We start from the raw sequence: 72,089 nt of genomic DNA, 5'->3' as shown, positions 1-72,089 counted from the left end.
CGCCCAGCTTCCTGACATCCAGGACCTATATACTAGGTGGTGTCAGAGGAAGGCCCCAAAAATTGTCAAAGACTCCAGTCACCCAAGTCATAGACAGTACCGGAGCGCGAAGTCTAAGACCAAAAGGCTCCTTAACAGCTTCTACCCCCAAGCCATAAAACTGCTGAACAATTAATCAAATGGCCATCTGGACTATTTACATTGACCCCCCTCTACCCCACTTGACTTTGCTGTTTATTTTCTATGCATAGTCACTTTACAAATTACCTCGACTAACCTGTAACCCCGCACATTGACTTGGTACCGGTACCCCTGTATATAGACATATATAGACATAGCACAAAATAGTTTAACCTCAATTCAAGACAATCTGTTGAAGTTACATAAAAACACTTTTCTGACAATTAGAGGAGATTAGAAAAAAGTAACAATGCATATCAACTATTTTCTCGTTACTGTTATGTAAATATCTTTTTGCTTTTTTTTTTTACTTTGTTTATTTAGTAAATATTTTCTTAACTCTATTTCTTGAACTGCATTGTTGGTTAAGGGCTTACAAGTAAGCATTTCACGTTAAGGTCTACACCTGTTGTATTCGGCGCAAGTGATTTCATTTAATTTTATAGCTAATAGGCTATGTGTTTGTAGATCGATTGAGGTGAATGAAGCAACAGTAACCAATGTGATAATCGCCGGGGTCATTTTTGCTTGTTTTTGCTGTTCTCCAAATAGCATTTTAGAGTGTTTAAATTGTATAGAAACGCAGTAAATGAACTTCAACTTTTAGTGAGGCCCCTCACTAAAACTCAGATCTTGGCTACAGCACTGGATGACTTAAAATTGAGGTCTTTAGCCATGCAGTGTTAAGGAGTCTGCCTGCCTGCCTTCCAGCCACCCAGTCTTTCTCTGTCTGTCTGTCTGTCTGTCTGTCTGTCTGTCTGTCTGTCTGTCTGTCTGTCTGTCTGTCTGTCTGTCTGTCTGTCTGTCTGCAATGTATTGACTTATGCGTCATGTCTCGTGATGCATATATTTTTGCACAAGCGTCACAGACTGAGCGTCACAGCCTCCAATTGGCTCATTCATCCCCCCTCCTCTCCCCTGTAACTATTCAACAGGTTGTTGCTGTAAATTCTCAGTCAACTTACCTGGCAAAATAAGGGTTACAAAAAATATGTATTTATCAATGATATCATGTTGGTCCCGTGTGGCTCAGTTGGTAGAGCATGGTGCTTGCAACGCCAAGGTTGTGGGTTTGATTCCCACGGGGGACCAGTACGAAAATGTTGGCACTCACCACTGTTTTTGAATTTTTTATTTAACTAGGCAAGTCAGTTAAAAACAAATTCTTATTTACAATGACAGCCTACCAAAAGGCAAAATGCCTCCTCCAGGGATGGGGGCCTGGGATGAAAATAAATACAATACAATACTGTAAGTCGCTTTGGATAAGAGCCTCTACTAAAGTGTGTGTGGGTACTGTGTATGCGTGTGTGGGTTTTCCCCATGCCGGCCTCCTCATCTCTCAGCTGGGACAGGATAGGGTCAGGTCAGTCTTTTTGTTATGGGGGCTGCAAACTCCTTAGGCTTTACATGACTTCTCTGTGTGTCTTACTGACAGGCTGGCGTTCTCTCCCTCCCCCTGGGTGAAAAATATGTTGAAGGAATGTCTTTCTGCTTGGTTAAGGGCCTCGGTCCCCCCACAAGTGCATGCTGTCATCAAGGCAAAGGGTGGCTACTTTGAAAAATCTCAAATATATTTGTATTTGTTTAACACTTTTTTGGTTACTACGTGATTCCAAATATAGGAAAAACCCTGGAATGAGTAGGTGTGTCAACTTTTGACTGGTACTGTATATAAAACACAGGAACATCATGTTTTTGACTGTACTGGGTATTTAAAAGACACAGAGGGGGTTTTCACTCTGCTAGTGGGAATCTTAAATAAATATTTAAAAACACAGAATGTGTATGGTTTGATGTAGATATGTATTTGGATGTGCCGCATGTTGTCTGTCAGTGTGTTTTTGTGTGAAAGCCATCTGGTTTGTATGGCTGGGTAGATGTGCACAGCCACATAGATGGGGGGTCCTGAATTACATTAGCGCAACAAAAACAGTCAGAAGTATAGAAAACGGGAACGTCGCAACCCTTCGGTGATCTGGAAATGAGATAAAGACACTAACTGGTTTGCAGAATGTGATCTCGCAGCTGTCATCCCAGTCACGCCAATAAACAGGCCCAATAAATGGTAACCAGAGAGGGAAAACAAAGACCAAAGTTTGGGCTCCCTGAGTGCCTGGGTGAGCGTACTCATTCCTCCCAACTCAATTTGAAGGGAAGCTATGCAGCCTATGCAGTAAGGCGACCCCCTAGCCCGGCCTACTACCCGCTCTTGGTCGTCTCTTCGAGGTCGTCTTTCAGCCAATAGGAACTCATGATTCCTAGCTTCCTGTTATGTTTGCCGGGAGGCATTGCTGGGGAGCAGTTTGCGGGGGGAACGGAACACAGTGGTGGGCAGCCTCTCTGAAAGTCTAATTTCAGTGATTCTCTGGAGGCCCTGAGTACACAAATGGAGAAGACGGGCTAGCCTTGACAGCTTCTTAACTCAGTAATATAATCCACATGGCCAAAGCTGAAATACTGGATTACTGCTGAGTATCGAGAGGAAGTGTTAACATTAACCTAAGCAATGAAACAAATTCCATACAACCAGTAAAATGAACTATAAATCTATCAGACTTTCCATACATTTTTCCTGAACACATGACCTGCCAGGAAAGACTCTAGGCCCTAGTTATGGCTATCACTAGGGCATAGAGCAGTGTTCTCCGACCCTGTTCCTGGAGAACCATGGTCCTGTAGGTTTTCCCTCCAATCTAGCACACCTGATTCCAGTAGTTAAAACCTGTTAGGGCTAGGGGGCAGTATTTGCACGGCTGGATAAAAAAATGTACCCGATTTAATCTGGTTACTAATCCTACCCAGTAACTAGAATATGCATATACTAATTATATATGGATAGAAAACACTCTAAAGTTTCTAAAACTGTTTGAATGGTGTCTGTGAGTATAACAGAACTCATTTGGCAGGCAAAACCCTGAGACATTTTCTGACAGGAAGTGGATACCTGATGTGTTGTATTACCTTTAAACCTATGCCATTGAAAAACACAGGGGCTGAGGAATATTTTGGCACTTCCTATTGCTTCCACTAGATGTCACCAGCCTTTACAAAGTGTTTTGAGTCTTCTGGAGGGAGATCTGACCGAACAAGAGCCATGGAACGATGATGCCCATTAGACACCTGGCGTGCGAGTTCATGTTGGGTACCCTCGTTCCAATACGTTATAAAAGAGAATGCATTCGTCCACCTTGAATATTATTCATGTTCTGGTTAAAAAAGGCCCTAATGATTTATGCTATACAACGTTTGACATGTTTGAACGAACGTAAATATATTTTTTCCCCTCGTTCATGACGAGAAGTCCGGCTGGCTTAGATCATGTGCTAACAAGACGGAGATTTTTGGACATAAATGATGAGCTTTTTTGAACAAAACTACATTCGTTATGGACCTGTGATACCTGGAAGTGACATCTGATGAAGAGAATCAAAGGTAATGGATTATTTACATAGTATTTTCGATTTTAGATCTCCCCAACATGACGGCTGGTCTGTATCGCAACGGCGCAGTGCTCAGATTATTGCAAAGTGTGATTTCCCAGTAAGGTTATTTTTAAATCTGGCAAGTTGATTGCGTTCAAGAGATGTAAATCTATAATTCTTTAAATGACAATATAATATTTTACCAATGTTTTCTAATTTTAATTATTTAATTTGTGGTACTGACTTGACTGCCGGTTATTGGAGGGAAACGATTTCCTCAACATCAATGCCATAGTAAAACGCTGTTTTTGGATATAAATATGAACTTGATAGAACTAAAAATGCATGCATTGTCTAACATAATGTCCTAGGAGTGTCATCTGATGGAGATTGTAAAAGGTTAGTGCATCATTTTAGCTGGTTTTATGGTTTTGGTGACCCTGTCTTTGAATTGACAAAACATTACACACACCTCTTGTAAATGTACTGTCCTAACATACTCTAAATTTATGCTTTCGCCGTAAAACCTTTTTGAAATCGTAAAACGTGGTTAGATTAAGGAGATGTTTATCTTTCAAAGGGTGTAAAATAGTTGTATGTTTGAAAAATTTGAATTTTGACATTTATTTGGATTCAAATTTGCCGCTCTTGAAATGCACCTGCATAGAGCTTATTTCTGGTCAGGTCATGTGGTCAGGAAAAATGTAAGGCCTTCAATCCCAGGTAATTATAATGGATTCAATGGCTGCTTACACAACACTCTTTAGCTCAGCTACGAGGTTCATTGCAAGGTGTTTTGTGTGTGGGCATTAACTCCATTAGAACCAAACTTCCCACAGCAAAACAAGCTGAAATTCACTACTTTCATTCATCTGCTTGCTCTTCCCTCATATTTAGCCTCACAAGGGTTTTACCATTTTTAGGACAGTTGCATTCATGAGTTGTAGTAACAAATGTCAATAAACAAATAAGGTCCGTCATACAAAATACTGACCCCAAAAAATGCCAATGATTGGTATCAGTGGATGCAGAATAAATAGACACATCCTGTGCAAAATCCCAGAAGTCTGTAGCTCAAAAAAAGCAGTATGTGTAAAAACGGTAGAGCAAATACCCTTTCTTGCTGTTCTTGTCGTCATTGCCTTAATGAAACTCTTAAGGAAGTTGTCATTCATTTGAATGGAGAAAAATAACACTCCTTATGTACAGTACCAGTCAAAGGTTTGCACACACCTACTCATTGAAAGGTTTTTCTTGATTTTTACTATTTTCTACATTGTAGAATAATAATGAAGACATGAAAGCTATGAAATAACACATATGCAATCATGTAGTAACCCAAAAAGTGTTAAACAAATCAAAATATATTTGAGATTTTTCAAAAGTAGCCACCCTTTGCCTTGATATTCAGCTTTGCACACTCTTGGCATTCTCTCAACCAGCTTCATGAGGAATGCTTTTCCAACAGTCTTGAAGGAGTTCTCACATAAGCTGAGCATTTGTTTGCTGCTTTTTCTTCACTCTGCGCTCCAACTCATCCCAAACCTCAACCCAATTGGGTTGAGGTCAGGTGATTGTGGTGACCAGGTAATCTGATGCAGCACTCATCACTTTCCTTCTTGGTTAAATAGCCCTTACACAGCCTGGAGGTGTGTTGGGTCATTGTCCTGTTGAAAAACAAATGATAGTCCCACTAAGCACAAACCAGATGGGATGGTATATCGCTGCAGAATGCTGTGGTAGGAATGCTGGTTAAGTGTGACTTGAATTCTAAATAAACCACTGACAGTGTCACCAGCAAAGCACACCCACACCATCACACTTACTCCTCCATGCTTCATGGTGCGAACCACACATGCGGAGATCATACGTTCACCTACTCTGCGTCTCACAAAAAACAAAAATCTCAAATTTGTACTCATCAGACCAAAGGACAGATTTCCACTGATATAATGTCAATTGCTCGTGTTTCTTGGCCCAAGCAAGTCTCTTCTTCTTATTGGTGTCCTTTAGTAGTGGTTTCTTTGCAGCAATTCAACCACGAAGACCTGATTCACAGTCTCCTCTGAACAGTTGATGTTGAGATGTGTCTGTTACTTGAACTCTGTGAAGCATTTATTTGGGCTGCAGTTTCTGAGGCTGGTAAGTCTAATGAACTTATCCTCTGCAGCAGAGGTAACTGGTGAGAGACAGTTTTATCATAGTGCTTGATGGTTTTTGCAACAGCACTTGAAGAAACTTTTCAAGGTTCTTGAAATGTTCCTGATTGACTGACCTTCATGTCTTAAAGTAATGATGGACTGTTGTTTCTCTTTGCTTATTTGAGCTGTTCTTGCCATACCAAATAGGGCTATCTTCTGTATACCACCCCTACCTTGTCACAACAAAACTGATTGGCTCAAACGCATTAAGAAGGAAAGAAATTCGACAAATTAACTTTTAACAGTGCGGGTGCGGGTGATTGCCTGATCCACCTCTATGGAGACGACACCATTCTGTACATTTCTGGCCCTTCTTTGGACACTGTGTTAACTAACCTCCAAACGAGCTTCAATGCCATACAACACTCCTTCCGTGGCCTCCAACTGCTCTTAAACGCTAGTAAAACCAAATGTGTGCTTTTCAACTGTTCGCTGCCCGCACCCACCCGCCCGACTAGCATCACTACTCTGGACGGTTCTGACTTAGAATATGTGGACAACTACAAATACCTAGGTGTCTGGCTAGACTGTAAACTCTCCCTCCAGACTCATATTAAACATCTCCAATCCAAAATAAAATCTAGAATCTGCTTCCTATTTCGCAAGCCTCCTAAGCCTCCTTCACTCACTCACGCCGCCAAACATACCCTCGTAAAACTGACTATCCTACCGATCCTCGACTTCGGCGATGTCATTTACAAAATAGCTTCCAATACTCTACTCAGCAAACTGGATGCAGTCTATCACAGTGCCATCCGTTTTGTCACCAAAGCCCCTTATACCACCCACCACTGCGACCTGTATGGTCTAGTTGGCTGGCCCTCGCTACATATTCGTCGCCAGACCCACTGGCTCCAGGTCATCTATAAGTCTATGCTAGGTAAAGCTCCGCCTTATCTCAGCTCACTGATCAAGATAACAACACCCACCCGTAGCACGCACTCCAGCAGGTATATCTCACTGGTCATCCCCAAAGCCAACACCTCCTTTGGCCGCCTTTCCTTCCAGTTCTCTGCTGCCAATGACTGGAACGAATTGCAAAAATCACTGAAGTTGGAGACTTATATTTCCCTCACTAACTTTAAACATCAACTATCTGAGCAGCTAACCGATCGCTGCAGCTGTACATAGCCCATCTGTAAATAGCCCACCCAATCTACCTACCTCATCCCCATATTGTTTTTATTTATTTTTCTGCTCTTTTGCACACCATTATTTCTACTTCCACATCATCATCTGCTCATCTATCACACCAGTGTTAATTTGCTCAACTGTAATTCCTTCGCTACTATGGCCTATTTATTTCCTTACCTCCTCACGCCATTTGCACACACTGTATATAGACTTTCTTTTTTCTATTGTGTTATTGACTGTACACTTGTTTATTCCATGTGTAACTGTGTTGTTGTTTGTGTCGCACTGCTTTGCTTTATCTTGGCCAGGTCGCAGTTGCAAATGAGAACTTGTTCTCAACTAGCTTACCTGGTTAAATAAAGGTGAAAAAAACAAGGGACACCTGTTAATTGAAATGCATTCCAGGTGACTACCTCATGAAGCTGGTTGAGAGAATTCCAAGAGTGTGCAAAGCTGAATATCAAGGCAAAGGTTGGCTACTTTTGAAAAATCTCAAATATATTTTGATTTGTTTAACACTTTTTGGGTTACTACATGATTGCATATGTGTTATTTCATAGCTTTCATGTCTTCATTATTATTCTACAATGTAGACAATTGTAAAAAAATAAAATAAAGATGAACCCTTGAATTAGTAGGTGTGTCCAAACTTTTGACTTGTACAGTATATGGATGCAAACAAATACTAAATTAAACACGCATGCACACACTCACGCAGTCCCACACCCACACACAATCTCATAACCTTGCACTTCAGTTTCAACCTGAAGAAATTATTTACCAGACACCAACTCAAGGCCCATCAGAGTGTCTGTGTCTGCATGCATGCATGAGTGAGTGAGTGTGATAGACAATGTGTGAGAAGTAGGGAGATAGAACAACCATTTTATTCTGCCAGTCATGTTTCCAATGAGCCAAAAAAAGGAGGGAGCTTTACGTTTCTCTACACGTGCACACACGCTCACACCGATGACACACACGAGAGAGAATAAAGGAGACGGCATCGGTCAAAATCGTGATTTATGACCCTATGCGTCTGATTTATGACCCTATGTCCGGCTGGTTCGTACATGCCCAAATAAGGGCATCCGGTCTGGACATCCTGGCGGGAAGGTGTCACGTGGTTAGGGTCATACAGTTTTATCCTGTTCTGTCACGTGTTAGAGTGTGTGTTATATCTATATTGCATCTCTTTGAAGTAGTCATGATGATTGATGTGTAGGGCCCTCATTGAACTGGGGGGGTTGTGTTTGACCATTTCAAAGAGGATGACCCCACACCCCCCTATTTTATTGCTCTTAGGGTTGTTGTCTATGAATTAGGAATGTCCGGGGGGTTATGTGTTGGAGGCAGACGTCTTATAAATACGCCCCAGACACACATGCGGCCCCAGAACACTAAACAAGATTTTAAAAATAAACATGGATTTTGGTAAAGCAGTGATGACCGTAACAACGGAAGCAGGACCTCGGTTGAAACATAGAGAAAAGACCCAGTATAAAGCAACAATATACGACGCGCCAAAAAAGCGGTTTATATGTGTGTGTGTAGAACCCAAATACCTCCCGCAACTGCACTGAAAGATCAAGTGATGATGTCTAATGGACAGCACTGGGGGTATCAGTTTGATTACCAGGCCCGTAGAGTGAAACTCTATACTGTAGCCGAAGGTGGAGAATATACAGACCAGACTTTAGGAGTGGACTATGGGGTTGAAGACTGGGCGGTTTTTCGCAAGGTTTTGTGTCCCGAACTGAGAGTTATCACCATGGGGTATAGCTTGTTCATGGGCTACGAGACCCGTTGGGAAGGTACCCCAGACTCCTCAGGAAGAGTATTTCACAGGGTGAAAATACAGAGAAAGAATGGACTTCCATGTGGCTGCGTGGAGTTCTATATCAGCAACGAGGAAACCCGCAACCAAAACATTCGTGATGGTGGCCTGACTGGGGATTTCAGGTTGCGCATGCTTATTCCTTTTAAAAGTTGGGATCTAATGGAATTGAGCATGTTAGAGTTGTTGGACGTTCTTTTTGTACAGAGCCAACAGTGGCAGAGCATTGTTCGGCTAAGGAAGTGCATAATATATATGAATCCTGAGGATTATGATTCAAAGGAATCCCAAGAAGGCTCACCCTCAGAAGGGTCAGCCCCCGAAGAAAACTAAGTACGCGGCTGCATTAACCACGCCCTGACCCCACCCAAAGGCCTGGTTCTACAATAAAAGGAGGTCCGTTAAAGCCTCCACTTCTTCATTTCAGCATATACCATGGATATTCCTACAACATACCTGGACTCTGATACGTCATGGGGGCCAGACCCTAAGGACTGTATGCCTCGCAGCCAACCATTCTACTCCCCCCAGCCAAGACCCTCGACACCCCCCACATGTCCACAGCCTGAGGATGTGTTTGATGGGGTGGTCAGTACTATTTTTGTGGACACCATCAAGGCCTCTGTAGCCACACTTTTAAACGTGGTGATTGGAGAGTATATACGTGAAAAATGCATAGGTTGTGAGATCAATCACCCCAGCCAGCGCCGGCATCCGTGTTTATACGAGCCCCCAAAATACTACTTCTTCAACCATTTTGAGGAGCTGGTGAAAAGACTGTGGTCCTGCAGGTTTATACCTGCGCTGGTCAGAGCCCTGGAGTCTATGGGTCTTGTGCCTTCTATTCCCAGAGTTTACGGGGTAACCGAGGCTTTCCTACATGAACTGAAGGAGGCGATCTACATCCACGAGAAACTCAAAGAAATCCGACAAACCCTGGTGGACGACAACAAATACCGGGAAGCTGTGGTGGAGGACGTGATGACTTTCTGGCTCAACAAAACCCCAGAGACCGAGTGACAATACCTATTTGTTATTTAGATGTAAAGCAATGGGGAACTATATACATACGTTGTTAGAGAGAATAAATACGTTTTTTCTTTTGAGAGAACTTACAAATGTGATGCATCAAATTATTGAAAATAAAGTGAACAATGTATCATTCTACACAACCCATAATACCTGGGCTAATGTAGAGCGTGTGCTAAAAATGGAGCAAATCATGAATCATGTACGACATACGGGCGAGAGTATGCAATGGACACAACTGGTCTCCCGTCTTGTGGATGATTCTGAAGAACTAGAAACAAACTTGTCTAAGATTTTAGTTTATTTGTTTGAAACACCGTTTAATTGTAACATGTATCACATGTGTTGTTTATATACTTATATATCTGATGTGTGTGTTTTAAAAATTCAGCGACAAAAGCCTGTAAATCTAAACCAAATATACAGGGTGTTGCATGCTGGGATCATTGAGAAAACGGGGACAAGTATCCTGCAACGAATCCTAAATTGTCTGTATATGTAATACATGATGTTTGCAAAAATAAAAAAAATAAAAAATGAAACTGAAATGTTGTCGTTATTTGAAAGTGGCTCATTAACGTTATTGTACCTCAGAGAGGCAGGAAGGATGGCGGAGCAGATGTTGAAAAAGGTGTATTACACCCCCTCTAACCCTGGGTCTTATGGGGGTAAGGAGCGTTTACAGAGAGCTTTGGCCGAGGGAACAGGTAGCCGGTTAGGCGTTGCTCAAGTGGATGATTGGTTAGCCGCGCAGGATGCTTATACTCTGCATAAACCTGTACGAAAACAATTTCCAAGAAAGAGTTTTTTCGACTCATGCCCTGTCCCAGTTTCAGGCGGATCTATGTGACATGCAGATAAAAATGATGGAAATCGATACATGCTAACGGTTATAGATATTTTCTCTAAAATGGCCTTTGTAAGGGTCTTAAGAAATAAGAGTGGGGCAGAGGTGACCAGGGCCTTTGAATCTATCTTGAAGGATGGAGGAGTCCCCAAGAAAGTGCAGACTGATGGCGGAAAATAATTTTTTAATAATACTTTTCAGAAACTCATGAAGAAGCATAATATAGTACATTTTGCTACTGGCTCGGATTTGAAAGCTTCAGTTGTCGAACGCTTTAACCGCACTCTGAAGGAGCGGATGTGGAGATATTTTACAGCTCACAACACGCATAGATATATCGATATAGTTCAAGATTTAGTAAAGAGTTACAACTACAGCTACCATAAGAGTATAAGGATGAAGCCCGCAGAGGTCTCTTCTGAAAACTCTTTTCAAGTCTTTAAAAATCTGTATGGTTTGTTCCCCCTTCGCCGTAAGAAAACAATTGATTTTAAATTCATAGTGGGGGACATGGTACGTATATCAAAGTTGAGGGGTGTTTTCGACAAGAAATATGAGCAAGGTTATAGTGACGAAGTGTTCACCGTTAACGAATGTCTACCTCGCATACCCTCTGTCTACAAATTAAAAGATTATGACAGGGAGCTTATAGAGGGATCGTTTTACGAGAAGGAGCTACAGAAGGTACAGGTGGTTAAAGACAAAGTCTTTCACGTGGAGGAAATTCTAGATCATAAGAGAGAAAGGGGCAAAAAATGGGTCTTGGTCCGTTGGAAAAACTGGCCCCAAAAGTTTAACAGTTGGGTTTTAGAGCAAGATGTGGTGGAGGCAACGGGGGTTAACTTAAACCCTCAGGCATGATAAATACATCGTCATTCGCGTGTACACAGGAGTGCATCATGGAACATAGCGGCTTCTACCTGACCCTCCCCAGTAATGCGTCTGCACACGTATATAGTAAGAACCAAAGTTCTAATTATACAACCAACTTTCCAAAGCCTATAGAGTTATCCGAGGCCTGGGAAGTAGGTCTCAGCGAGATTACATACCCCCACAGCTGGTATAATATCAAAGAGAAGGACCGGGATTTTTATTGCAAAAGGATATCGGAACCTGTGAAACTTATAAAGATTAAAAAAGGGTTCTATAGAACCGTCGACAGGATCGTCTCAGAGTTGAATGAACTCCTAACCCAGAACAATACGGAAATACTCTTGAGCTACAACCCTATTCATAAACGTGTACAAATCTCAGGGGCTGCGGATAGGGGTATAAAGACCACCGGTAATTTAGCCTACATGTTGGGGCTGGTTCCCAATAAATGGACATATGTAAAAGATAAATTAACCCCATTCCCTGCGGATATACATGCAGGGTTTTACAACATATTTGTGTATACCGACATCATATCATATCAGAGGGTAGGAGACAGTTGTGTGCCCCTCCTGAGAACAGTTCATATAGAGGGAAAGGATGGAGGGATAGTCACTGTCATCTACGACAAGCCACACTACGTACCTGTAAGCAAGAAATATATTGAGAACATTCTGGTTGAGCTTAAAACGGATCAGAACGAAAACATCGAATTTACTTATGGTAAAACGATTGTAAAACTTCCAAAGCCTCTCTACATATATAATATCTTATTAGTATTATATATTATAATTTTCTATAGTTTTTTTTATAAACATAATACAAAATAAAATAAAAATGGTTATGGAACAAAACCACCATCTCGACCCTAACCGCTACGTCTCATACTATGTTGATCAAGTGGGTAATGGGTTACCCGGCTATCATGGATCCCGGACCATGTACGGTTCGGGGATAGGCGGTATATTTCGTAACCTCTTTAGGATGGTTTTACCGTTTATGAAGAGAGGCCTCAGCATAGCCAAACCGCATTTAAAATCAGCGGCTAAAAATATAGTAAGTGAGGTTGTAGCCAATGCTATAACCCGAAGGGCGTCACCAGATGCCGAGCATCAAGAAGGCTCGGGGCTTATGATGTTGTCTCGAAGACCAAAAAAGAGACCTCCAGGTATAAGGCGCAGGCCAGCCCCTAAAAAGCAGAGGTTAATCGTTAAAAGAAACTCATTAAGTGAAAGACGGGGTAAAGTGAGGAGGTCTGGACCTAAAACGACAAAAAGAATACTCGGAAGTATTTTCTAAAAGAACCAAGAAACATGGCTCGTTTACACCGCATGTCCTCTGAAGCTATAAAGACTGAGCTCGATCTTTTCACGGCCCCCTTAACCCAACATTCAATAGATAGGTCCAGTTATGTGGAGATAGCCCCACTCTCTGCCATTACAGACAACGGTCCTATAGAATTTTTCATACCAGGCCACGGTGACAACTATCTGGACCTCAACAACACCTTGGTGCATTTACGTCTAAAAGTGACCAAAAGAGATGGTACTAATACTGCAAACGATGCCAAAGTGAGTCTCATTAATTACCCCTTGGCCACCATCTTCTCCCAAGTGGATGTGACTTTGGGTGAACGTCTAATCAGTCAAAGCAGTGCCACATACCCCTATAGGGCCATCATGGAGTGTTTACTCAACTACTCCGAAGACACTCACACAATTCAGCGCCGGGCTGTTTAGCAAGGATACTGCAGGAGTCTCTATGGAATCGATAGACCCTTCCACCGGTGCAAACAAAGGACTGGAGGCACGCGCTCGCTACTGTGTCGAATCTCGAGAGTTTCATCTGCTAGGGCCTATACACTCTGACATTTTCTTTCAAGAACGTTTACTCTTAAATTCGGTTGATTTAAGATTCAAATTAACCAGGGCCAAGGATGAGTTTTGTCTGATGTCTGCCCAAGACGGGGACTTTAGTTTAAAAGTGTTGGGGGCAACGCTTTTTATTAAAAAAGTGTCTGTATCTCCGGCATTTCGTCTGGGTCACACACAGGCTTTGATGAAAGGTAATGCCCTATACCCTCTCCAAAGAATTACCATGAAAACCTTTAGCATACCTGTGGGCAGTAGAATCTGCAGTCAAGAAAACCTTTTTCTAGGCCCTTTACCCCGCTATGTGGTCATAGGTTTGGTTGATCACGCCTCTAATACGGGCAGCTTACATAAAAACCCATTTAATTTTCAACACTTCAATGCAGAGTATGTAGCTCTCTGTCAGGACGGACGTCAGGTCCCTGCTAAGGCTTTCCAACCGCAATTTAATAACAACATATCTGTGCGAGAATTTTACAATCTATTCCTGGCTACCGTGAGGCATCTAAAAGATCTCTCTTTACCTATTGACAGAAATGATTTTGCAGAGGGTTACACATTGTATGCTTTCAATTTATCCCCTGATGATGACACCTCTGGAAATCTGTCTGTGGTGTCCCAAGGCAACCTCAGGCTGGAAATGCGTTTCCGTACACCTTTAGCCTGTACAGTTAGCATGATTGTTTATGCGTGCTCTGATTCAATATTGGAAGTGAATGCCCGAAGACAGGTCTTAGTGGATTATTATTAAGGACTGTTGAGCAAAGACATGAATACCCAAGAGTTGGAAGGGCTCATGACCCGCTTGATTGGAAAACAATTTTATGGAGTGTGGGCTTGTGATGAATTACCTATTGAGAAATGGCCTGAGCGGCCGGCCATGTTTATTGTCAATACCCATCCTAAACACATGCCAGGTGAACACTGGCTAGCTGTGACACTAGAAGATGAAGGAGGAAGAAAAATCTCAACTTTTTTTTGATTCCTACGGCTTTCCCCCTGGTTTTTCACATTTTCCCAAATCTATTCAAGAATTTTTGACCAAAAACGGATCAAAGATCTACTACAGCATCAAACAAGTGCAAGATAACCTTTCCACTAAATGTGGTCAACACTGTGTATTCTACCTGTGCCAAAGAGCCCGTGGAGTTTCTTTTGAAGATGTTATGTCTCTTTATAATGATGATTTAAGAAGTAATGATAGCGTCGTAGATTGTTTTGTTAGAAACTATCAAAAGTGTTCAAATATGTGTCCTTTAAGACCGTGTAATCAAGGCGTATGCTCACGTCAAATGTTTCAAGAATGCCACAAATGTTAAATTGCTTAATTTTTCTAATAAAAATTTCTTGAATTTAATCATAGTCGTTCAAAAGTCATTCAAAATTCATTCAAAAGTAATTCAAAATTCCTTCAAAAGTCTAACCACCCCGAGAGATCGGGATTAGGAAAAGGTCCGGAGGCGTTCATGGGGCTAAATGAGTCATCATCATCCCCTTCATAGGGGGGAGGGTTTGTTGGGACATCTTTAGGGGTGCTGTAGCTCGGTGAAGGGTTTTGTTTTAAAGCTTGAATCTGTTGACAAAGCTTATGGTTAGGTACCCCCCGAGAGGGGAATGTTGAGGATTGCCAGGGCCTTAAGAAACTGAGGCCACCCTGGTGGTCTTCTGTCATCAGCAACCTTGTGGGCTGTCGTGGTACTTTTAAGCAAGTCAAACATATGTGAACCCTTGACAACAGAGCCCTGAAGGATAAACTCTCCTTTGTCATTCCAAGTAGCGGTCCCCTTTGAGTCTTTTAGCTTGTTCATAATGTATCTAGCATTTTTCCTGTTACGTGCCGGAACATGTGTCAACATGTCATGCATAACATTATCTTCAACAGGCATATGATCTTCAGCCGGTAAGATCGCAGGTACAGGCATTACCGGGGGATGGCTCTCTCTAAGCGCGTCATCTTTTAAAGGTTCAGTTAGGGAAAGCGTTAAATGGTTGGTATCTCTCTCACCTTGTTTTACCAAGGTCAAATACCTTTGCAAGAGGTTTGTGTATTTTTTAACCTTATCATAGGGGTTCAATCCTTTTCGGTTCAAAACATCCTTCATGGCCGTATCCAAATCATTTTCCGCTGTTTGTCTGATATTTTCAGGACCCTGCATTTGTTTTTTAAGTCTATCCAACTCTTGTTGAGGCACCAAGTACATTTTATTTGCCATCACACTCTGTGGTCAACCCCCACGCCTGGCAGCAATAAGGCTGGTGATGAAGGGTACTGCTATAGTTAGCAACGGCAGAAGAAAACCCCCAGACTGTTGTAGGCTACGTCTTTTCTTTCGAAGACTGGCTCTTTTATTGGCAAAGAGTTTGATCGCGGTTTTTTGTCTCTTTAATTTTTTTAATTGGGTCAGGGTGAGTGGAATGCGCCCTTTGAGAAGATTCAAAGCAATCTCACATAGGGATAATATGAGATCTGAAGAACAGTGATCCAAGATGGCCTTCCGTTCTTTAACTGTAGCCCCAACTAGGCTTCTCAAGAGGGGCAGGTTTCTTTTTAAACGCAGAGACATAACGGTTACTTTTTAGGAATGTACACCGCCGGCCACTCCCACGGGAACAGGCCTGTTCGGAGCCTCAGGTGTTCTGGAGTATTTGCTTTTAAATCCACGATTAAATAAGAAAATGGCTCTTTGGTAGCGTCCTCATAGCTATCCATAAAGTAGGACTTCCTTCCCGGGTACATCTGCTGAGCTAGAGTGTTAATTTGTAGTTTGTCTCTAGGGTTTTTGAACAAAACCATGTAATTGGCGTTCAAACTGATGGTACGGCTGTTTTTACATTCTGCACCAAGTAAAGCACAGACAGGTTTCTATGATGAGTATATTGGGTAAATGCTCGTGCAATTTCAGGATGTTCGCTACCTGCAAATAGCATATCGTCCAAAACCAGCAGATTGTTTTTATGTGGAGGTAAAAGTTCATCATCAGACAGGGATTCAGGTATTCCTTCAACAAACTTGATTTTTATTTTCTTCAACAATTCATCATACATAGGTTGATAACATGAATAACACCACACAATATTGTCAGGCTTCTGAGATAACACATGTTCAGAATTCTCTAAAATACTTTTTACAAAACAAGTTTTACCACTGTTGGAGGGGCCTGCGATTAAGGCCGAAAATGGTAGTTGCAACCGGGGGTCAAAACCTTCTACAGCAGCCATTATATCTTAAGCTTTAAGACACACTGGGGCTTGTAGCATAAGTCAGTAGCCAAAGGGCAGTGTGGTCCCGTTAGGTAAAAGCATTCTCTTGTCATAGACTACCCTGAATCTTTTAGTAAGTGGGGCATTCCTGAGATGGAAGCCCTTTTTATCCCTAACAATTTTTTTGTAGGAGCTCAAAATCTCCAAGTCACTATTCCGATCGTTTATGAACCCCTCGACCAAGCGTGTGATTGATTCCAAGTTTACACGCGGGGCATTTTCGTAGTTTTGAGTCACGCCTTTGGCTTTCAACACCACGTGATTGTCTTTAGTCCTAAAAGCATAGCTTTTGGGCCCACAGGAGGACCATTCTGTGATATGGTCGCCATCTTTGAGTTCACTCGTTAAACCACCCAGATAGTTGCTAAGTGGGGGGCTCCAGTCACCCTGTTTGCTTACATAGACCACAGAGTCTGTGTCGTGGTAAAGAACCCTCCTCTGAAGCTGCTCCATGAGGGCGTACAATTCAAGTCGGCCATAGGCCGTGGTAAATGCTGCAAGAAATACATTTACATTACCCGGGGGTAGAACCCACTTTGTGTTACGTCTCCATTGCACCAGGGCAATGTCTTGACTCAAGAATGAAAAATGGGAAATTTCGTATTGGTCCGAAAAAACTAATTCCAAAAATTCTTCGGGGTCTTTAATGATCGTCGTTGTTAGCATATTGCATCTCTGCGAAAGCTTCCCCCAAAGCGAGTTTAAGTACAATTTCGACACATTTCGTTTGGTCTTGTTGACCTCTATTCTGTCAGGGTCAAGAAGAATGCCTTCTCTGTCGTGATAGTCTCGAATGTACTTGTCTTTGCTCTCTTGATCTGTGACCGATGAAGGATAGCCTGAAGCCATCTGCTTGCATCTCAAGAAGGTCTTGATGTACTCTTTAAAAAGAGTGTCTGATTTCCTGGAAAAGTTCCACACTTCAAAGATTTTGGCCACACGATACCCCTTCTCTAGAGCCTTTGTGAATTCAGGTGTAACCCAGACAGCTGTAAGGGCTCTTTCCTGATCTGAGTGATCACAAGGCTTTTCCTGGTTGTTGTTTTCACTGCAGGTGCGACATAGGGGAAAGAAAAGTTTTCCTTGAGGTCCCTTGTAAGGCAACACTGGTATAAACAAACCCCTAGGTGGGTAGACCGTTGCTTTAATCAGACCAAAATAGTTTTGGGGTAAGTCAAAGTCGCGGTGAATAATTTCAGGATGCCCCATAGGATAGCATGAGGAACTCATTACATGAGGATAAAGAGATGTAAAATCTACATAACCTATTGTCTCGTCTGGTTGCGCTACATACCGCAAGGTCAAAGCATTGGTACGGCCTCCATACAGGGCCTGTCGTGGCTCCAAGGGTTCTGGTGGGTCAAAGCTGGAAAGGAAAGCTCGAACATGAGGATCAGACTTTTTGAGTGCGGTCCACTCATGCTCCCACATAACATTCACTTTCAAACCATAAGTAGCCTGTAAAGATTCACATTTGTCTTGAAACTCTAGGTACATTTCACCAAAAGTCTTTTGGGTTAGGACACACAGGGCCTGTGGCTCGAAGCAAGATTTACACCCGTGGAAGAAACAACCGTTGTACTCAAACACAGTCTCAACACCGTCAATCTGTGTGTATCCATCTACATGATAAGGCCCAAACGCCTTCTCACCCCTATTCAAAGCATGTTGAATAAAAATGTCTTTATCCTGGGCCAAGTACTCCAACCACTGAATGGAGCCACTAGAGTATGACTTAAATTGGCGTCGGTAGTTGTCAGGCGAGGGGATAGCTATAGATGCAGGAGGTAGAAAGTGTGTACGATAGGTTTTCATGCATGCCGATGCAATAGTTGTACAACTCCAGGGGTCAATGCCTGCATCTTTGATGACCTCTGCTCTGAATCTGAGGCACCCCTCGCGAAGGATAACCACGTCGTTGTCACAGTATGACTCCATCTCTTTGTGGAAATCAAAAGTGCTGTGACATACTGTCTCGTACCATGTCATGAATCTCTCTCGCTCTTTGGGAGACATTTGATCACAACCGTACATTTCAGGTCTCGGATAAGATCCTATATAGTGTAAATTCTCCTCAGATGTAAAAAAATGGGGAAACCAACCTTTCACAGAGTTCTCAAAACCCAAGGCCTCAGGCATTTGAGACAATCTCATGGGTAAGAAGCTTAAACTGTCAATGTATCTCTGGTTGAAAGCGGGGTCTACAAAACACAAGATTTTACTACCTTGAGCTATGACACTGGGCGCAACGCCTTGCTGTATCAGAGGGTTCAAAAGAAGGTACGAATCATATGCTCTAGAATTGTGCGCTATAAACGTAAAGTTTCTGTACTGGGGTTTTCTGAAGTGTTTTAGAAAGAGGAGTGCACAATTGGGTCCCTCAGCTGACCACTTATCCCCCTTGAAAGTCATGGTAGATACAAAAATAGGCAAATGAACCCCTGATTGTTGATTAGTCTCAAAATCATAAAAAACGTATTTCTCTGAATGTTCATCTTCAGCCAAGGGTTGAATATAACACTCGTGGGGAACATCTTGAACAACTTCAGAGTCTCTGCTTTTCAAAGGCCCTTTACAGATTGGGCAATGAATGATTCCACACACATGAGGTTTAGGGCTGTCTATTTTAAGGTTGTAATTGCATTGACATTTTGGACATTTCCTGTTAATAGCACAACTGCTTACAGATTTACAGGCCTTGGGGTGCCATGTTTCAATTTTGTGTTTTTCGTAACAGTAGGCCGAACGGCATGTCCTGTGACAATCGGCACAGGGTGTCAGGTTTAAGGGCTGCATCGGACATTTTTCATCCAGACATACGGAACAGTTATAACGGCACGAGTGGCCACCCTTTCGGGTGTAGCCGGTATGACAGGCTGGACACACATAGGGGGCGCCTAAAAACGCTCCGATGTTGGTAACTGCATAGTAATGGTCGTTTTGCACATAAAAGTACAGGATCTGAGGATGAGGTTGGGGGTTGTTTTGGAATTTCAAGAGAGAAGCATTAGCTCTACTGTGGTACAAAACCACAATCTTGATGTTCAGAAAGTTTTCAAATTTGACTATGTCAGAGAATGCGACAGCATCATGTATACCCAGACCTACAGCATTTTGAAGCTATCTAGCCTTTTGCAACGCCTCTAGATCCGTACATCCGGGGTTTAGTAAATGTGCTAGGCCTATTGCAAAGCATAGCTTATTACCGTGATTGTGAACGTTTATGAGGCATGCCCTTTTATTGTTTATGATTTCTGATTGCATTAGGCTATCTAGCTTCCTTCTCTGCCCCCCACCACCCAGGGGTTGCCGTATTATTTGCACAACAAGCTCCAGCGACCTATCGGCTATGATGGATAAATTTGATTGAACAAGTCGTTCCAGCAGGGCTATAAATTGTTCAAGATCTGCTTCACCATTGGGTAAAATAAGAGATACAGTGTTTTGCATGCTATCTCCACAAATTTCCAACTGTAAGACATCACGAGGTTCGCCATAATCTCTTGCCCTCTCTAACAGTTCGTTCAGAGTATCCAAAATCATCACGTAAAAAACAGCATAATCGAGATTTTGATTCACCCATGTGAAATTGAAAAACTGTCTAATCTCTGTATTGCTGAATTTATTTCTGTACACAACCCTGACACTTCTATCAAGACCATCTCCCTCCTGATTTATTAGACAATTTTCCAATTCCTCAAAAACATCATATTCCGTTTCAGACTCTTCTGACTCGGGCATTAATAGCGGGCTGCTTGGAGGGTCTGGTGTAGAAGATCTCAGGCTCTCGTTCATCTGGTTTATTAAAAAAACTAGGGCTGGCGGGATTTGAGATAATTGGTTTTCATATGTTGTTCCTGACTCGTTCATATGAATAATTATTTAAATTAGGTCGGCGGGAATTTGGGAAAATAGATTTTCGTCTATCGGAATTATGTCTGATAACCCACCCTCGTTCATCCGTTCAATTAAAGCTAGTAGATGGGGGGTATTTTCGCCAAAAGGCTTTCAACTGTCTCAATTATAGGCACGTCCATTTCGGTAACTGGGTTCTCGGTGTGTATGGTCTTCTGTGCCGTTATACGCCGGGGAGGAGTCTGTAAAAACATTATTTGTCATTGTTTTAGCATTTTCAATCATAAAAATGTATAAATTATCATAAACTCTGTATTACTAATAACATAAGGGCTTCATACCTTGTCCGTGTAGGGCCGTTTCTTGAAGAAGTAACTTTTTGGGCCTGGGAGATTCGTCGCAATGCACTTGCGCCGATGTTGTGCCCCGTTGGGGGCGGGAATATATCGCTTGGTTCCTGGGTGGTGTTAGGGTTCGAACAGAAAGGCAGAATAGCATCGATGTCCTCGTTCAGAGTACACGAAGCACCCGTGATCCTTCTTTTGGGTCTGTCCGCTGTAAACACAAAAAATAGCTTTTAATATAGGGTTCACACTTTATGTTTTTAATGTATACATTTTCTTAGGGATTTTTTTATTTTTTTTTTTTACTATTGAACTTACGTCTACAATAGTGTGACGGAGAGTGCCTGCTTTCAGCGCTGCAGGCAGTTTGATTCTGAGAATCCCTCTCTGACAAATTCGGTTCCAAATCATCTAGCCCACGGAGCATCTGCGTAAAAGATTGCGAGCCTACAGACGTTAGATAACATATATACGAAATATACACATTTTTAAAATATGAGAATACGGGCATTTGACATATTACCTTAAAATCATTGTCCATCAGTTTTAGAATAGTGATATCACATTTTTAATATCCATACAATTCCCTGAAAATACCTCTCCAAATCTAATATATTATTTTCACTAACTCACCTTCAGAAAGCTCCATTAGGACCGATTCCGAGATTATCTGTTGGCCCGGAGTCTTTTCGATGTGCTCTATAGGATGTCTTAACGTCTGGCTTCACTATCCTGCAATGAGTTTACAGAGCGGGGTTGCCGTTTTTTCGGGCGTCATCCTGTATGCAAAAAAGGGCCATATAAAGCACTCGAATGTCTAGAGACACAAAACCACAGGCGGGTGTCTCAACATATTCGGTCTGCCGATATTGCACTTATGCTTCATAGCACAGCGTTGGGGTGTCCGTTGTAAATTTATATCCCGGGGTGGGGGACCGTTAGTATATGCGCTGATTAGAAAATAACATATGTTTTAAACATTAGGAGTTCGTCTAGACCTGATGTCTTATGCCTGGGCTTTTTCACTTTTTTAGCCCCCACATGTTTGAAGGTGAGATAAATACGTATTTGAAAGGGCTTGGGGGGTAATAAAATGGAAAGTGCCCAGACCAATTGAAGAGAAGCCGGCCATCCTAAACAAACTTACACACACCTTTTCTGGTTTCAAAAGCACCCCCCCATGCAGAGACACACCCACACACACACAATTACCAACCCTCACACACCCCCCTGCGCACGTGCCAGTCCTAAACAAAACGTACACACACACTTTTTCTGGTTTCAAAAGCACCCCATGCAGAGACACACACACCCCTTTTTTGTTTTGTTTTGAAACACACACACACAATTACCCTCCCTCACACGCACACACCCCCCTGCGCACGCACACGTCTTTCCGGAATTCCTTTTTTCTCAAGCGCTGCCTGGGGATGGCTCGAAAATGCATAGCCCCTAACTTTAAAGGTGAGATACAGCTTTAAAACAATTTTATTTAATTCCTAATATTTAGTACAGACCTTTTTAAAAACAGCTTGTGCAATATTGTAACACGCATTAATGTTCGAGCTATAAACAACGTTTGAAGAAATGACAGATTCCCGTTCGTTATGGGGTAGCTTTAAAACCATTTATTTAATTCATAATATTTAGTACAGACCTTTGCATAATTAATACAATACATTCCTACTGTTCCTTTCTTACGGATAACGGGCCCGGCTATAGGGTTGTCACTGAACCCCAACCGCCGTCTGTGTCCAACTCCCCAGCGTCAAGACTCGGTAAGTTTTCACCCCAGGGATAGATCCTACGTCTGGCCTGTAGACTCTCTTAAGGCCTGTGGTCTGTCTTAAGGATAGAAGCGGCCATCGACGTAATTGTTCACGATTTTTGAAAAGATTGTCCAGCTTATTCATCAGGGTTATGAATATAGGGTAATCCCTCCATTTAAAGCTAAACACAGGCATAAAAAAATCACATCCTTGCAGGCTTTCGATAATACATATGAATTTACAGACTTGGTAGCATTTGTACTATCATATTGTTCACATGCTAAAATTGTCACTTTGGAGTCGGGGCTATAAGCTATTGAAGAGATCCTGATGGCTTGTAAATCATAGCGACCCTCCACCCGCTCTTCCATAGCATAACCTGGCACGGCTGTACCACTCAGGGCCTGTTCAATTTGACAGAGCGCTAGCCGTATCTTAAGCCATTCTCTCATACGCAGTGCAGGAGAAAAACTCCCGGCTTTTGCATGATAAAGGGGTCTGGGGCCGCTGTCTGTGAAAATCTTCACCGTTGAATCCTCAGGTTTGAACATATATGTCATGTGGCCATCACTAGTATCCAAAAACTCTTTAAAACATTCTGGGGCCTCACCCCAAAGATCCTCGATGCTTTTATCATTGGGTTCGCGACAAGAGACGCATAGTACCCCGAGAATTGGCCTAGGAGTCATAATTTTCTGTTTAATGTTCAGGGTTTTTATTTTTAAAATCTTGTTTAGTGTTCTGGGGCCGCATGTGTGTCTGGGGCATATTTATAAGACGTCTGCCTCCAACACATAACCCCCCGGACATTCCTAGACAACAACCCTAAGAGCAACAAAATAGGGGGGGGGGGTGGGGTCATCCTCTTTGAAATGTTCAAACACAACCCCCCCAGTTCAATGAGGGCCCTACACATCAATCATCATGACTACTTCAAAGAGATGCAATATAGATATAACACACACTCTAACACGTGACAGAACAGGATAAAACTATATGACCCTAACCACGTGACACCTTCCCGCCAGGATGTCCAGACCGGATGCCCTTATTTGGGCATGTACGAACCAGCTGGACATAGGGTCATAAATCAGACGCATAGGGTCATAAATCACGATTTTGACCGATGCCGTCTCCTTTATTCTCTCTCACACGTCTCGGTGAAATGGCTGTGTTCCCCACATCTCCTTCTCATTATTAATCCAATCATGACACAGAATAGGATGCAAATAATTGGAGATAGAGCTTCAGTGCCTATTAAAATACGATATGCAGAAAGACCACCATATGCCATGAAGAAGAGACCGCCTGGGATAAGACAGCCTTCCAGAGGACAACCATCTAGACTGAAGAGACACAGGGGGTCTGTGCACCCATACACTCACACCTGCATACAGGAACATATTTTCACTCATACACATGCACACATATCCCCACAGGAGCAGTAAGGAATGATTGTGTGCAGTAAGTGGCTTTTTTACATTGAACAGATATTGATATACTGTACAAAAAGGGAGAAGGTCATTCATTAACTAGAAATGAGCTACAGTGTAATATTATTCCGCAATAGGTGCCACAAATTGTATCATGTTCCTCTTGTGCTGATTTGAAAGGTTAAAGGCCATGTTGCAAGTTAAATTTGCCAATATAAATAAGATATACACCATTTGTAGATGGCAAAAAATTTAATAATTGTGAAGCACGTGTGCCAGTAAGCAAGTGTATGACACAGCCTGTGATTTTGCCTGTGACGTTTGTTCAGGTGAAGACGCTGGAGATGCCTGGGGACAACACCTGGGGCCGGTTGCACCAGTTAGTCATCAGTGGGTCGTAACTCTATGTCCGGCGTAAAATGTGCTCTACGCCGGACCTAAAAATGGTACCTGTTCCACCACCTGCGTATAAGCCCTTCTATGAGCTATGCCTGGATGTGTAGATTCTACGCCTAGTATAGGGTGTTAAATTGATATGCATGATATGCACAGAAAATAATAGCAATCTCTATTTACAAAAGGATGTGAGTCTGAGATTCAGTGAAACAAAATCATATTGATTGATTATCAGACAAGTCAAGGGCTTTTAGTCAGGATATAGCCTATAGCCATGCATAGTGATGGGCTTTGCGAAGGGATGGGACATGCCTCGCAATGTTTAGAACTGCCATGAGGATGGTAACAGCCTAGTGACGGGCACTTTCTAGCAACCATCATTATGAAACATCAATTCTCATGAACGTGTATTGCTTACACAGGACTTAGCTACGATTCATCTTATTTTTGGTTGGTGCAACAGGTGTAAATTCTGATCCCAAAGTCGGACGTAGCTACGCCCGACCTAGCATTTAAGCCTTGTCACGCCCTGACCTGTTTCACCTGTCTTGGTGATTGTCTCCATCCACCTCCAGGTGTCTCCTGTTTTCCCCATTAGTCCCCGGTGTATTTATCCCTGTGTTTCCTATCGCTCTGTGCCAGTTCGTCTTGTTTTGCCAGGTCAACCAGCGTTTCTACTAGCTCCTATTTTTCCTGTCTTTGTTTTTTCCTAGCCCTCCTGGTTTTGACGCTTGCGTGTCCTGATGCCGAATCTGCCTGCCTGACCACTCTGCCTGTTCTGACCTCGAGCTTGCCTATCCCCTTGTACTGTTTGGACTCGGACCTGTTCACTGAACCCCTGCCTGTCCTGACCTCGAGCCTGCCTATCCCCTGGTACTGTTTGGACTCTGACCTGGTTTATGAACGCTCGCCTGTCCCCGACCTGCCTTTTGCCTACCCCTTTTGGTGTAATAAATATCGGAGCTCAACCATCTGCCTCCTGTGTCTGCATTTGGGTCTCGCCTTGTGCCCTTATAGTACGAACTGGCCATGACAGACCCAGCAGACTGGGACCAGCTCCGTCACGCTGTCTCCCTGCAGGAAGCCACCATTGGGAGGCATGAGGAGCTACTCCTGGACCTTTTGGAAGGGCTTCGTTCCCTGACGGAACGCCACGACCAAGGGTTCAAGGCTATAATGGAGCAAATCAGTGAGTTAGCTCATAGGCAGCCCGCCACCTCTGAGACCTCCCAACCACCCAGTAACCTTTCTACTACTAGTGGATTTGTTCAACCTACCCTGGATCCTCGAGAACCCCTCTTACCTCCTCCGGAGCATTATGCAGGCAATCCTGGTACCTGCTGGGCGTTCCTTTCCTAGTGCTCCCTCATTTTCAAACTCTAGCCCTCTTCATTCCTGTCGGACCGATCGAAGATAGCGTATTTAATCACGCTCAGTGGGAGCAGCAATCCACTGTGTGCCATAGCCTGAAGGAATTCATGGCAGAAGTGAAGGTTTTCAATTCTCCGGTGCCTTGGAGTGAGGTGGCTCGAAAACTACTGCGACTACAAGCTCCCAGCTCGGGAAATACCACGGGACCTCGATTCTCTCATCGCCCTGGCGATTAGGATTGATGGGCGCCTACGAGAACACCGGTGTGAGAGGATGTCGGGTCTCGGAAACACTCGTACGTCTGCTGATGCTGGTGCCCATCCGAAGGAATCTGGAAATCCCCGAAGTTGGAATTTCCGAGGAGAGCTGAAAACACCCGAGGTTCCCAGAGAATCATCGGCGACGGGTGAGTTGGATACTCCTGAGCCCATGCAACTTGGAAGAGCTAGGTTATTGGTTGGGGAACGCTCACGTAGGCTGCATTCTAACTGTTGTCTGTACTGTGGAGGGGCGGGACATTATATAGCCACTTGACCAGTTAAGAAACCCTTTTTAGTGGATACAAGTACAGTGAGGGGGAAAAAGTATTAGATCCCCTGCTGATTTTGTACGTTTGCCCACAAACAAAGAAATGATCAGTCTATAATTTTAATGGTAGGTTTATTTGAACAGTGAGAGACAGAATAACAACAAAAAAAACAGAAAAACACATGTAAAAAATGTTATAAATTGATTTGCATTTTAATGAGGGAAATAAGTATTTGAACCCTCTGCAAAACATGACTTAGTACTTGGTGGCAAAACCCTTGTTGGCAATCTGAGGTCAGACGTTTCTTGTAGTTGGCCTCCAGGTTTGCACACATCTCAGGAGGGATTTTGTCCCACTCCTCTTTGCAGATCTTCTCCAAGTCATTAAGGTTTCGAGGCTGACGTTTGGCAACTCGAACCTTCAGCTCCCTCCACAGATTTTCTATGGGATTAAGGTCTGGAGACTGGCTAGGCCACTCCAGGACCTTAATGTGCTTCTTCTTGAGCCACTCCTTTGTTGCCTTGGCCGTGTGTTTTGGGTCATTGTCATGCTGGAATACCCATCCACGACCCATTTTCAATGCCCTGGCTGAGGGAAGGAGGTTCTCACCCAAGATTTGACGGTACATGGCCCTGTCCATCGTCCCTTTGATGCGGTGAAGTTGTCCCGTCCCCTTAGCAGAAAAACACCCCCAAAGCATAATGTTTCCACCTCCATGTTTGACGGTGAGGATGGTGTTCTTGGGGTCATAGGCAGCATTCCTCCTCCTCCAAACACGGCGAGTTGAGTTGATGCCAAAAAACTCCATTTTGGTCTCATCTGAACACAACACTTTCACCCAGTTGTCCTCTGAAACATTCAGATGTTCATTGGCAAACTTCAGACGGGCATGTATATGTGCTTTCTTGAGCAGGGGGACCTTGCGGGTGCTGCAGGATTTCAGTCCTTCATGGCGTAGTGTTACCAATTGTTTTCTTGGTGACTATGGTCCCAGCTGCCTTGAGATCATTGACAAGATCCTCCCGTGTAGTTCTGGGCTGATTCCTCACCGTTCTCATGATCATTGCAATTCCACGAGGTGAGATCTTGCATGGAGCCCCAGGCTGAGGGAGATTGACAGTTCTTTTGTGTTTCTTCCATTTGCGAATAATCGCACCAACTGTTGTCACCTTCTCACCAAGCTGCTTGGCGATGGTCTTGTAGCCCATTCCAGCCTTGTGTAGGTCTACAATCTTGTCCCTGACATCCTTGGAGAGCTCTTTGGTCTTGGCCATGGTGGAGAGTTTGGAATCTGATTGATTGCTTCTGGGGACAGGTGTCTTTTATACAGGCAACAGGCTGAGATTAGGAGCACTCTCTTTAAGAGTGTACTCCTAATCTCAGCTTGTTACCTGTATAAAAGACACCTGGGAGCCAGAAATCTTAATGATTGAGAGGGGGTCAAATACTTATTTCCCTCATTAAAATACAAATCGATTTCTAACATTTTTTACATGCATTTTTCTGGATTTGTTTCTTGTTATTCTTATAGACTGATCCTTTCTTTGTCAGTGGGCAAACGTACAAAATCAGCAGGAAATCAAATACCTTTTTCCCTCACTGTACTCAGGTGAGCCAGACTGGAGATCCCGTAACTTCCATCACGCATCCACCTTTTTTTTGTGATTCTGATGAGGCTAATGAAAGTTTTATGGATACTACCATGGTTTCTGAATTAGGTATTCCCACTCAACTTCTCTCTGTCCCCATGGATGCAAGGGCACTGGACGGCCACTCTATTGGAAGAGTCACCTATAGCACTGTGCCCGTTCATATACGGGTATCAGGAAACCACAGTGAGAACATACAGTTCCTCCTCATCGATTCCCCCATGATCTGGTGGTTTTGGGATTTTCTTGGCTCCAGAAGCACAGCCGTTCCCCCTCAGGACGTAAGCAAAGCCACGGATGTCTCTGTCGTCCCCACTGAGTACCATGACCTCCTGGAGGTCTTCAGTAAGGCACTGGGTTTTTCTTCGTGGAGAAGAAGGACAAGACCCTGCTTTCGTGCATTGACTACTGGGGTCTGAATGATATAACGATCAAGAATTGTTACCCCCTACCACTCCTCTCCTCGGCCTTCGAACCTCTCCGGGGGCCACCATTTTTTTCCAAACAGGACCTTAGGAATGCCTACCACCTGGTTCGGATACGCGAAGGAGACGAGTGGAAGACAGCCTTTAACACAGCCAGTGGCCATTATGAGTACCAGGACATGCCGTTTGGACTCTGACCTGGTTTATGAACTCTCATCTGTCCCGACCTGCCTTTTGCCTACCCCTTTTGGTGTAATAAATATCGGAGCTCAACCATCTGCCTCCGGTGTCTGCATTTGGGTCTCGCCTTGTGCCCTTATAAGACCAACTTTTTTACGTCCAACTGGTGAAGGCGCCAGTTCTACAAACAAGTAGCTATTATTCCTAGGCCTGAAGTCCTAGAATAAAACTAAAATGATATGCTTGAAGGTAATTTTCACTTGTATATGTGTACATGATGTTTGTTGGTAAAAGGCATGAACTTGGTATTGCTACTTGGCTTCTGACTTCTTCATGCTACTTTACTAGCAACTGACAAGCTGTATCAGGCAGCTTTAGATTGGAGGGTAAAACGAATAGCTATATTTGATAAGCTATCCACCTGATTGATAATTTAAAAACAATTAGTTAGCTAGCTAGCTTGCTAGATTGAAACTGCTGGGGGAAAGCTGTCTAACATTACCTAACTATCACCACCTTAGATAGCTAAGTGGACTGTAGCTAGGTTTCTAGAAAAGAGCAACTATATATTTGCTAGCTTTATTACTGACTATTGTGAACACTTTTCTTCTAACTACTTCGTTCCTTGCCTGTTTATTGATGCATTGGTGAATAAAAAAGTTGGCAATAAAAATGCCCCTCTTGATTTCACTGCAAATAGGCTGTGTTGTTTTGGTATCATTTGGCTGAATAGGCTTGTGCACATTGCATTAGTGTTTCATCAGTTACTGACTAAGTTACTGACTAGGCAAATTCTTTTGAATGGTTTTGGTGTTGCTGCATATCAGATTGAGAGGGAGTTAGATCACTAGAAAGCAGCATGCAAACAGACCAGGGCCCATATTCACAAAGCATCTCAGAGTAGGAGTGCTGATTTAGGTTCAGTTTCGTCTTTTATATCACAATGAATGATTACATTGACAAGGGGGAGCTGGTCCAAGATCAATATTGTTACTCTGAAGACGCTTTATGAATACGGGCCCGGGAAGAAAGCTGTTGCCCAATACCTTGCACAGCAATCTTTCACCACAGAACCCTAGAGGTGTTACAGTCCATGCTTATGAATTGAATATTTGTACGTGAATTTCCATATATCAATGATACTAACAAAAGGGGTTAATTGTTCATCATGTGCAGTAAATGCTAACATGGCTTTGGTGATGAAAGGTACATAATGCATTTATTGTCATCTCCCTATCAGGCCACTGCATGCTGTGACATGGGCCTGGATGATCACACACATCTTCTTCAAGCTTACTGATTGAATACTGGGGCCTTCAGTGGTTCCGGAAGCAAGGGCCCTACCTAGGAGTACAGCAACTGTCTCTCTGTCTCACAGCCATTCTGTCAACATGTATTGTTTGAAACCACTGAAATTCATGCAAACTATTACGTAAGCAAGCACCGACTTATATTCACTTTGTCCTGTTCTTTAATCTTGTCTGGGATACATATTTTAGTTGAGACACCTGTATGACATACATTAATTAAAATGTATTCATTCCGGACATTAGACTTGCATTTACTTTAGACCTTTTAAATCATAAGCTGTAAGTGTATTTGTCTTGATGTATCAACTCTATTGCTTAATTCAGAAAGTAGGCTTCACCTCCGAGTTACATCTGTAGGCATTAGCTTGCTCGCTAGCTAGCGTGATCTAGCTAACGTGAGCTAGCTAGCCATGAATCACTGTTTCTGACATGCCACTATCTTGCTTACATTACATCTGACAGATATTTAGCCACAGTAGCTAGCTAGATAATAATGGTTTATAATAATTGCATTTTGGTTAATTATCTATCTAACTAGCTAAGTATAAAACGCAGTTAGCTAACCAACTAGGCAGTTATCAAAGACACTCACTTGGTAACTTACCATACTTTTCTGACCAACCACACATTACTTTAGCCAATCTCAGCTGAATCCTTCTTACCTTCTCCCGACCGTCTTTCGAGGTTCAAAACGATATGGCTGTAGTCCGGTACTTCATTGTTAAAAGAAACCCACTCGCATACAGCCATGAGGTGCAGTCAATGGCTCAGCGTTCCAAAGGTATTCACCTGGATCTACGTCAAGCCTGGGCAATGTTTTATTTCATATTTTTATGGTGCGCGTGCAGCCCAGAATGTATAATTGATTATATCTCCAATTTACAATGTCAGATTGAAAAAAAATGGACATATCAGATTCATACATACATTCACTTATTCATTATTGTTATTACATTTTTTATGAAACATGGCCTTTAACCCCATAGACTATATCCCCTAACATATGGGTACTGCACACAAATGTAATGGTATTTACACACACCAAGAGGGGTAATCTCCTTGAGTGTTATCCTAACAAGTAGTCACACATATTGCTTTTCAATTGCAGCAATAAATTCATGCGAGATTTCGTTTACAAAAAGGCCAATAGAGTAGCCTACCTCCGAGGTCTATTACGCAACGTGGTTGATCCTGGTTGATTTGACCATATTCATTCATAGTCAACAACTGCTACATAGATTCTGCTTAACCATTCCTGTCCAATCAAATCATGTTTTATTGGGAAGTGGGTGATGTCTGAACTGAGAGGCTGTTGCCACGGTTCTTTCATGTGGCACTAAATTCCTTCCTTACTTTCGGGGGTTTCCAACCGCAATGCATTCCCAATGCAGTCGACCATACTTCCTCTTCCAGTAGTCCCTTTATGGTCCTCCTGCAGTTCCGTTGCCCTAGCTCCCACTGGTCCAATACGACCTTGAAGCAGTTGATACAGTATGTGACCGCCACCCACTTAAGAGGAGATTTATCCATTTAGCCTGTCTAGTTCATGGGGTATAGTTCTATTTTGACAATTATATCCTTCTATAAGCGACCAGGGCTGAGTGAACAAACTCTAAACACAGCCTTAGTAACTGGAGAGTACTTTCCTATGGGATCTACACATTCACTTGGGGAGACACCTTGCATTCACTATACATACCTCCACCTTTAATTAGCAAGACAGGAGAATGGAGCTTCGGTGGGAATGGAATCTCTCCATCGTGTGATTGGTCAGTCGAGATGGTCAAGTGCTGACATGGGAATTGTATGACAGCCATGACAGACATTTTTTAAATACATTTTTTAAACCTTTTTTTTAACTAGGCAAGTCAGTTATGAACAAATTCGTATTTTACAATGACGGTCTACCCGGGCCAAACTCTCCCCTAACCCAGACGACGCTGGGCCAATTGTGCGCTGCCCTATGGGACTCCAGATCATGGCCGGTTGTGATACAGCCCGGGATTGAACCAGGGTCTGTAGTGATGCCTCTAGCACTGAGATGCAGTGCCTTAGACTGCTGCGCCACTCGGGAGTTAAAGCTATTGTTTCATGAGGAATGGTTAGGATCAGGAGTTTTCCCTGACCTTCTGAACAGACTGGAAAAATGCAGTTTTAAATGTACTAGTTGTCTTATTTCTGGTCTACGGTCTGTAGTGTAGTGTATAGGTTGTGTAGTCTTTCCAGGATAGATTCCTGCCTTAGGGGTAATATACAGTAGCTCAATATGTATGTTTCTATCTCTTACACTCTCCCGGACACACTGTTCCTCCTGGTCTTGGAAGTAATTTTACACAATTTGCGAATTCATCGGAGTGGAGACGTGTTTTAGATGCATCTCTGCGATAATAGCTTTAGTTGTTTATTGAGCATCTAAAAATATAATTTTATCTATGCAAGGAAGGAAAACACTTCTGTCTCAGGACATCTATCAGAAGGGGAGAGAAAGTGTGCACATGTCTGTGTGTGTGTGTGTGTGACACAATGGACGGGATGTACTATCTCTGTAGAACGCTGCAGTTACAGCCAATGTTTCATATGGGATGGAGATGCATCATCCAGGCAGTACAGGCCTCGACAACTCAGACAATAACTCATCCCTTTCTCACTTCCGTTTCCTGAGGCGCAATTCATGACAGAATTTTATGAATTATAAGGAAGACAGGAGGAAAATAAACAGAAAAACAGAAGCTGCATGCCACACGCACGCACGCGCACGCGCGCACACACACACACACACACACACACACACAGTTGATAATGCATGCCTGTGTATGTTAGCCTTTCTCACACACTGCAATCTTAAACTCCTTTGCAATATGGTTCCACCATCCGCTAGTAATGTGATGACATTTCTTTCCCTTTGTCTCATAGGAACTCAAATACCAGAGATAATTGTAAAATCACTCCATCATTCATAAATTGTACAACCTACAGCTATGTACTTAATGTGTCAACCCCCATTTAGTGCTGATCTCATGCACAAGTGCACATATTCCTGGAGGCCAAACTGATGTCACCACTCATCTTAGATCATCAGTATTTTGTATGATTCTATTTCACAATCCCACTACACAGCAAAACCAGCCCTGTGATAGCCTGAGTGGTTACATGTGTTGTCTCCAAGCTGCTGGAGAATGTCAAAGTCCTTGGTCTTGGCATTGGCATCCCATACCCCGGGTGAACAGCCAATGGGAAGTGCATTACAAAGAAATATCCAAAACTCCTGTATAGAGAAATGTCTTTGAGCAGATTTGGCTTAGAGGCGATTCAATATCCTGTGAAATGTTTGACTAACATGGCGAGTGCTTCCAGCTTAGATGGAAAAGTCAGTATTAAAGCGGATTAGATCTGATGTTAAAATGTTCCTATTTTTCTGAAGGAGGGAACATGCAATGCATACATATTGTGTTAGGGGAGCCTGATATTCTTGTTAGGTTTTCAGTGTGTGACACATTCGCGCACACACACACACACACACACACCTTTAGAGATACACTCACATTCCAGAGAGAGAGCGAGAGAGAAAGAGCGACAGGAACTTGCTAAGGCTCTTTGTCTCATAATGGAAGTGGCAAACGCCCAGACACACTGAAAAACACAGGTGTCAGAACTGCAGACAAAGATGAATTTTTTTCTGGGCCAAAATGTTGTTACATTTTATTATTTTTTATCTAATGACAGACAACTCATAATAAGTGCACTTCAGATATGTGCTTTCCTTTTAAGTTAGAACTCTTTTACGGTCCAAATTCCAATATTAGTCTGTTTTTATTGCAATGGATATATCCATGATGCACGGGTCAATACTGAGAGCACTTGACTGTATAGTTCCATAACATTCGCTGCAACGTGGTCTCAGGGCAGTTCGTATTATTCTGTAAATCTGTGACACCCATTAGTATTATATGTTACGTTAAGTTACATTATGAATAAAAAATAGAATAGCTGTCGTACAATATCTTCTGAACAAAAATATGAATGCAACATGCAACAATTTCAATGAGTTTCAGTTCATAAAGGAAATCAGTCAATTGAAATAAATAAATTAGGCCCTAATATATGGATTTCACATGACTGGCGGGGGTGCAGCCATGGGTGGGCCTGGGAGGGCATAGACCCACCAACTTGGGAGCCAACTTGGGAGCCATACTCCTCAGTTTCATCAGCTGTCTGGGTGGCTGGTCTCAGACGATCCCGCAGGTGAGCAAGCCGGATGTGGAGGTCCTGGACTGGCATGGTTACACGTGGTCTGCAGTAGTGAGGCCTTTTGGACGTACTGCCAAATTCTCTAAAATGAAGTTGGAGGCAGCTTATGGGAAATTAACATTCAATTCTCTGGCAACAGCTCTTGTGGACATGCCTGTAGTCTGCATGCCAATTGCGCACGCCCTCAAAATTTGAGCCATTTGTGGCATTGTGTTGTGTGAAAAAACGGCACATTTTAGCATGGCCTTTTTTTGTCCCCAGGACAAGGTGCACCTGTGTAATGATCGTGTGGTTTAATCAGCTTTTTGATATGCCACATCTGTCTGGTGGATGGATTATCTTGGCAAATGAGAAATGTTCACGAACAGGCATGTAAACAAATTTGTGCACAAAATTTGAGAGAAATAAGCTTTTTGTGCGTATGGAAAAATTCGGGGATCTTTTATTTCAACTCATGAAACAGGGGACCAACACTTTACATGTTGTGTTTATATTTTTGTTCAGTATAATACGAATGAGAGGACGTATAGTATCATACGTCTTACCTGGCCATACGATAGCATACAAATTGGATGACGTAACTTATACATCTTGGAGGATGTTTAGTATTATGCATCTTTCTCTGAGACCAGGTTGCTGATTGTGTCAGTCTCGTGTTGCCATACATCTAAAATCACATTGTCACGCCTCCTTTAGTGGTCTGGAGAATTATGTATTGCAGAACCGTTTTGAATGGTTTGAATTGGATGTTACATTTCAAGAACCCTCTTCCCACACGCCCAAAGAAGGGTTGCTGTGTGCTATGTGCATCAATGTTTTCGGTCCGGGTAGGACCAGGGGTGGAAAAAGTAACCAACTGCCATACTTGAGGAAAAGTAAACATACCTTAATAGAAAATGACTCAGGTAAAAGTAAAGTCACCCAGTAAAATACTACTTGAGTAAAAGTCTAAAAGTATTTGATTTTAAATATACTTAGGTATCAAAAGTAAATGTAATTTCAAAAATATACTTAAGTATCAAAAGTAAAAGTATAAATCATTTAGAATTCCTTATATTAGGCAAACCAGATGGCACAATTTTCTTGTTCTTTTTTTATTTTATAGATAGTGGGGCGGCAGTGTAGCCTAGTGGTTAGAGCGTTGGACTAGAAAGGTTGCAAGTTCGAATCCCCGAGCTGACAAGGTACAAATCTGTCGTTCTGCCCATGAACAAGGCAGTTAACCCACTGTTCCTAGGCTGTCATTGAAAATAAGAATTTGTTCTTAACTGACTTGCCTAGTTAAATAAAGGTAAAAAAGAATAGTCAGGGGCACATTCTGACATAATTTACAAATTAAGTTTTTGTTTTTAGTGAATCCGCCAGATCAGCGGCAGTAGGGATGACCAGGGATGTTCTCTTGATAAGTGTGTGAATTATACCATTTTCTTGTCCTGCTAAGCATTCAAAATGTAACTAGTACTTTTGGGTGTCAGGGGAAATGTATGGAGTAAAAAGTACATGATTTTCTTTAGGAATGTAGTGAAGTAAAAGTAAAAGTAGTCAAAAATATAAATAGTTAAGTACAGATACCCCCCAAAACTACTTAAGTATTACTTTAAAGTATTTTTTCTTCAGTACTTTACACCATTGGGTAGGACACATTTTGTAGAGAGTTGTTGCATATATTAGTTTCAAGAGTTAGTTTTCAAGTTATCAGGTGTGGCCGACAGTCTAAGATGTATGTTTATTGACATTGAAAGAGGATTATGCTGTTAAAGTCAAATGTCACAACACGCTCTAAACCGCTCGGGTGACAAACACACTTTTTGCCGTTTCTCCATTCATCCACAGTGGGAGAACTTATTCAAGTAAATAAATACATTTTGGTAAAAAAAAAAGATGTATTACGTACTAGTACGCAACTTTATAGGGTAACTCAACTGAGCTGCTAGCTAACTTTACACACTGTTTAATTTAGTGAATTAAATGTCATCAGCAAGCTAACTTTCTATTAGCTAGCTATCTTGATGTGTTCATTGTAAATTAAAAACACAGTCTGCAAATGCATTTGCAGATAACACCATGGAAGAGGGTGAAATTGCATCTCCAGCTGTAAGTAAAGGGAGAGTGTAGGCTACTGAATAGGAAAGGTCACTTTCTGGGAGGACATTATGAAAAGATTTTCCAGTTCCAGTCTCTATAGTGAAAAACTTTGAGGAGAGATAATAGCAGCATACTATTCAGTGTTTTCTAATTTGAGTACATTGAATCATGTTTCTTTGTGATGTTTTCTGTCCTCAGATATGGAAAGCTGTGAAAGCCTGTTTGCAGATGAAGAGAGTGTTCTAATGAATGTCCCAAGAGACTAATGGCACATTTTCATATCAGATTTACCCGAGTGTTTTACTCAAAAGGCTCAGACTTTTCTGCTTCCATCTACGAGGCCTGGCACCCGTTTCTTAGTGGGCCATGGCTCCGGCAGACCTGCTCTCCCTTGGGTCCAAAGCCAGGCCACTGGTACTTTTGAGCTGGCATTTACACAACAATGACTAACTGTGAACTTGAACACCTTCTGACAAAGCAACTGTGTATACAACATTTGCTAACATCGTGTAGGCCTACCTATATGTTAGCACATGTTGTACACAAAAACAAAGTTAAACATCACACACAATGTCTAAACCTATTACAATTGGAGCAGGCCAACCATGCTGGAGGTCTGCTGGGTGTGCAGGGTTCTCTTTCAGCCAAGCAACAACACATCCGATGTAACTTATCAAACCTAATGAGTTGATAATCAAGTGTGCTATTGCTGGGCTGGAACAGAATCTCTGCTCACCCAGTAGATCAGGAATCTTGCTTACCTGAAATTATGCTTTAGTAATAATAGCCTACTTGTTACTACTCGATGATCTACTATTGTTTAGACATACAAGTTAGCTTATTTGTAAATGTTTTGTTGATGGTGTTGATTCTTTGAAGTGAAGTGTTTAAACTTGTTTTAATTGTTAAACTGTTCAAAATGAACTAGTGCCAATGTTGCTGCCATAAAGAGGGGAAGGGATTCTGTCTCTAATGCGTCTGTGTTTTTCTCTAATGAACATGTCCTTTTTGTCTTGTAAGATCTCCAATCTGTTTTATTTGATTGTCACTCTGTCTCAGTATATCGGCTATCTGAATCCATTTTGCAGCTTATCATATGGCATGCATCGCCAGTGCAGCCGTAGGCCTATGGTATGATGTCATTACTGGCCTTATTGGGATCTGTCATCTGAAGCAGAGAATAGCTACATAAATTCACACATTGTTTACATGTTGAGCTATATGTTCTGGATTTAAAATGATACCAGTAGACAATGTATATGAGGCAAATCATATACCAGATTTTGTACATGCCTTTTAAGTGCAGACATATATAATTGGTTAGTGCAAATCTAACCCTTGTAATTTAAGTATAGTATGAAAATATGGAGATGACAAATAGGCTACAGAAGATGTGCATTACAGGTAACACATTATGAGGTTCATTTTGTTTTAATCATTTTAGCAATGTTGCTTGCAAAAAGGTTGCGCTTGTTCCCATAGTAGATAGAACAGGGGTATTCAACTCTTACCCTATGTGGTCTGGAGCTTGCTGGTTTTCTGTTCTACCTGATAATTAATTGCATCCACCGAGTGTCCCAGGTCTAAATCAGTGACTGATTAGAGGGGAACAATGCAAAAACTGTAACTGACTTCGAGGTCCAGAGTTGAGTTTGAGGGAGATAGACAATACATGGTTGATCTATGTATCACTAGACCCTGGATAAGCTAGATACTGGGCAAATACAACTAACCTTTTAGGTCAATAATATGCTGTTTTTATAAAAATGTTGTTTGCTTTATAATCGTGAGATACATTTAACTAGCTAGTAACGGTAGCTAGTTATACCTAGTTAGCTTACAAGGTTAGCTGACCTTTCTCATAACAAACCTCATTGTGACTTTCTACTTCTTGTCCCTCATGCTAGCCTGCCAAATATCACTCCAGATGATTGATTTGGCCAGTATTGGCGCATCTCAAAATAACTGAGAAATGCTCTGAAAACCAGCATGTTGTAGCATGCTGTTTTGTTTACATTTTTTTGTCCTCACACACTGTTGCTCCTACGACCCAAATCTGGTGAGCACCTTTGGTGCTCCGGCCATGCGAGGGATTTGATTGGTTTGACGTGTTGCGAGGCGTCACTGATTTACACCTGGTTCCCACCCCCTTTTTAGCTGATTTCTACCATTGTGACGAGGCTACTTGTGTCATAACAACAAAAGAGAATTACGGGGAGAATTGACATTGGTGGTATGGTGAACAAAAAACATAGGTTAGGATAATTTGCGTGAAAGGTTAGCGGAAGTAAAACGACTAAGGTTAGGTAAATTTATGTATCAGGTTATGTGAATTGGGTTATGTTTAGAATAAGGGTTAGGTGAAGGATTAGCTAAAATGCTACAGTTGTCCCGACGCACCTCAAACTCGCAACCTTTGGATTGCTTGACGGTCGCGGATTACGCCCACCCCATCCTAAACATATAGTAAGCATCGTCTAATTACCGACCGGGGTGGGGCCTATTGGTCATCAGTTATCATATTAAAAACTGCAAACATTTGTCTCCGCCCCATGGAAATATTAGTAGAATTGCATGAAATTAGTTATAGAATTGCAAAATCTTCTCTCTGCACCAAGCAAAATGTTTAGAACTGCAGGAAATTAACATTAAAACTTTTTTCTCTTCGCGAGCCACCCCTCATGATGAGTTCCGTTTTTTTGTGGCCCCCACCCCCAGAGCCCATCCCTGAACTAAACCATTAGTAGATATCATACGTCTTGGAGGTACTCAGAAATATGCAAAGCGTGTTTCGTATGGCTCTGAAGCAAGGCTGTAACATTATGTGCTGATGCATGTCAAAACACTTGATAACACACTATGTATGTCACAAAAGGAGATAATAGTCCATATAACATTGGAGTGTTAGCGTTTATCTCATCTTCCATGTACTTTATTCTTCTCACATCAGTGCTTGGCTTTTGTAGACTGTGACAGCTTGTAGTAAGATGCACGGAACTCTGTTGTTATGAAACACCATATGTTGTTCCTTTCAGCGCTGATAACACTGCATGGCTGTGTGTGTGTATATGCATGCAGGGTTGGGGAGTAACTGATTACATGTAATCCATAACAAAAAACACTAACTGTAATCCGTTACGTTACCAGCAAAGAAATATTGTAATCAGATTACTGGGCTACATAGACTTTGAAAAAAGTAGAAAAAAAATGTCCATGAAACAATTACCTGTTTTCTTAATTACCTGTCATATTAACATCAGTCATTAACCGAAAAAGTGATACTTTGATCTTCCCGCCTGAGCAACATACACGGTCGCAAAAGAAAAAGGAATGGCGCACCAACGCAGTTAATTTTTTGGATGCTGTTTCAAAGAACAATTTGTGTTCAAAGAAGAAAAGGGCAGGAATGTAACAGTTAAAGCTGCTGTTGACATCCAGAGACTCAACTTCGAACCTGAAGAAACACTTGGAGGTAAGGATGACGATTGGCAGGTGTGGCGCGTTAGCTTGCTTAGCTAGCTAGTCTCTAGAGACAGACAGGTTGTTTTCACAATGTTACCAATGTTCCAGCACAGGTCAGAGATTTCAAAGAGTACTACCTAGCTAGTTAGTCAGATTTCTAGCTAGCTAGCCCGTTTAGTTTGCTAATTTGCTTGCCAACTCTCCTACACTATGTGGTATGCTGCTCACTTAAGGTTGCCATGTCGGTTGCTAGCTGACGTAAACTCACCCCATTCCGTACAAATGTGCGCAACCGCGACATTCAAACGAGGCTGCAAAGAAAACTAATGAGGCTGTAGCGACTGTGTTGACTTCAAAATCTGGGATGTGAACTACGTTTCTATTCAAGCATTGATCGACATGGTAATGGCTCTATAGTATTGGAGAAAAGTTGAAAAAACAGACTCTCCGTTACATCGTGACATGTCATGCCGTAACGTACAGCACGCATAAAGCAACTATTTCTGTCTTACAATCTCTCTCCACCAGGTGTAGCACTTCTCTCATCATTTAAAAACAAGAAATGGACAGTGACGGTGGGGATACCTAGTCATTTTTTGCGTCATCACTGCAAGCGATCATAACTCTTAAAGCCGCTGTTAACTTCTGAAGATCACTTTAGCACCGCCCTAAAAACCCGATTCAAATTCGACACAAACCTTCAAATAGGTATGTAATGAGACATTATATAAACTCTTTATAGTGTTTTATTTACATTTTAGAGGCGATAAGGTGATAAGTTGGACAGATCGAGTGAAAAAAAGCAGTTTTCCGAGACAACATCTCTCCTTCTCACTACCACGCATTAGTTTCGCTTCCCCACCCGCCATTTTTAAAAAGACCCGACGGAGCTCATTGCCTTCTTGAATCATGCAGAAACGGGCAGGGTGGAGGTCTCGTAATGGAATTTGTTGGAAAGGGGAGAAATTGTGCTTTACAATGGTATTGACATTACAGTTGATCTGGAAGTATTACGTTTTTTGGGGTGCTAAAATAACGTCAATTGTACGGACCAAGGCGATGTACAAAAGTGAGTGAGTTTACATTACTGTAGTTAGCAAGATATCATAGTATGCTATTGTGCTAATTTGTTAACAATTTCACTAATTCAATCTATTTTAACTAAGATAAATCAGTTGTAGATAGTTGGGTGAGATACACTGGGCTACGTAGCCTAGCTAGCTAGCTAAATCAAAAGTTAAAAATATGTTTTGAAAGCTAGTTGCACACTGTAACCCAACAGAACAAGATGCTCACTGTCAGGGTTGTTGCTAACTTAGTTAGCTAGCTAGCTATGGTTTAAGAGTACCACAATCAATAAAGCCACACTGTAGTTTTCCTGTTGTTCAATTGTTTTTTCAACCCAAATAAATGCCTGTATTATTCAAGCATAACTCAAAGTATAATACTGTATTAGTGCATTGATTTAAAAAAAGAAATGTGTTTGTATTTCTAGACAAACAATATAAACCACCATAGACATCCTTCCATCCTTCTCTATTGATCTTCTTCAGGGAGAGAATAAGCATTTTCTTGGCTTTCATATCCCAACAATCCTAAGCTTGAAGTCTAAGCTCTCAGAGAAAATACCTCTTGCGACATTCTCTGCACACATCATCACTGCGGTCATTGAGGCTATAGACCGCCGGTTTGGACCTATGCTAAGCACCCATGAAGCAAAAATGGCAACTGCTACCGTGCCAAATTTTCAACTGTGTTGGCCCAACCCTGGAAAGAGAGAGGAGATGCGAAGCACATTAGTTCAAGAAGCAGCTTCTATGGAGAACACACACTCCGAAGAGGTTGATGAGGGAGTCAGAAGACAATTATTTTGTGTTCGGAGGTTCAACAACAAGGGCCAGTGGCACTGCAGAGGATGAGGTGAGGAAGTACCTCGAAGATAAAGACAAGTCTTTGGACTCCTTGAAATTGTTCCCCATAGTCCAGAACTTGTTTCTGAAGTACAACTCTGCCCTCCAGTGCCCCAGTTGAGCGCCTTTTCAGCTATGGTGGAAACCTGTTTACCCCTCAGCGAAACAGGATGTCTGATGCTCGTCTAGAGTATGTCCCCTTGCTGCGATACAACAGCAATTTCTGCCTTCTATCATCTGAGTAGGGTAGCTTCAGAATAGGCCTACTGCAATGCCATGTCTGATATGTGGGTTTATTGCACCTAGTTGCACTTTTTTTTGCTTAAACTTAAAAAAACTACTTGGTGGATTAAATGTGTGATTACACTGTGCATGTTGTTAAAAAAAAAATCTTCATATTTCTATTTCTCATTTCTATTTCTCATGATTAAAAGACACATTGTGGTCTGAACGTGATCAGATCTTATAGGTGTAAATGAACAAGATCAGGATAAAGGACACATGTTAGAGGCAGGTATAAAGGGCTTAAATACATTTTTGTCACAATGTTTTGTGATGTGTTCTGATGTGGCTCTGCTTCATGGCTCAAACATGCTGTAATAAATGTTATTAAATTGGTAATAATCTTTTTTTTCTTCTTATGTGTTTTACAAGTAATCCAAAAGTAACTGAAAGTAATCCGTTTACGTTACTGAGTTTAGGTCATCCAAAAGTTACTTTACTCATTACAATTTTAGACAGGTAACTATTAACTGTAACGGATTACATTTAAAAAGTAACCTACCCAACCCTGTATGCATGTGTGTCCGTCTGTCTGTATATGTCTGTGTATGTCATTCACGCTTTCTCTCCAGTAACGTCCGAACCGTCAGTGTCAGCTGGAGATGTTATGTATTCACACCTCAACCACACCTAGACAGCCTGCAGTCCAATTAATATTGGTTGTGCACTCCTCCTCCTATGTTTCTTGTTCTTATGGAGGTCAGAGACACCTGGGTCAAACCCTGAGTGAACACAGCAGCTTCCTTTAAGCTCTGGATGATTAAAAAAACATCAGTGGGGGCCCCATTCGGTGGGGAATGTAGCGCTTGGAGGTGTCCTACCACTCCAACGTGACATTGTTCTTCCCCAGACCCGAGCCTAGGGTGCCTGGGGAGGGGTGCAAATGGGGTATAGGATAGGGGTCACTGGGGATCATCATCTGGAGTAGATTAGGTCCCAGCGATGGTCCTGTGTGCATGTGTGCGTGTGCGCGTGTGTCTGACAGAAAACCAGACGTGTGCTTTGCGTGTTGTCAGTCATCACCCTCTCTACTGAAAGCTCTAATGAGATGGATGGAAAGAATCCCCACCTTATCTATGAAAGGGCACATACCAGCACGTGACAGAAAATCACTAGCATCCAACATTATAATAACTGTCCAGTGAAAATCACACTTTTGAAAGTTAATATTCTGTTAACTCATAGCCAAATAATGTTGTTGTAGTATTTGTGGTCAAGCAAAATTGGAGAAAAATACTTCAAAAACCCCACCTCAAACAGATTGTTTAAAAATGCTTGCTATTTCCTCATATAGGATGATCTCATCGCATGAATATTTTTAATAACCGGTATACGCCCACACCATTCTGTGGATGAGGTACGTCCATACCATTCCAACACCAAAGTTCTACTTTTTAAGATACACTACGGGTCAAAAGTTTTAGAACACCTAATAATTCAAGGTTTTTTCTTTATTTTTAATATTTTCTACATTGTAGAATAATAGTGAAGACGTCAAAACTATGAAATAACACATATGGAATCATGTAGTAACCAAAAAAGTGTTAAACAAATTCTTCAAATAGTCACTATGTCACGTCCTGACCAGTAGAGGGTGTAGTTGGGTCAGGACGTGGCAGAAGAGAAGTGTGTAGGTTGGTTTGTTTCGTTTATTTTGGCCGTGTGGCTTCCAATCAGGCACAGCTGTAGAGGGTTATTGCTGATTGGGAGTCACACATAAGTAGCCTACTTTTCCTTTGGGGTTTGTGGGTAATTGCTGCATTTTGGTCCACTCTCTCTAAAGACAGCCGTTACACACTATTTTACTTGATGATAGCTTTGCACACTCTTGGCAGAAAATAGTAACAATAAAGAAAAACCCTTGAATGAGTAGGTGTTCTAAAACTTTTTACCGGTAATGTATTTAATAAAAAGAAATGGGAAGGAAAACTATTTCACTCAAATTGTAATTAATTAGAGGTCATATTTCATAGAAATATGGAAACTCTGGACAGTTACTTTCAATGATGGTGTGTTATTGAAATTGTTCTCACCTGCTAACTGCACAGGAACATGAGTACTGCTGTCGTTTTTTGTCGTCGCAATGGTGATGGGGTCGGAACACCAACAAAGGTTTCGAATGTCATTCATTCATGTTGGAAACATAGCAATACATAGATAACATTGTTGCAGATGTGGCCTAATATTACAGAACTGCCCTTTATGGAATTGACCATCACATGTTGGCACAGGATGATCTGTATAATCTGAGGCTAAGACACTGAACATAAGATGATTGTAAACGTGTGCTTTTCTATCTAAAGGTCATGTTTAGAGCAGCACACAAACAATTCAAACCTAAATCAAATTTTCCACAATCATTGTTTCTGCTGATATTTGCAGAGAGTTCAATAGGAATTTCCTGACTGTTGATTTAATGTTTTCAGAATATGGCTCCCTAACCTAGTTAAAAAAATAAAAAATCTATATAGATGTCTGCAGAGATAATAGTTGCCCTCCTAACCCACTCTCAGCAGAAATGCAGACACATAAGCTATGCATTTATATGTCTTTCAAATCTATACCAGATTCAGAACCTTGAGACCACCCAATAGTAAAACTGTAATAAGTAATAGTCTATCATTTCAAGTTTCAAGAGAAGTCCAGGATATGTATGTAGATACATTAATACTTTGTCAGTGTTTGGAGGGATTTGAGGAAATGTTTCGGTCCTAATGGGGTATGCATTTCCTGTACTGTATGTGAGTCTGACCCACTGAGCACAAACAATTATTCACATAAGGCCATGAGTTTTTCCTTGTAACAGACATACACTACATGGCCAAATGTTTTCTAGTCGAACATCTCATTCCAAAATTATGTGCATTAATATGGAGTTGGTTGCCCCTTTGCTAGCTATAACAGCCTCCACTCTTCTTGGAAGGCTTTCCACTAGATGTTGGAATATTGCTTGCTGGGACTTGCTTCCATTCAGCCGCAAGAGCATTAGTGAGATTGGGCACTGATGTTGGGCGATTAGGCCTGTCTCGCAGTTGGCATTCCAATTCATCCCAAAGGTGTTCAATGGGGTTGAGGTCGGGGCTCTGTGCAGGCCAGTCAAGTTCTTTCACACAGATCTCTACAAACTATTTCTGTATGGACCTCGCTTTGTGCACAGGGGCATTGTCATGCTAAAACAGGATCCTTCCCCAAACTGTTGCCACAAAGTGGATCGTCTAGAATGTCATTGTATGCTGTAGTGTTAAGATTTCCCTTCACTGGAACTAAGGGGCCTTGCCTGAACCATGAAAAACAGCCCCAGACCATTATTCCACCAAACTATACAGTTGGAACTATGGATTCGGGCATGTAGCGTTCTCCTGGCATCCGCCAAACCCAGATTCGTCCGTCGGACTGCCAGATGGGGAAGGGTCATTCATCACTCCAGAGAACGCATTTCCACTGCTCCAGGGTCCAATGGCGGGGAGCTTTACAACATTCCAGCTGACGCTTAGCATTGCGCATGGTGATCTTAGGCTTGTTCATGGCTGCTCGGCCATGAAAACCCATTTCATGAAGCTCCCAACAAACAGTTCTTGTGCTGATGTTGCTTCCATAGGCAGTTTGGAACTCGGTAGTAAGTGTTGCAACCAAGGACAGATGATTTTTACGCACTACGCACTTCAGCACTCGGCGGTCCCGTTCTGTGAGCTTGTGTTGCCTACCACTTCTTGGCTGAGCCGTTGTTGCTACTAGACGTTTCCACTTCACAATAACAGCCCTTACAGTTGACCTGGGCAGTTCTAGCAGGGCAGAAATTTGACAAACCGACTTGTTGGAAAGGTGGCATCCTTTGACGATGCCACGTTGAAAGTCATTGAGGTCTTCAGTCCGGGCTATTCTACTGTCAATGTTTGTCTATGGAGATTGTATGGCTGTGTGCTCAATTTTATACACCTGTCAGCAACGGTTATGGCTGAAATAGCAGAATCCACCAATTTGAAGGGGTGTCCACATACTTTTGGCCATGTAGTGTATCACTAATATGTCATTTTGGTGTGACATATAACTACTATGGTTAAATCTCTATATTTTGACATATTTCTGATGAGAAATGTCTGTTTCATGACATGAGTTAACCAGGACAAATTCCGGGTCCTAGTTATACAATAAAACAGTGTCTCCATCTCCTGACAGAGTCCAGTAGCTTTGTCAGTATTTCATTTTTTTAATGTATTGTTTCTTACATTGGTAGCCCAGAAATTCTTAAGTGTTATTACATACAGCCGGGAAGAACTATTGGATATCAGAGCGACGTCAACTTACCAGCACTACGACCAGGAATACGACTTTCCCGAAGCGGATCCTTTGCCCGAACCACCCAGGGCATTTGAACTGATTCCAGAGACTGACCCAAAACAACGCCGCCGGAGAAGAGGAAGATGGAGAAGGAACTCAAGTCCTTTTGTTCACCTGACCTAGAATTCCTCACAATCAATGCAAACCATATTATCTCCCAAGAGAATTATCTTCGGTTATTGTCACAACCGTGTATATCCCCCCCCTCAAGCTGGTACCACAACGGCCCTCAAGAAACTTTACTGGACTTCATGCAAACTGGAAACCATACATCCTGAGGCTGAATTTTTTTGTAGCTGGGGATTTTAACAAAGCAAATTTGAAGACAAGGCTACCTAAATTCTATCAGCATACCGAATGTAGCACTCGCGCTGGAAAAACACTGGATCACTGCTACTCTAACTTCCGCGATGCATACAAGACCCTCCCCGCCCTCCTTTCGGCAAATCTGACCCCGACTCCATTTTGCTCCTCCCTTCCTATAGGCAGAAACTCAAACAGGAAGTACCCGTGCTAAGGACTATTCAACGCTGGTCTGACCAATCGGAATCCACACCTCAAGATTGTTTTGATCATGCGGTCTGGGATATGTTACGGGTAGCCTCAGAGAATAATATTGACGTATTCGGTGAGTGAGTTTATAAGGAAGTGTATAGGAGATGTTGTACCCATTGTGACTATAAAAACCTACCCTAACCAGAAACCATGGATCGATGGCTGCATTTGCGCAAAACTGAACTCGCGAACCACCGCATTTAACCATGGAAAAGTGACTGGGAATCAAACAAGCAAAGGCAATCATATAAGGCAATCAAACAAGCAAAATGTCAGTAATGTCAGAGAATCGCGGACTACAAAAGGAAAACCAGCCACATCACGGACACCGACGTCTTGCTTACAGACAAACTAAACACCTTCTTTGCCCACTTTTAGGATAATACAGTGCCCACGACGCGGCCCGCTACCAAGGACTGTGGGCTCTCCTTCTCCTTGGCCAACGTGAGTAAGACATTTAAACGTGTTAACCCTCGAAAGGCTGCTGGCCCAGACGGCATACCTAGCCGCGTCCTCAGAGCATGCACAGACCAGCTGGCTGGTGTGTTTATGGACATATTCAATCTCTCCCTATCCCAGTCTGCTGTCCTCTCAAGCTTCAAGATGGCCACCATTGTTCCCGTACCCAAGAATGCAAAGGTAACTGAACTAAATGACTATCGCCCCGTAGCACTCACTTCTGTCATCATGAAGTTCTTTGAGAGACTAGTCAAGGATCATATCACCTCCACCTTACCTTTCACCCTAGACCCACTTCAATTTGCTTACTGCCCCAATAGACCCACAGACGATGCAATCACCATCACACTGCACACTGCCCTATCCCCTCTGGACAAGAGTAATACCTATGTAAGAATGCTGAACATTGACTATAGCTCAGCATTCAACACCATAGTACCCTCCAAGCTCATCATTAAGCTTGAGGCCCTAGGTCTCAACCCCGCCCTGTGCAATTGGGTCCTGGACCTCCTGAAGGGCCGCCCCCAGGTGGTAAAGGTAGGAAACAACATCTCCACTTCGCTGATCCTCAACACTGGGGCCCCACAAGGTTGCGTGCTCAGCCCCCTCCTGTACTCCCTGTTCACCCATGACTGCGTGGCCATGCACACCTCCAACTCAATTATCAAGTTTTCAGACGACACAACAGTAGTAGGCTTGATTACCAACAACGACGAGACAGCCTACAGGGAGGAGGTGAGGGCTCTCGGAGTATGTTGTCAGGAAAACAACCTCTCACTCAACATCAACAAAACAAAGGAGATGATTGTGGACTTCAGGAAACAGCAGAGGGAGCACCCCCCTATCCACATCGACGGGACAGCAGTGGAAAAGGTGGAAAGTTCCTCGGCGTACACATCACGGAAAACTTAAATGGGCCACCAACCCAGACAGTGTGGTGAAGAAGGTGCAACAGCGCCTCTTCAACCTCAGTATTCTGAAGAAATTTGGCTTGTCACCTAAAACCCTTCCAAACTTTTACAGATGCACAATTGAGAGCATCATGTCGGGCTGTATCACCGTCTGGTATGGCAACTGCACCGCCCACAACCACATGGCTCTCTCTCGTGTGGTGCGGTCTGCACAACGCATCACCGGGGTCAAACTAGCTGCCCTCCAGGACACCTACAGCACCCGATGTCAAAGGAAGGCCAAAAAGATCATCAAGGACAACAACCATTGACAAATAAATGGATCACTAGTCACTTTAATAATGCCACTTCAGTAATGTTTACATATCTTGCATTACTCATCTTATATGTATATAATGTATTTTATACTATCTATTGCGTCTTGCCTATGCCGCTCTGTCATTGCTTATATTTATATCTTCTTATTCCATTCCTTTACTTTGATTTGTGTGTATTGGGTAGTTGTTGTGGAATTGTTGATTTACTTGTTAGATATCGCTGCACTGTCAGAACTAGAAGTACAAGCATTTCGCTACACTGGCAATAACATCTGCTAACCATGTGTATGTGATATTTTTGGTTGTTGATTTGATTTGCTTTTGATTTGAATAGGTTCCTCATATGCTTGGGGAGTTAATTGAGATTTCTTCCCTGTTGTTATTGTCGCCTGTATCGGAGAGAGTATATTTTCTCTGTGAGCTTTTCAGTTTTTTCCAGTAAATCAGTGTTTTCTTATTACATAGTCACTGCTCCCTATGGACCGATACAAATGCATGAGGAAGACCAATATATTGGAAATATATACCACTACTGCTCTAGTGTAATGACAAAGGTAGCATATGCTGTAAATTTCTCCTTTAATGAGGCATAAATCTTCCAACCGTGTCTCCATTTTGGTTCATTACCCACTTTATCAGGAATTATGTATACAATGTTCAGATCTGGTGAATTAAGCAATCCATTTTTGGGAATGGCTAATGGATTTTATGCAGCATCCATATTAACGTCACAATAATCCATAAATCATCTACTGTTTTGGTAATAACGGTAATGGCGTACAGTGTGTACAATTCCGTTGGAAACACGTCAACACTTAGTTCCGTAGTACAAACAGCTGTTGCTGACTGCCACGGTTTGTTAAAAAGTCCTGTGATAGACACATCTGCATCCATTAGCTGTCCTCTCCAAGATACGAGACGGTCGGTTCTGTTTTTCTATCAACCTTTAAGTCATAATGACTCTGGCTAGTGAACGGAGATTGCCATTATGTGTCGCTCTAAAGAACAGGGACAAAACATGACTTCAGGGCCAATATCCACACGCTCTAAGATAAAAGACTGTTCGGTGGCTTGTTGTGGTTTTGAAAATCTTTTAGTTCTCTTGCTAAACGGTGCCAGTACTTAGGCTGTGTTTGACATTAACATGACCTGTGTGTTTCGAAATCCTGTCAAAGTGTGGGAACGTGAGAGTTGATAGTATAGTCAGTGTTGACTTGTTGAAAGCTGTAGGTAGCCTAGCAGGTTAGAGTGTAGGGCCAGTAACCGAAAGGTCGCTAGTTTGAATCCCAGAGCAGACAAGGTGACAAATCTGTCAATGTGCTCTTGAGCAACGCATTTAACACTAATTGCTCCAGGGTCGCCGTTGATAATGGCTGACCCTGGTCATGACCCTACTCTCCAAGGGTGTCTCAAGGGGAGTGGGATATACAAAAAAACACATTTCATGCGTAAAATAAATAGGACAAATATAAGCACCCACTAAATTATTATTATAGTTGAAAGTCTCCATGTATCACTCATCATGAGATCCAAAATGTCTGCTCACTTTCCTTACCTTCTCCCTTAGGGTCAGCAAAGCTGAGTTAGAATGATTGACAGTGTTGTGACTTAACTTTAACATGAATCTGAAGACTGTTGTTTATCTAATTACCTAAATATGTTTAATTGTTACCCGAGTAATTTAATAATGTAACAATTAACTCCTTACGATCTGGGGCACCACGAGAGGGGTTCTTTAAAGAGTTACCATCTCCTGAATTAAACTCTAAAGGTCTTTACCTATCACATCTATAAACAGTGAACTTATTAATCATTACCTCGTATCATATCATCATTCTGAACAGTCGTAACCTCCTTGCATCTGCAAAAACCCGAGCCTTACTTATGATTCAGTCCTACACAAATTGGTTTAATAATTTATTTAATATCTAATTAAATGGTAACACAGAGAGAGAGGGCGAGAGAGAGACAGACACAAACTTAATGTTGGTACATTTAGAAACTACTCTCACTTACAGTACTTCTATACTTTGCACACAAAACCACCGCCCGCTTGGAGTAAGAAATCATGAATGGATTTATGTGAACTGCCTTGGTTTGCCGTGTATCTCTCTCGGAACCGGGCCGCATTGGAAAGGGGGTTGGGCATTTTCGTGGCACACTTATAAGGATCTGATTGTCCAAAAGGGGTTCCAACAAGTCTTCTACTGTTGTTCTCCTCTGCGGTTGTCCTGTATCCAGTGATTTTCCTTCCATTTGCTCCTGAAGATGCCTCTTTGAAGATGATAGGCTAGCCAGCCGTGTCGATGGTTCCCAGTGGGGTGATGAGAGTAGTGTAATATGATGGTTTGAGCAGAATAGTAGAATAGTTCCAGACACTTCTAGACACTTTACTTAGGACAGCTAATCAGCCGTACCAGTGATTGTCTGTGAGGTGACTTTATCGTCTCTACCTTGTGTTGAGATTCAAAGTTCTGACCACTTTAAACGTGCAGTTGGAGCTCAACGCTTTTCTGGTCTGATATGTTAATTCTTAACCCATAATTTTATACAGTTTGTTCAAAAGAGGCGGTTCCATCAGGCTGACACGCACTCTGACCTCACTCAGGGGAGTGATTTGTCACTGTGCAAAGTTTATGTAAAACAATTATCTCTTATGGCTCCTAAAATCACATGCCTGTCTTACAAAAACACTTTCATAATTGTTTATATTTCATGCACAATGCATAGGATGAACACGTTACACATGTAGTGGGTATACTTTCCAAGTTACAGTATTTCTTTTGTAACATTTTTAATGACATCACAAAATAAACTAAATGACATTAATGTTCTATAGATCACCTCTGACCATTCCCCCACGTTCCCCACATTCCACGTTCAATGTTAGAAATATTGTTCCAGTTTTTGCGTGCGTGAAACCAAGAACATTCCTCTGGTGAACATTGGAGAGGGAGACCTGAATCGTCTACCTTGATTTACAACAGGGCGTGAGTAGTTAAGAGAGGGGGTCTGGTTGAAATCATTGCAAACCTGATCTGACCTGTTTGGATCCTCACAGGACAGTCATGACAGTAGCTTTGGTGACAGCCTTAACATATCATGTGTCATCTGAGACATGATGAGAAACATGGACTCTCTCGAAGTTATTCAAGGTTAAATCTATAATTTCAATTAAAATCAATACATTTTTTCTGATTACTGGTATTGGGCAGCAATAACCTATAATGGCCAGTGGTGTAGTGCTATTGTTTTAGGTGAGGGAGTGCATTAAAAAAAATGAGGTCATCATTTCCTCAATCAAAGGTTGTACCGACAGATTTAGCCTATTGAATAGCCTATCATTACATAGAATATGCATAAAATGCATCCTTCAATTGCAATATCTGCCTATGCCCACACATTTTATCAATAACATTTTTAATACCCTCAAACACCAAGTTAGGCATACCTCACTTCAAAATAGGCCATCATCACTTTCAATCATGAATGATAATTCTTCATGTTTTACTGGTGAAACTGCATCTGCATGCATCATTTGATTGATCTCAATCAGTTTCATTGGAATAGCCTATGCATTTTGATCTTCTTGAATTATTGTTTCGTGAGCGAATTATAGCAGATGGTGTTAAAAAAAAATGCCTTTCTTGTATTTTGTTTCAAATTAAAGCACGTATCCTGCCTAGTCGCGCATTCGGTTGGGTTTTTGCACATGAGAAACAAAAAGGGACTTTTCAGCTTCAGTTAACCATCATAAAATCTCATTAGAAGTGTTATGTTTTTGGTGTATTCGGTTCTGTTATGCAAAATACTAATTAATCATGATGTGATATTGCAACACATTGATTCACCTTTGATCTAATGTTATTAAACGAGCACCATTGTGAGAAGTGATCATATTCTATTTGTAATAATAATAATAATAATAATAAGTGATGAGTAGGAATATTAGGCATAGGCAACATTTTAAATGATTGGAGTGCCCTTCGTGGTTATGAAAGTACAGTGCCAGGATCGTGCAATGTTAAAGAAGTGGAACCAACTTGTAGTGCTGAACTATAGCTGAATGATAGTTCTGTTATTTTGCCAGTTCAAGAAAAAACAACAATTTGCAGTATAGCCTAATAGGCCTACGACTACGTGGTATAACTATTTGTAGGCTATAGCCTAATGTAAATACAAATAGCCTACATATAGTTTAATATCATTGCACTTTGCGAGGAGAGCTTAAGATGTGAGTAGGCATTTAATTGTATTGGGTAGCTTACACTACGCTGTATCATAAATAAACATTGATTTGAATAGCTTGAACATATGTGTAAAAAATGGCTAGCTGGAGACCGTCTGAGTGGTCAGCTGTGAATGCTCTCACCTACTAGTACTTAATGCTGATATACCCTGAACAAAAAATATAAACACAACATGTAAAGTGTTGGTCCCATGTTTCACGGAAGCTGAAACCAAAAAATCCCAGACATTTTCCATACGCACAAAAAGCTTATTTCTCTCAATGTTTGTGCACAAATCTGTTTACATCCCTATTAGTGAGCATTTCACCTTTGCCAATATAATCCGTCCGCCTGACAGGTGTGGCATATAAACAGCATGATCATTACACAGGTGCACCTTGTGCTGGGGACAGTAAAAGGTAACTTTAAAATGTGCAGTTTTTGTCACACAACACAATGCCACAGATGTCTCAAGTTTTGAGGGAGTGTGCAGTTGGCATGCTGACTGCAGGAATGTCCACCAGAGCTGTTGCCAGATAATTGAATGTTTATTTCTCTAGGTAGCCTGGCGGGTAGGAGTGTTGGACCTGTAACTCACAGGTTGCTGGATCGAATCCCTGAGCTGACAAGGTAAAAATCTGTCGTTCTGCACCTGAGCAAGGCAGTTCCCCGGGCAGCGATGATGTGGATGGCGATTAAGGCAGCCCCCGCACCTCTCTGATTTAGAGGGTTTGGGTTAAATGCAGAAGACACATTTCAGTTGAATGCATTCAGTTGTACAACTGACTAGGTATCCCCCTTTACCATAAGCTGCCTCCAATGTCGTTTTAGAGAATTTGGCAGTATTTCCAACTGAGGAATATTTCTGTCTGTAATAAAGCCCTTTTGTGGGGCAAAATCCATTCTGATTGGCTTACCTGGCTCCCCAGTGGGTGGTTGCCAAGTGATGTGGCTATGTCCTCCCATGGCTGCACCCCTGCCCAGTAATGGGAAATCCATAGATTGGGGCCAAATGAATTTATTTCAATTGACTGATTTCCTTATATGAACTGTAACTTTGAAGAAATCTTTGAAATTGTTGCATCTTGCATTTATATTTGTGTTCATTATAATTGGTTCAAACTCGCTACAGGCTGTCCGGCAAGAACAGTATGGATGCTTCTTAGTCCAGGACATCTTCACCACCACCACACACTATAGTACTCACACTCACACACAGAAATCTTCAGTTTACACAGGATGGACTTGTGGTTTTGAAAGGTAAGAACTAATATGTTGTAAGCTATGCAATACGAATACACAGGAAAGAATGGCATAGCCATCTATACAGGGATATTGCCATAACAGCATACACATTTACAGCAGTATATGTGTAACATCTCGCTGGAGAGAGAGAGAGAACTAATTACTTAGACAGGAGAGATTTATGTCAGGTGCCACAGAGTCATACAGTGAGGGGAAAAAGTATTTCATCCCCTGCTGATTTTGTACGTTTGCCCACTGACAAAGAAATGATCAGTCTATAATTTTAATGGTAGGTTTATTTGAACAGTGAGAGACAGAATAACAACAAAAACATCCAGAAAAACGCATGTCAAAACAGATGGAATTGGCCTGTCGAGGCGACAACCTCTTTGAATGCACTCATTGCGATGGCTGTCCGTCTGGATATGTCACGCATTAATCTGTTGCACCTGTCCTTGTGATTGTCTCCACCCCCTCCAGGTGTTTCCCCATCTTCCCCATTATCACCTGTGTATTTATACCTGTGTTCTCTGTTTGTCTGTTGCCAGTTCGTCTTGTTTGTCAAGTCAACCAGTGTTTTTTTTTGTATCACCTCCTGCTTTTCCCCAGTCTCTCTTTTCTTGTCCTCCTGGTTTTGACCCTTGCCTGTCCTGACCCTGCCCGCCTGACCACTCTGCCTGCCCCTAAGCCTGAGCCTGCCTGCCCTCCTGCACCTTTGCTCATGTTGCTGTAATAAACATTGTTACTTTGACACGGTCTGCATCTGGGTCTTACCTTTATCCTGATAGGATAACCTACTACGGGAGTGTTGGTACTATTACCCCTTCTCTCCCTCCCTCCCTCCCTCCCTCCCTCCCGGAACACTCTGGATCAGAGCCTGAACCCATGGAGGTAGGGGTCTCACGTAGACAGCTGGGGCTCTGTTTGTATTGTGGTCAAGGAGGGCACCAGTTTCAGTGGTGTCCGGCTATTCCTAATCCAGGATCCACAAGAGCAGAGGGACGGTCATGTGATCTTCCACCTCATGGGGCAGGAGTGAGTATTCCATATTCATCACTTTCTGCTAAACTTTTTTTGGTGTCCATCACACTAGTTGACTGTCCCTCATGTACTGTGACTACAGCATTAGTGGATTCCTGTGCCACGGGGAACTTTATTGGCCAGCCCCTTGCCTCCATTCTTAACATAATCTCATACCCGCTTTCCTCCTTTCCTGGTTCAAGGCCTTGATAATCGGCCACTAGGATCCAGAACCATCACATACCACCCAAACCTCACCCTCAACGTGGAGTCCATTCATCAGGAGAACATCCCCTTCATCACCAGTGCACCAGGTCACAAGATCATCCTCGGCCTCCCTTGGCGTCAATACCATAACCCCACCATCTCATGGGCCAGGATGAGAATCACAAACTGGTCACCCGAATGCCGGTGGACCTGCTTCCCCATCCCCTGTGGTTCCACATCGGTTGAGAGTCCTGGTTTCCCTTCAGCCCAACATCCCGGAGGTATACCAGGACCTGGGGGAGGTATTCTCCAAGACCCGTGCCACCTTTCTTCCCCTTCATCGCCCCTGGGACTGTGCCATTAACCTGCTGGCAGGGTCTGCACTTCCGCGCAGACGCATCTACCCTCTGAAACAAACAAGAAATAAGACAAAAAAACTGAAAACTTGAGCGTGCATATCTATTCACCCCCCCAAAGTCAATACTTTGTAGAGCCACCTTTTTCAGCAATTACAGCTCCAAGTGTCTTGGGGTGTGTCTCTATAAGCACATCTAGCCACTGGGATTTTAGCCCATTCTTTAAGGCAAAACTGCTCAAGCTCCTTCAAGTTGGATGGGTTCTGCTGGTGTACAGCAATCTTTAATTAAGTCATACCACAGATTTTCAATTGGACTGAGGTCTGGGCTTTGACTAGGCCATTCCAATACATTTAAACGTTTCCCCTTTAACCACTTGAGTGTTGCTTTAGCAGTATGCTTAGGGTCATTGTCCTGCTGGAAGGTGAACCTCCGTCCCAGTCTCAAATCTCTGGAAGACTGAAACAGGTTTCCCTCAAGAATTTCCCTGTATTTAGCGCCATCCATCATTCCTTCAATTCTGACCAGTTTCCCAGTCCCTGACGATGAAAACATCCACACTGCATGATGCTGCCACCACCATGCTTCACTGTGGGAATGGGTGTTCTCGGGGTGATAAGAGGTGTTGGGTTTGCGCCAGACATAGCGTTTTCCTTGATGGCCAAAAAGCTCCATTTTAGTCTCATCTGACCAGAGTACCTTCTTCCATATATTTTGGGAGTCTCCCACATGCCTTTTGGTGAACACCAAATGTGTATGCTTATTCCTTTCTTTAAGCAATGGCTTTTTTCTGGCCACTCTTCCGTAAAGCCCAGCTCTGTGGAGTGTACGGCTTAAAGTGGTCCTATGGACAGATACTCCAATCTGTCACATGCACATGCATGGCCTTTTTTACAGCCACCGCTGGATTTCTTACAGAAATCCACACATCTTAAAAGGCCTCAATGGGGGCTTAGTCCTGGAAGGGCCTAGTCCTATCTAGCAGTACAGGCACGGCAGAGGGGCAGAGAAGTGAAGGGACCAGACAAGGTGAGGTCCAGTCCTACTGTACATCTGGCCGAACTAGATGGCCAGCTGATTACTACTGTCACTTTAGAGAACCATGGGGGCCAATAGAGTGCCGACTCTGGTCCACATAAGGGGCTTAGGGGCTGCACCATTAAGAGGGTGCACAGAGACGCCGGGACAGTCCTGGGCTGCCCCATGGAATGCCACGGGTGTGGCGGAGGATCCTCTGACTCAGGGGCCCATTTGGGGTGCTGGAGGCTGGCCACGGCTGGAGAAGGTGGCTCGCCTAATGTGGTGGAGGAATGTGGCACGCCTGCCACAACTATCATTGACAGCTCACTGGCTGCTGCTCGGGTTGATGACTCTCTCACCACTGCCGGCTCCCCTGGTGGAGTAGGTGGGGACCCCTGGCCGAGGCCCATCAGGGATCTGGAGGCAGGGGAAGGTTGGACCCCAGAGTACTTAATGCTGATATAATTGGTTTTGACTCGCTACAGGCAGTCCGGCAAGAGCAGTATGGATGCTTCTTAGTCCAGGACTTTGATTATCTTCACCACCACCATACACTATTATTCACACTCACACACAGAAATCTTCAGGTTACATAGGATGGACTTGTGGTTCTAAAAGGTAAGAACAAATATACAATGTTGTAAGCTATGCAATAGGAATATCTACACAAAAAAGAATGGCATAGCATCTAAACAGGGATATTCACATAACAGCATACACATTTACAGCACTATATTTATAAACATCTTGCAGAGAGAGAGAACTAATTACTTAGACAGGCAAGATTTACGGCCCTCTCGCTCAGGACTGGAGGAGATCTTATCTGATCTGTGTCTGGTGCTAAAGAGTTATAAATCTTACTGAGCATGTGGGCAGTAGCGGTGTGTGGGTTAAATCAGTGGGCAAGCCAAGCCAGTAAAAAAGCCATATTACAACCTATGTTATGATAACCCGTTCGTTCATACCCACCATGATATACAATAACGCTGAGACGACAAAAAGACAACAGTCACACAGTGGGGGAACTACTGATTTAGAACCACATGGTTACAGCAAGCACAAAGACAACAGGAGCACTGCCTCCACTATTCCAGCATCATTTCAACTTAAACACTTAAACATCATCAAATCAGAGCAGCTTACCGATCGCTGTAGCTGTACACAGCCCATCTGTAAATAGCCCATCCAACCAACTACCTACCTCATCCCCATATTTGTTTTTTGTTTTTTTTCTGTTCTTTTGCACACCAGTATTTCTGCTTGCACATCCTCATCTGCACATCTATCACTCAAGTGTTAATTGCTAAATTGTAATTACTTCACCACTATGGCCTATTTATTGCCTTACCTCCTTACTTCATTTGCACACACTGTATACAGATTTTCTATTGTGTTATTGACTGTACGTTTGTTTATCCCATGTCACACTGCTTTGCTTTATCTTGACCAGGTCGCAGTTGTAAATGAGAACTTGTTCTCAACTGGCCTACCTGGTTAAATAAAGGTTAAATAAAAAATATTTAAGAAAACAAGGCTATACAGTGTATTCGGAAAGTATTCAGACCTCTTGACTTTTTCCACATTTTGTTACGTTACAGCCTTATTCTAAAATTGATTAAATCATTTTTCCCCTCATCAATCTACACACACTAACCGATAATAAAAAAAACTAAAATACGTTTTTGTTTGAAAATGTATTAAAAACAAAAAACGGAAATATCACATTTACATAAGTATTCAGGCCCTTTACTCAGTACTTTGTTGAAACCTCTTTGGCAGCGATTACAGCCTTGAGTCTCGATTCTCTCAAGCTCTGTCAGGTTGGATGGGGAGCGTTGCAGCACAGCTATTTTCAGGTCTCTCCAGAGATGTTTGATCGAGTTCAAGTCCAGGCTCTGGCTGGGCCACTCGAGGACATTCAGAGACTTGCCACTCCTGAGCTGTCTTGGCTGTGTGCTTAGGGTCGTGAACCTTCACCCCAGTCTTTGGGTGAACCTTCACCCCAGTCTGAGGTCCTGAGTGCTCTGGAGCAGGTTTTCATCAAGGATCTCTGTACTTTGCTCCGTTCATCTTTCCCTCGATCCTGACTAGTCTCCCAGTCCCTGCTGCTGAAAAACATCCCAACAACATGATGCTGCCACCACCATGCTTCACCGTAGGGATGGTGCCAGGTTTCCTCCAGACGTGACGCTTGGCATTCAGGCCAAAGAGTTCAATCTTGGTTTCATCAGAGCAGAGAATCTTGTTTCTCATGGTCTGAGAGTCATTTAGGTGCCATTTAGGAGCCTTTTGGCAAACTCCAAGTCAATTAATCAATCACATTTATTTATAAAGCTCTTTTTACATCAGCTCATCAACTCCCTAGAAAGGCACAAACCTAAGAAGAAACCTAGAAAGGATCCAGGCTCTGATGGGTGGCCAGTCCTCTTCTGGCTGTGCCGGGAGGAGATTATAAGAGTACATGGCCATTAACGCCAGATTGTTCTTCAAGATGTTCAAACGTTCATAGATGACCAACAGGGTCAAATAATAATCACAGTGTTTGTAGAGTGTGCAACAGGTCAGTACCTCAGGAGTAAATGTCAGTTGGCTTTTCATAGCCGATCATTCAGAGGTCAAGACAGCAGGTGCGAGAGAAAGAGAGAGTCAAAAACAGCAGGTCGGGGACAACGTAGCACGTCCGGTGAAACAAGTCAGGCTTCGATAGCTGCAGGCAGAACAGTTGAAACTGGAGCAGCAGCACAACCAGGTGGAATGGGGGCAGCCAGGAGTCATCAGGCCAGGTAGTCCTGAGGCATGATCCTAGGGCTCAGGTCCTTCGGGAGGGGATGGAGAGAGGGAGAGGGAAAGAATTAGAGGGAGCATACACAGGCACCAGATAAGACAGGAGAATTATACCAGATTTAACAGACTGACCCTAGCCCCCAGGCACATAGACTATGCTGCAATAGTCTATGTGCCTGGGACAGTGGTGGGTCGGGGGACACTGTGGCCCCGTCCGACGATACCCCCGAACAGGGCAACCAGGCAGGATATAACCCCACCCACTTTGCCAAAGCACAGCCTCCTCACCACTAGAGGGATATTAATAGACCACCAACTTAATACCCTGAGACAAGGCTGAGTATAGCCCACGAAGATCTCCTCCACCGCCCGAGCGGGTGCAAAACTGGACAGGGAGATCACGTCTGTGACTCAACCCACTCAAGGATGCACCCCTCCGAGGGACGGCATGGAAGAGCACTAGTAAGCCAGGGACTCAGCCCTTGTAATAGGGTCAGAGACAGAGAATCCCAGTGGAGAGAGGGGAGACAGCCAGGCAGAGAGATCCAGGGTGGTTCAATGCTCCAGTGCCTTGCCGTTCACCTTTGCACCCCTGGGCCAGACTACACTGAATCATAGGACCCACTAAAGAGATGAGACTTCACTAAATACTTAAAGGTTGAGACATGGATAGGCAGACCATTCCATAAAAATTGAGCTCTATAGGAGAAATCCCTGCCTCCAGCGGTTTGCTTAGAAATTCTAGGGACAATAAGGAGGACTGCGTCTTGTGACCGTAGCGTACGTGTAGGTATGTACGGCAGGACCATATCGGAGAGATAGGTAGGAGCAAGCTCATGTAATGCTTTTTAGGTTAGCAGTAAAACCTTGAAATCAGCCCTAGCCTTAACAGGAAGCCAGTGTAGAGAGGCTAGCACTGGAGTAATATCATTCATTTTTTGGGTTCTAGTCAAGATTCTAGCAGCCGTGTTTAGCACTAACTGAAGTTTATTTAGTGCTTTATCCAGGAAGCCGGAGAGTAGAGCATTGCAGTAGTCTAATCTAGAAGTGACAAAAGCATGGGTTAGCTTTTCTGCATCATTTTTGGACAAAAAGTTTCAGATTTTTGCTATGTTACGAAGATGGAAAAAAGCTGTCCTTGAAATATTCTTTATATGTTCATCAAAAGAGAGATCAGCGTCGAGAGTAACGCCGAGGTCCTTCACAGTTTTATTTGAGATGACTGTATAACCATCAAGACTAATTACAGCAGATCTCTTTGTTTCTTGGGACCTAGAACTAGCATCTCTGTTTTGTCCGAGTTTAAAAGTAAAAAAGTTGACGCCATCCACTTCCTTTTCTGAAACACAGGCTTCCAGGGTAGGCAATTTTGGGGCTTCACCATGTTTCGAAATGTACAGCTTTGTGTCGTCCACATAGCAGTGGAAGTTGAACTTGTTTTTCCGAATGACATCACCAAAAGGTAGAATATATAGTGAAAACAATAGTGGTTCTAAAACCTGCAATTGATTTGTCAGAGAACAAACCATCCACAGAGACAAACTCACATCTTTCCGACAGATAAGATCTAAACCAGGCAAGAACTTGTTCATGTAGACCAATTTGGGTTTCTAATCTCTCCAAAAGAATGTGGTGATCGATGGTGTCAAAACCAGCACTAAGGTCTAGGAGCACGAGGACAGATGCAGAGCCTTGGTGTGATGCCATTAAAAGGTAATTTACCACCTTCACGAGTGCAGTCTCATTGCTATGATGTGGTCCAAAACCAGGCCGAAGCATTTCGTATTCATTATTTGTCTTCAGGAAGCAGTGAGTTGCTTTTTGTAAAAGTTTTGAGAGGAATGCAAGATTCGATATAGGCCGACAGTTTTTTAAATTTTCTGGTTCAAGGTTTGGCTTTTTCAAGAGAGGTTTTAATACTGCCACTTTTAGTGAGTTTGGTACACAGCTGGTGGATAGGGAGCCATTTATTATGTTCAACATAGAAGGGCCAAGCACAGGAAGTAGCTCTTTCAGTAGTTCAGTTGGAATAGTGTCCATAATGCAGCTTGGGGGTTTAGAGGCTATGACTATTTTCATGAATGTGTCAAGAGATACAGGATAAAAAAACTTGAGTGTCTCCATTGATCCTAGGTCCTGGCAGTTCTGTGCAGACTCAGGACAACTGAGTTTTGGATAAATACGCAGGTTCAAAGAGTTCATCAATTCTTCACTGCTGAAGTGAAAGCCATCCTCTCTTGTTGAATGCTGCTTTTTAGTTAGCTTTGTGACAGTATCAAAAATAAATATTGTATTGTTCTTATTCTCATTAATTAGATTGGAAAAATTGGATGATCGAGCAGCATGGTATTGTCTTTCTAAGCTAGTCGGAAGACTTCCAGTTTGGTGGAGCGCCATTTCCGTTGTTTCAGGGCTCGGGTATTTTCTGTATACCAGGGAGCAAATTTAATTTGAAATGCTTTTTGTTTTTAAGGGTGCAACTGCATCTAGGGTATTACGAAAAGTAAAATTTAGATCCTCAGTTAGGTGGTTAACCGATTTTTGTACTCCGACGTACTTGGGTAGGTGGAGGGAGTCTGGAAGGGCATCTAGGAATCTTTGGGTTGTCCAAGAATTTATAGCAAGGCTTTTGATGATCCTTGGTTGGGGACTGAGCAGATTATTTGTTGCGATTCCAAACGTAATAAGATGGTGGTCCGATAGTTCAGGATTATGAGGAAAAACATTTTGATCCACATGATTTATTCCACAGGAAAAACTAGATCCAGGGTATGACTGTGGCATTGAGTAGGTCCGGAGACATGTTGGACAAAACCCACTGAGTCAATGATGGCTCTGAAAGCCTTTAGGAGTGGGTCTGTGGACTTTTCCGTATGAATATTAAAGTCACCAAAAATGTGAATACTATTTGTCATGACTACAAGGTGGAATAGGAATTCAGAGAGCATTTTTGTTCTCAGCTCCTGCTATTCCGTCTCTCTTTTTCTCGCCCTCCTGGTTTTGACCCTTGCCTGTCCTGAATCCGAGCCCGCCTGCTGGACCACTCTGCCTGCCCCTGACCCTGTCTGCCGACCTGTACCTTTGCCCCGCCTCTGGATTGTTGACCTCTGCCTACCCTGACCCTGAGCCTACCTGTTGCCCGGTACCGTTGCCCCACCTCTGGTTTACTGACCCCTGCCTTCCTTGACCTGTCTATTGCCTGCCCCTGTTGGAATATGAAACCACTGTCAATTCGACATGTCTGCATCTGGGTCTTACCTTGATTCCTGATAAGACTGCATAGATTTCAAGACTAGAAGCTCAAAAGACAAAATCGCAGTCAGGATGAGAGGCCTCATTTAACACAATAAATTCATCAGGCCTGAGCCATGTTTCAGTCAGTCCAATCACATCAAGATTATGATCAGTGATTAGTTCATTGACTATGACTGCCTTGGAAGTGAGGGATCTAACATTAAGTAGCCCTATTTTGAGATGTGAGATATCACAATCTCTTTCAATAATGACAGGAATGGAGAAGGTCTTTACTCCAGTGAGATGGCTAAGGCGAACACTGCCATGTTTAGTTATGCTCAACCTAGATTGAGGCACAGACACGGTCTCAATGGGGATAGCTGAGCTGACTACACTGACTGTGCTAGTGGCAGACTCCACTAAGCTGGCAGGCTGACTAACAGCCTGCTGCCTGGACTGCACCCTATCTCATTGTGGAGCTAAGGGAGTTAGAGCCTTGTCTATGTTGATAGATAAAATGAGAGCACCCTTCCAGCTAGGATGGAGTCTGTTGCTCCTCAGCAGGCCAGGCTTGGTCCTGTTTGTTCCGTGAGTCCCAGAAAGAGGGCCAATTATCTACAAATTCTATCTTTTGGGAGAGGCAGAAAACAGTTTTCAACCAGGGATTGAGTTGTAAGACTGCTGTAGAGCTCATCACTCCCCCTAACTGGGAGGGGGCCAGAGACAATTACTCGATGCCAACACATCTTTCTAGCTAATTTACACTCTGAAGCTATGTTGCTCTTGGTGACCTCTGACTGTTTTATCCTAACATTGTTGGTGCTGACGTGGATAACAATATCCCTTTACTCTCTACACTCGCCAGTTTTAGCCTTAGCCACCATCATCTTCAGATTAGCCTTTACGTTGGTAGCCCTGCCCCCTGGTAAACAGTGTAAACAGCTGGATGTTTTTTTCCCAAGTCTAATATTGCGGGTAATGGAGTCGTCAATGGCTAGGGTTTTCAATTTGTCAGAGCTAATGATGGGAGGCTTCGGCCACTCAAATCTCGTAACCGATGGAGGAGAGACCTGAGAAAGCTCGGCCTCTGACTCGTCGGTTAATGTGGAAAACCGGTTGAAAGATTCTGTCGGCCGAATGAGCAACACCGGTTGAGCGTGCTGACAGCATTTCTTTCCAAAAGCCTTGAGAAAATTGTCCGTCTGCAGGGACTGTGCGGAGGGATTAATACTAGTATCTGTACTTACTGGAGGCCCAGACTCTGTTTCATCCTTTCCTACACTTAAATTGCCCTTGCCTAACGATTGCGTCTGAAGCTGTGCTTGCAACACGGCTATCCTCACCACAAGGCGATAGTTCTCCTGTATATTATGAGTACAGCGACTGCAATTGGATGGCATAGTGTTAATGTTACTACTTAGCTTTTTCGGCTGGTGGAGGTCCTGTAGAACCATGTCCTGTTAAAGTGTCTGGGTGAGAAAAAAATTAATAGAGGAAAAAAATAAAACCAAAAAGTTTGGCAGATAGCCAAGTTGCAACAAACAGCACAGCAGCACAGAGACAAGTCCAGAAGTTGAGGGCGGAGCTGGACTCTGCTTTTAACATCAAAGAATATTTGTTTGTCCGTGGTGTGTAATGGGCTGTCATGTGCCTTTTACTGAGGTGTGGCTTCCGTCTGGCCAGTCTACCATAAAGGCCTGATTGGTCGAGTGCTGCAGAGATGGTTGTTATTCTGGAAGTTTCTCCTATCTCCACAGAGGAACTCTAGAGGTCTGTCAGAGTGACCATCGGTTCTTGATTACCTCCCTGACCAAGGTCCTTCTCCCCCGATTGCTCAATTTGGCCGGGCGGCCATCTCTGATTGGTGCTAAAGAGACTGTGACAGACAGCTGAATAGGTGAGAAATCACTCTAACGGGACTGTGGGGAAATTCACGTGCACAGGTATGGCCTTTTGTACAATATGGTTACAATATATCCTATTACAGAACGTAAGAAACAGAGTTCATAGAATTTATTTGTCTAGATTAAACATGCTATCAAGTCAACTGACCATACAGTGAACATAAATCATTACTACGTAGAATTGCAAGAAGTTAGTTTTATATTAGCCATAAAGCTTTTGGTGTGGTGTATTCATGCATCTCAATAAACTATAACCTACATGCATCCTTACCTCCATCTTCGTCAAATTCACATTTCCAATTTCCCAACCTGATATACCAAGCAAGAATGGGCCCTGCGTCTCAACCAATAGCCAATATAAGTTAAATATCCCAAGCATGGCCACAGCAACTTCCAGAGAGGATCAGGCTCCTTGGGCTTTGCTGTGGCCACTCTGGTTTGGGTGTCCTCGGTAGAACAGTATCGCGATAACAAAGTGGTCGCATATCGTTCTGGGTTCCATTGCGCAAGAGGGGGTCCGTAGAGTTTAATGAACATCAAGGCAGACAAGCTTCCGACGAGCCTCCGCAGTGCACACACAGCCTACAGTTCTGCATCATTCTCGCCACCGTCAGAGAGAAGACAATGAAGAAACCACCATTTACATACCTCTAAGCTGCTATAGATATTTATTTTGTTTGTCATTCTATCGTTTTTCATGGATTTTTTTGTGTTATCTGTGTAGAATCTATGTAGAATATATCAGAATTTTCCAGAAATAGTTCTACCAGCTCCGTGTATTCTCAAATTAAAAAAGGTGAGGGACCAGCGCTCCCCCACGCTCCGGCAGCACTACAACCCTAATAATAGCCCAGTTTGACATTTGTGTCATGCTGAGTTCCATCACTGATTACAGATGGTGAATTACGAAACTATGCTACTACTACTCCTCTTCTTGATGGGATCCATAATGGTTCTAATTCCATTTGAAGGCATAAAGTGATTTCCACCCGGTTGAAATTGGATTTTTCTAATCAAACCATGCTGATAAAAGTAAGAAACATCAGAGCGAAGCGACCAAGGAGAGACACTTTGGTCCGTGTTATGATAAGATCTCTTTGGGTTACCCATCTGTTCCCCTCAGTGACTGGTACAAGATGTTCCCACTCAGTAAAATAATTACCATCTATTAATATTTGAGTTCACACAAACTCTAAAACATCTCTACTCTGACTGACTGTCCCCAAATTCCTCTGGTGGTCACAGTTTCACACAGAGTGGGATGGGGGCAAGAAGGGGGGCCCCTTAGGGAGACTGTAGACCCCTCCTCCATCTCTCTCTCTCTCTCTCTCTCTCTCTTTCCTCTCTCCATCAAGGATGGAGCTGAGAAACAGACAATGTTCCACAATCATTCATCCTCTCAAGGGTATTTTGCCAATTTGTGTTGCCCTTTTTTGTTTTCCCTCTTCGCCTTCCGCTTCTTTGGTTTGACACAAATAGAGAAATTCCACAGATTCTCTGACAGTGACAGCAAGAGTCGTAGAGTCCCATGTTGCATTGGCTTGGAGGGGTGTGGGGCCTGTCTGTATCATATTCTTTAATAATATAATGTTTTTCCCTTTTAAGGCGTGCAGCGTTAAGGACTTAGAATTAGTGACAGACTTGGAGATGTGACTTTGGCTCCTCTCTCCATGTGTTCTGCGCTTGATCTTCTGGCCTCCTATTTGGAATGGGGTGATCAATCATTTGTTTGGGCTGGAAGACTCATTTGGGACCCAGGGAGAGGTATATGGATAGTTGGGTGGAGTTTTGTTTCTCAATATAGAAGAAGGCTATCGCTTTCTCATGCTCTCTTGTTTTTTAAAGTTTATTTCTGTAGAGTACAGGACTGGAATTGCTTAAATCCAACAGTGTTGGCGGCAGGGTTGAAATATCAAATCTATTTAATTAAAAAATCTAATTAAGCAGAGGCCAAATGGATGTTTTTCCGCCACAAGCTTCCGTCAATGTTTTTTGTAGAAACGTCTCACATCGTCCCTTAACTCAAGGTCTCAAGACATGCCTTGGACTTCTTTTTGCGGCAGATTGGTCTCAATTCCCCCTAACAGTGGGAGTTACAGCATATGGAGCGTCTCCTTTCTCACACAAACATCTCAGACATGGGCCATGATGAGTGTGTAGGTTGGGTAATAAAGGCCCCTGCTCTTCCCTTTAATCACACTAACATGCAGAAAGCACCCGATGCCTCATGAGGCCCGTCTATAAAACCGTGCGTGAATGACTCACTTTGGAATGCAGGCTCTTTCCGCTCCTCCTGTCTATTCCTCTGTCCTATATAAGACTAGATTTGTCCCATCCGTCTTACCATAATTATGTTCCATAGTCATCAATTTACATTTGTATAGTATAAATGTTAATGGAACACACTTGGAATGGATTACTAAAGTCATATACATAATTTGGATGTTTGGGTTAATAATGCTATTATTACACATTTATGAAGACAGTTAGACAATTTCATTGAATATGTTCTGTGGCTTGAGAAGCAATGGCTGTTCCTCACTCCAAGGACCTCGGGTGGTTTTCCTTGAATGTTGCTTTGAATGGTCTCCCAGAGTACTATAATTCGTTGTGGAGAATGGAGTGCCATTCTTCTGCCCAATTTATAGGCTACTAGACGGTATGAGAAAAGGCGGTGCGGTGGGTCAAAGCTGTGGTCACGGTTGGGTCGTGTCGTCAGGGCTCCGTGTGGGTGGGTGCTGTTGTTTGGTGTTTATGGAGCCCTAGACTAAACCGAGCTGGATCCGGACGGACTCCAAAAATACCCTGCAGTGACACACACACAGTACAGAGACACACACATGTAAAGTACTGAAAGTATTCAGACCCCTTGAAGTTTTCCACATTTTGTTACTTTACAACCTTATTCTAAAATGGATTAAATAGTTTTTTTTCCACCTCATCAAACGACACACAATACCACATAATGACCAAAAAAATATATATATATCACATTTTCATAAGTATTCAGACCCTTTACTAAGTACTTTGTTGAAGTACCTTTGGCAGCGATTACAGCCTCGAGTCTTCTTGGGTATGACGCTGCAAGCTTGGCACACCTGCATTTGGGGAGTTTCTCCCATTCTTCTCTGTCGATCCTCTCAAGCTCTATAAGGTTGGATGGGGAGCATTGCCGCACAGCTATTTTCAGGTCTCTCCAGAGATGTTCGATTGAGTTCAAGTCCGGGCTCTGGCTGGGCTACTTAAGGACATTGAGACTTGTCCCGAAGCCACTCCTGCGTTGTCTTGGCTGTGTGCTCAGGGTCGTTGTCCTATTGGAAGGTGAACCTTCCCACCAGTCTGAAGTCCTGAGCACTCTGGAGCAGGTTTTCATCAAGGACCTCTCTGTACTTTGCTCCGTTCATCTTTCCATCGATCCTGACTAGTCTCCCAGTCCCTGCCACTGAAAAACATCCCAACAGCATGATACGGCCACCACTGTGCTTCACCGTAGGGATGGTGCCAGGTTTCCTGCAGACGTGACGCTTGGCATTCAGTTCAAAGAGTTGGTTTCATCAGACCAAATAATCTTGTCTCTCATGGTTTGAGAGTCTTTAGGTACCTTTTGGCAAACTCCAAGCGGGCTGTTGTGTGCCTTTTACTGAGGAGTGGTGTTCGTCTGGACACTACCATAAAGGCCTGATTGGTGAAGTACTGCAGAGATGGTTGTCGTTCTGGAAGGTTCTCCCATATACACAAATTAACTCTAGAGCTCTGTCAGAGTGACCATCGGGTTGTTGGTCACCTCCCTGACCACGGCCCTTCTCCCCCGATTGCTCAGTTTGGCCGGGCAGCCAGCTCTAGGAAGAGTCTTGGTGTTTCCAAACTTCTTCCATTTAAGAATGTGTCCTTACCACTGTGTTCTTGGGGACCTTCAATGCTGCAGACATTCTTTGGTACCCTTCCCCAGATCTGTGCCTCGACACAATCCTGTCTCGGATCTCTACAGACAATTCCTTCGACCTCATGGCTTGGTTTTTGCTCTGACATGCACTGTCAACTGTGGGACCTTATATAGACAGGTATGTGCCTTTCCAAATCATGTCCAATCAATTGGATTTACCACAGATGGACTCCAATTAAGTTGTAGAAACATCTCAAGGATGATCAATGGAAACAGGATGCACCTGAGCTAAATTCCGAGTCTCATAGCAAAGGTTATAAATACCTTATTTACATAAGTATTTTTTTTTTTTTTCATAAATGTTTTAAAACCTGTTTTCACTTTGTCATTATGGGGTATTGTGTGTAGATTGCTGAGGATTTAAAATAATCTAATCCATTTTAGAATAAGTCTGTAACGTAACAAAATGTGGAAAAAGTCAAGGGGTCTGAATACTTTACGAAGGCACTGTACATTCGCACAGACAGATGCATCCATATGTATACACTCAAGTATGCACACAAGCATGTACGTTAGAACACACACACATTAGGCTACCAGGCCCCCTTTCCTCCCCTTGACTGACCCCTCTTTCCACTGACTGACCCCCTAACTTCCTGTTGTTTTTGGGGAGAATCAGACAGAGCGTGAGAATGGTTCGGGCCAGGAGTTACACACATACACACACACACACACACTGTATCTCAATGTGCCATGACCATGTCAAAAGACCTCTGGATGGAATCAATTTGTAGAGTGCCATCATCGCCTGCCACTATCCTGATCTTTACTTTATTCGTAGGTCAAAGACATTGGGAATTCTTGGGACAGTGGACCGCATATGTCATGAGAACGATCTAAGAGCATTGGTTGCATTCCTGTGATAGCGTCTAAATGACCGGAAAAATAACAGCTCCTCTCGAGGGATTCAATTTGTTATCCCCCCAGAGAAACCTGCATGTTTAAAACAAATACGTGATGGAGAATGTAATACCTGTCCATGCAGACATAATGAGATTGGAATATAATAACAGTCAATACGTTAAATAAAAAGAAGAAGAAGGGAAATGTGTTGAGTGTTTATCCCCGTCTGTGATTTTGACAAGAGAAAAAAAGCTGATTTTGTTCTCACAAATGACTAAGCTACATGAGTTAGGCTAATGGCTTCCGTGTGTGCAGGGAGAGAGCCAGAGATGGTGACATGATGCTTTATGCACACAGACAGGCATGAAGGGAAGCTCACCATGAGACAGAACCAAAATGGCCCCTGTCATTACATCCTGTCAAAGAGCCACAGCTGTCCATCATCATGCCTGAAGAAATATGCCTCCCCCACACAGATTAAAAGTGGGTTCAAGAAAGGAAAGACTCCAGATTGAATAAATTAAAGTGAGGTTTAATGACCTGTTGGTCTGAGAATAAGCACTGTTGAGCTCCCTGGGGGTTTGTTAGGTAAACATCCATCTCCCACTCTGGTCCCACAGCCTTGCTGGCTGAACTCCAGGACTCCCACACCATAGCCTTGAATCTTGCCCCAGAACCCTCTTCCTGAGCTGGGTACGGCCTGGCCGGTTATCCCTTAGAAGCTCTGGAAGTCTCATATGCTATATCCTGTGAGTTGTAAGGGTTTCGGGGTTTGAGGCTTAGATTCGTGGTGGTGATTAGTGGTTGTCAGTATGATGGCTAGGCTAATTAGTGGTTGTGTTCTGTGGATGGCTGGAAGTGGTTGGGCAGAGCGATATGTCTCTCCACTCTAATCTGAGTTGTTTGTGGTTGCGCCGCACCAGACACACTCATCGAGCAATCTCCCCACCGTTTTGCGTCTTTATATCAGACAGGATAATTCAAAATTAATTGGGAACAGCTATAATCTCCGCTAGGACACTTCCTCAACAACACAGTCAAATTAAAATGTTATAATGACAGTCAATATTTTATTTTGTAAATGGAAAATAAGTTGGGCATCATCTTACTATACTGAACAAAAATATAAACGCAACACATAAATATTTTATCCCAGAAATGTTCCATACGCACAAAAAGCTTTTTTCTCTCATTTTTTTTGCACAAATTTGATTACATCCCTGTGACTGAGCATTTCTACTTTGCCAAGATGATCCATTCACCTGAAAGGTGTGGCATATCAAGAAGCTGATTTAACAGCATTATCATTACACATGTGCACCTTGTGCTGTGGACAATAAAAGGCCACTCTAAAATGTGCAGTTTTGTCACACAAAACAAAGCCAGAGATGTCTCAAGTTTTGAGGGAGTGTGCAATTGGCATGCTGACTGCAGGAATGTCCACCAGAGCTGTTGCCAGATAATTTAATATTAAATTCTCTACCATAAGCCTCCTCCAATGTCTCTTTAGAGAATTTGGCTGTATGTTCAACCGGCCTCACAAACGCAAACCACGTGTAGTCACGCCAGCCTAGGACCTCCACATCCTGCTTCTTCACCTGCGGGATCATCTGAGACCAGCCACCCGGACCGCTGATGAAACTGGGGATTTGCACATACAAAGAATTTCTGCACAAACTGTCAGAAACCGTCTCAGAGAAGCTCATCTGCGTGCTCGTCATCCTCGCCACGGTCTTGACTTGACTGCAGTGGGAAAATTCTCATCTTCCATGGTCACTGGCATGCTGGAGAAGTGTGCACTTCACATATGTTTCAACTGTACTGGGTAGATGGAGTCGTGTGGGCGAGCGGTTTGCTGATGTCAATGTTGTGTACAGAACGCTTCATGGTGGCGGTGGGGTTATGGTATGAGCAGGCATAAGCTACGGACAATGAACCCAATTGCATTTTATCGATGGCAAATTGAATGCTCAGAGATACCATGACGAGGTCCTGAGGCCCATTGTTGTGTCATTCATCCACAGCCCTCATCTCATGTTTCAGCATGATAATTGACGGCCCCATGTCGCAAGGATCTGTACACAATTCCTAGAAACTGAAAATGTCCCAGGTTTTCCATGGCCTGCGTACTCACCAGACATGTCACCCATTGAGCATGTTTGGGATGCTCTGTATCAACGTGTACGACAGCATGTTCAATTTCCCGTCAATATCCAGCAACTTTGCATAGCCATTAAAGAGGAGTGGGACAACATTCCACAGGCCACAATCAACAGCCTGATCAACTATATGCGAAGGAAATGTGTCGTGCTGCATGAGACAAATGACGCCCCTTTTTTAAGGTATCTGTGACCAACAGATGCATTTCTGTATTCCCAGTCATGTGAAGTTTTATTAATTTATTTAAATTTGATTAATTTATTTCAATTGACTGATTTCCTTGAACTGTAACTCAGTAAAATCTTTGAAATTGTTGCGTGCTGTGTTTATATTTTTGTTCAGTGTAGATTCGTGAGATGTTTTATTTCACAAAAACTGTTGTATACACTCCTGCAGTCTGATACATATTTGAAAGGAGAACAAATGTACACTTCCTGTCCTTGCTCAGTTCAATAAACAAGCAGCTGTTCTCAAGAGCATAGGACCAAATACAGAAAACTGAAAAAAGATCAGTCAGATTTGGGTATTCCTGCAGAGTACAACACCCATGAGGTATTCATACATTCGAAATGAATTAAACACCCTGAAACTAGGGACCCACTTATGAATATGGATTTTGAATTCCTGTAGTGTGACATGGTGGAAATCTACCTGATTGTGA

General features: G+C 42.7%; 1 protein-coding gene and 1 long non-coding RNA gene across 3 annotated transcripts; one reads left to right on the top strand and one right to left on the bottom strand.

The window, feature by feature from the left end:
• Window positions 1-16,390: 16,390 nt before the first annotated feature.
• On the bottom strand, window positions 16,391-21,721 carry LOC123728727 (uncharacterized). 2 transcript variants are annotated; one of them, XM_045701309.1, is made up of 4 exons: window positions 21,488-21,721; window positions 21,173-21,281; window positions 20,852-21,065; window positions 16,391-20,752 (listed from the first exon to the last, which is right to left on the bottom strand). In XM_045701309.1, the coding sequence occupies exon 4, from the start codon at window positions 19,449-19,451 to the stop codon at window positions 16,656-16,658; it is 2,796 nt and encodes a 931-aa protein (XP_045557265.1). In that variant the 5' UTR covers window positions 19,452-20,752; window positions 20,852-21,065; window positions 21,173-21,281; window positions 21,488-21,721; the 3' UTR covers window positions 16,391-16,655. The 2 variants fall into 2 exon arrangements, with proteins under 2 accessions (XP_045557265.1, XP_045557264.1); XM_045701308.1 differs by lacking the exon at window positions 21,173-21,281 and having other exon boundaries at window positions 21,488-21,610.
• A 489-nt stretch (window positions 21,722-22,210) lies between these two features.
• LOC106577514 (uncharacterized) lies at window positions 22,211-37,217 on the top strand. The gene is made up of 3 exons (XR_006760463.1): window positions 22,211-22,318; window positions 22,577-22,632; window positions 36,448-37,217. It is a non-coding gene; the product is annotated as an uncharacterized lncRNA (long non-coding RNA).
• The last annotated feature ends 34,872 nt before the right edge of the window (window positions 37,218-72,089 follow it).

Source organism: Salmo salar, chromosome ssa18 (genome assembly GCF_905237065.1).
Source record: "Salmo salar chromosome ssa18, Ssal_v3.1, whole genome shotgun sequence".
NCBI lineage: Eukaryota > Metazoa > Chordata > Actinopteri > Salmoniformes > Salmonidae > Salmo > Salmo salar.
Note: the sequence above shows the minus strand (reverse complement) of the source record. Positions and strands in the feature narration are given on the sequence as shown.

Coding starts and splice junctions, on each gene's coding strand:
- LOC123728727 (XM_045701309.1), bottom strand. CDS start 19,451: ATGCAGCCCTTAAACCTGACACCCTGTGCCGATTGTCACAGGACATGC.